The sequence below is a fragment of the Chlorocebus sabaeus genome, chromosome 2 (genome assembly GCF_047675955.1).
Source record: "Chlorocebus sabaeus isolate Y175 chromosome 2, mChlSab1.0.hap1, whole genome shotgun sequence".
Classification (NCBI taxonomy): domain Eukaryota; kingdom Metazoa; phylum Chordata; class Mammalia; order Primates; family Cercopithecidae; genus Chlorocebus; species Chlorocebus sabaeus.
In genome coordinates, this window is record NC_132905.1 from 26578247 (window position 1) to 26648607 (window position 70361).

A 70361-nucleotide genomic window follows, 5' to 3' on the forward strand; every position below is an offset into this window, starting at 1 on the left:
GTAGAGGGAAGGGTGAATAAAGAGTTTGGTTACTGGGTACAAAAATACAGTTAGACAAAAGGAATAAGTTCTAGTGCTCGACAGCACAGTAGGGTGACTACAGTTCACAATAATTTGTTATATATTTCAAAATAGCTAAAAGAGAAGATTTGAAATGTCCCCAACACAAGGAAGTGAGAAATGTTTGAGGTTCCTAATTACCCTCACTGGATCATTATCCGTTGTATACATGTATCAAAATGTCACATGTATTCTGTAAATATGTACAACTATTAGGTATCCCCCCAAAAAAAAGACTTTTCAGACAAATAGAAGCAGAGATATTTCACTTCCAGTAGACCTTCACTACAAGAGATAATAAAGTTCTTCAAGCAGAGGAAGTAACAAAGAGCTGGGATTACAGGTGTGAGCCACCACACCCGGCTGCCTTTTTTTTTTTTTTTTTTAAATTACTCTGGTTATTTTAGGTCCTTTCCATTTCTGTATAAAGTTTAGAATTATCTCATCAACTTTTACAAAAGTCTTCTGGAATTTTCCTTGGGATTGTGTTTAATTTGTAGATGAATTTGGTAAGAGATGATTTCTTAATATCAAGTCATAAGGCCCATGAACACAGCATGTCTCTCCATTTATTTCAGTCTTTTGAAATTTCTCTCAGCAAGGTTTTTTCGTGTCGTGGTGTGGTGTTGTATATATTTTGGTTTTCACCCATTGTTCTTGGCTCCTAACTCCCAAAGCCCTTGTTAAAATCTTTTGCGATCATGTTATGTGAGGCCGCAAGTGGGCCTCTTTCTGGCCTTCTCCTGCCCTCCTTGCTCCTGCCCCAAGGCAGGACTCTAATGTTCGCCTACTTTTCTGATATGGGGTCTTAAGATCCTTCCATGAGAGGGTCCTACCCTGTACCTTAGGGTAAGGAATGCTGATGTCATGAAGCTTCCAGAAAAACCCAAGAGGACAGGAGTCAGTGGAACACTGGGAGGTTCCTGGAGGGTGGTGCCCCGGGGAAGGTATGGAAGTGCCTCATCTCTTCCCCCAAATCTCGCCCTTCACTCTCTTCATCTGTATCCTATGCAATATCCTATATAATAAATCAGTAAACATAAGTGTTTCCCTAAGTCCTGTGAGCCGCTCCAGCAAACTAATTGAATCCAAAGAGAGGGTTGTGGGAGCCCCAACTTGAAGCTGATTAGTCGGAAGTTCTGGAGGCTGGACTGGTGGGCACGGGTGGGTGGGCATGGGTGGATGGGCATAGGTGGCCGTCTTGGGGACGGAGCCTTCAACCTGTGTGATCTGACACTGTCTCCGTGTAGACAGTGTCGGAGCTGAATTAGAGGACACCCAGCTAGTGTCTGCTGCTTGGTGTGTGGGGACAAAACCCTACACACTTGGTCACAGGAGTCTTCTGGGTTGATGACTGTTGTGGTGTGAGAGCAGAGGGAAAACGCAGTCAGAGAGTTTTCCCTGCACAAAATGTCTTGGACATCTTTTGTGAAATTCATTCCTAAATATTTTATTTTTTGATGCTAGTGTAAATGGAAGTTTTAAAAATTCATTTCCAATTATTTGCTGCTAGTAGATAGGAATTTATTCATTTATTCATGTATCTTTTATATAATTTTTTAATTTAAGAGTACAGCATGTGAGTGCATAAGCTTCTCAGTAAGGAGAAAGCAATGTTTATGATCAATCAGAATACGGCTGTCAGTGCTGCTTAGTTTTGGATGAAGATGAAGTTCTAAGCCAAAGTAATTGAATGATTTTAGCTTTTAGATTTTTTTTAAAATCCAGCAGTAAGAATCCCTCCTCAAATGTATATCCACTCAGAAAGTACTCAGATTCATTCAACAAATACTCACTGAGCACCTACACTATTTCACAGGTACTATGCGATAAAGAGTTACATCAGTGAATGCAACAGGCAAATATCCCTGCCCACGTGGAACTTTCATTGCAGAGGAGGAGACAGATAATAAACACTAACCATAGCCGGGAGCGGTGGCTTACACCCGTAATCCTAGCACTTTGGGAGGCTGAGGCGGGCAGATAACTTGAGATCAGGAGTTCAAGACCAGCCTAAGCAACATGGTGAAACCCAGTCTCTAACAAAAATACAAAAATTAGCTGGGTGTGGTGGTGGGGGCCTGTGGTCCCAGCTACTCAGGAGGTTGAGGTGGGAGAATCACTTAAGCCTAGGAGGCATAGGCTGCAGTGAGCCACGATCGTGGTACTGCACTCCAGCCTAGGTGACAGAGTGAAGTCCTGTCTCAAAATAAAAACAAACAAAACAATAAGCATACTAAATAAAAATTATGTAATATGTTACCAGGCCGTCAGCGCTATGGGGAGAAACATAGAGCAGGGTGAGAGGGATTTGAGGGTGGGGGTAGGTTGCAGTTTCAGAAAGGATGGTCAGGGTCAGCCTCATTATAGGACATACTTTAGTAAAGACTTATAGGACGTGGGCTCGGCACAGTGGCTCATGCCTGTAATCCCAGCACTTTGGGAGGCTGAGGTGGGCAAATCACGAGGTCAGGAGTTCGAGACCAGCCTGGCCAACATGGTGAAACCCCGTTTCTACTAAAAATACAAAAAATTAGCTGGTTGTGGTGATGGGGGCCTGTAATCCCAGCTACTCCGGAGACTGAGGCAGGAGAATCGCTTGAACCCGGGAGGTGGAGGTTGCAGTGAGCCAAGATTGCACCACTGCACTCTAGCCCAGGCAACAGTGCAAGACTCCATCTCAACCACAACAAGAAAAACCTTACAGGATGTGAAGGAGTGAGTCATGAAAATATCTGGGAAGAGCATTCCAGCAGAGGGAATGGCCAGTGCAAGTTTGTAAGTGGGGAGCATGTCTGCAATCTTCAAGAAATGACAATGGGGCTGGAGTGGCGTGAAGATGAGGTCAGAGGGACAGCAGAGAGCCAACTGGCAGAGAGTCTTACAGGATTTAGGATTTAATTCTGGAAGAGATAGAGGGACAGCGAGGATTTTGAGTACAGTACTGACATAATCTGATTTTTGGTTTTGTTTTTGCTTCGAGACAAGGTCTCGCTCTATCACCCAAGCTGGAGTGCAGTAGGTTGATCCTGGCTCAAGTGATCCTCCCACCTTAGCCTCCCGAGCAGCTGGGACTACAGGTGCGTGCCACCACACCTGTCTAGTATTGACATAATCTAATTTATTTTTAACAAAATTACTCTGGCTGCTTTGTCTTGACTATAGCAGAGCAAGGCTAGAAACACGAAGGGCAGGAAGGAGGCATTTGCAATAATTCAGGTGAAAAACGATCATGCATTGGACCAGGGTATTAATCATAGAAATGGTGAGATGTAGTTGGATTCTGGAGATATTTCAAAGGTGGAGTCACAGAGACTAACCAGATATAGAGAAAGAAGAGTGAAGGATGCTTTGAAGGTGTTTCACCTGAAAAAATGGAAGAATAGCATTGCCATCAATGAGACAGGACCACAGGTAGAGCAGTTTGGGATCAAGAAACAAGGGTCAAGATTTCTGTTTTGGACATGTTGGATCCGAGACGCCTGTTAGACATCCAAGTGAAGGTAACTAGCAGACAGTTGAACATACAAACTTGGAATCCAGAAGAATGATATTAACCCCCTTCTCTGATAGAGGTGGACACTGATAATTCATTCCTTATCAAAATGATGTAATGACTTTTGTACAACAACCTTTTGCTTCTGGAAGTCATCTGAAGCAATCTCCAGAATCTGTCCTTCCATACAGTGTGCCAAGTTATTCACTGATGTCCACAAAACGATGGGAGAAGGGTTCTTATCTACACACAGCTGCTTTCCAGCTTGGGAAAGTACTTACGAAGACCTTTTAATTCAATCATTTAAATGTCTCTTCATCGTGTTCAAGATACTTTCATCAAGTTCTTCAGCTGAGTTTATAACCTGATCATTGAGACCACAAAAAGGTTTTCAGCATTTGTCTTACAGTTGACAAGTGTGTGAGAATAGAGATCTCCTTCACAGGACCCAGAGGGTTGCATGGGATCCCAGGGGTTTCGAGGGCAGCTGCTGCTTCCTGGGTGTTCTCTGTATGCCATGTCCTGTGCCAAAAACTGCATAAACGCATTGAACATCACAACCATCCCAGGAGAACAGTGTTGTGATTAGACCTGTACAGCTGAGGAATCTGATGCTCCAGAGGTAAAGTGACTTGCCCAGGTTCACACAGGGCATGAATGTTGCAGGCAGGACTGAAATACTCTGAGGGACCACAGAGGCGTCCTTGAATTCAAGCTGCTAAGCTCTGATGGCTTAGTGCAGGGGTAGCTGATTCAGGGTCAGGGGTGTTGGAGGCTCTAGCTTCCCTCTCTGAGCCTTGGCTGAGAGAACACCTAGGACCTGGAGCCATTCTGGCCTCCTGGGCCTGGCCTCAAGATCCATGTCCCTGCTAGTCTGTAGTCCCCATGGAGGGGCCGTGGGGACAGGACAACCACTGCTAGGTGTGCGTGAGAAGGCACTAAGGATCAAAAAGAGTCCCTCAGAGTCCCTGCTCTCATTTCCCCTTCTTTTTAGACCTCCTTCCTTGCACCACCTAGAGTGCCCCCGCATCTACTTCTTAAAAACAGGTAGGGTGTTGTGGGCAGAGAGGGTTATTAATCACTTTTTCTGAAAAATCAGTTTCTCCCTGATTATCACCCTGATAATCCTTGAGATCCCCCTCCATCCTCCTCCCATCACCACCAGCCCCATTCCTAGGAGATGGACAGACAGGGAAGGAGGAGGTCAAGGTGATCAGGAAATCAGAGCGAGGCCCAGGAAAGCTGGCAGTAGGGAGTGGTGGCAGGGAGGGTGGCATTCTGATGGGGACCTTTCTGTTGAGTGTGAGGTGCCCCTCAGACTTGGGGAATGGGTGATGCAACCAGTCATAGTCCTCTTACCTATTTGTGTTTGGGCCTGGAAATTAGTGTCTAGCGTGCCATGGGCAGTTGAGTGGGATGTATATTGCACAAGCACATTCAGCCAAGGAAGGACAAAAATCTAGCTTTGTTCCCTCGCTGTGGAGCTGTATCCAGCCAGAAGAGGGAGTGACTGTTTCTGATTCACACAAACACGCGATATGGGCTGGCAGTCAGTGAATTTTTTTAAAGTCTTAAAATGCTAGATACAAAGCCTGAGTGTTTTATTTTAACTTAAAACATATAAATGTGTATTCACTCTCCAATCTTTTGAAATGGGGCTAAGGCTTTTCTCTGAGGAGTCCACTGATCAGAATTCCAGTTCATTACTACATCTATGATTTCCAATTTTGGCATCTTTAAAATGGAACAAGAACCCAAGACTTGTAAAGTGACCTGCATGCAGACTTTTTGAAAATTTCTCTCTCACAGTTGCCTTGCTCAGGTCTTACTAGAGAGCAGTATTCTAACAACTTGACAATATTGGGTCTTTTGCTTGTTTTTTTCTCCAACATTTTAAATGAAACATTTCAAACTTACAGAAGACATTAAATAATTTTACAGTTAATACCCACGTATATCCCACCTAGATTCTACGTGTAACATTTTCTTACATTTGCTTTATCAAATATTGACTTCTCTGTCCATCCATTAATATTATTATTATTATTATTATTATTATTTAGACAGGTTCTCACTCTATTGCCCAAGCTGAAGTGCAGTGGCACAATCTCAGCTCACTGCAGCCTCAACCTCCTGGGCTCAAGCAATTCTCCTGTCTCCGCCTCTTAAGTAGCTGGGTCTGCTGGCATATGCTGACACCTGGCTAATTTTTAAATTTTTTTTTTTTTTTTGAGATGGAGTCTCGCTCTGTTGCCCAGGCTGGAGTGCAGTGGTGCGATCTCGGCTCACTGCAAGCTCCGCCTCCCGGGTTCACGCCATTCTCCTGCCTCAGCCTCCCAGGTAGCTGGAATTACAGGCGCCGCCACCACGCCCGGCTAATTTTTTTTTTTTTGTATTTTAGTAGAGACGGGGTTTCACCATGTTAGCCAGGATGGTCTCGATCTCCTGACCTCGTGATCCGCCTGTCTCGGCCTCCCAAAGTTCTGGGATTACAGGCGTGAGCCACCGTGCCCGGCCTTTTAATTTTTTTTGTAGGTGGGGCGGTCTCACTATGTTGCCCAGACTGGCCTCGAACTTGAACTGCTGGGCTCCTGCTTCTGCCTCCCAAAGTATTGGGATTACAGGCATGAGCCTCCATGCCTGGTCATCTTACTTTTTGATGCATTTCAAAGTAAGTTGCAAATACCAGTATACTCCTTTCTAAACACTTCAACATCTCTCTCTCTCTCTCTCTCTCTCTCTCCCCCCCCCCTCTCTCTCTCTCTATATATATATATATATTTTTTTCTTTTTCTCTTTTCTCTGCGGCAGAGTCTTTGTTCCCCAGGCTGGAGTGCAGTGGTGCAGTCTTGGCTCACTGCAACCTCTGCCTCCTGGGTTCAAGAAATTCTCCTGTCTCAGCCTCCTGAGTAGCTGGGATTACAGGCAGGCACCACCATGCCCGGCTAATTTTTGTATTTTTAGTAAAGACAGGGTTTCACCATCTTGGCCAGGATGGTCTCAAAATCCTGACCTCAGGTGATCCGCCTGCCTTGGACTCCCGAAGTGCTGGGATTACAGGCATGAGTCACCATACCCGGCCTCAACATCTGTATCATTAACCAGAGTTCAATATTTGCTTATGAAAAAGTTACACGTGGTGGAATACACAAATCTTAAGCGGATCATTCTGAGCTTCGGCAAATTCACACACCTGTGTAACCCGAACGTGTATGAATGTAGAAAAATAGCCTGTTGCATGGCAAGAGCGACGCCATCTTGCAGCGAAACCATGATGACCGATGTTTGACTCCTGCATACCAACTTGTTCCTGTAGCATAGACAATCCCTCATAAACAAACAATGCCTATAGCACAGATCACCCCTCATAAAGATGTTTATCTAACCTCCATAGTGGTCATGAGTTTCAAAAGAAAGTCTGAGACGTGACCAGCTGCACAAGCTTTACTCTAAAAGCTTGCTATAAAGAGTATTTTCAGGAGGGAAGGTGGAGGGAGCCACCATCTTGAGGCTGCCCAAGACATTGCTTTTGCTTGTAAGTCCCTGTTAAATGTTTCTGAGAAACTAGATTTGTCTGCCTGTTTCTTGGGTCTTTCAGCTCCCTTGCCCTTCCTGCTCACAGAGGAACAATGAAGATGTAAAACAAGGCCATCAATCCAGAAAGTTCCCTCATGCCCCTTCCCAGCAATCCCTGACCCCCCAGCCATCGTTCTGATGTTCCACCATGGATTCGTTTTGCCTGTTCTAAAACTTCATATGAATGGAATCAGATGGCATGGACTCTTTTCTGTCTAGCTTCTTTCACTCAACATAAATGTTTTTGAGATTCATCTATAATCTATAATTTTGTGGTCTGTTTCTTATATTTTGTCAGTTTGCATATTATTTATTTATTTATTTATTTTTTGAGACAGAGTCTTACTCTCTCGCCCAGGCTGGAGTACAGTGGTGCAATCTTGGCTCACTGCAACCTTGGCCTTCCCAGGTTCAAGCAATTCTCCTGCCTCAGCCTCCCGAGTAGCTGGGATTAAGGGCACACACCATGACGCCTGGCTAATGTTTGTAATTTTAGTAGAGATGGGGTTTCACCACATTGGCCAGGCTGGTCCCAAACTCCTGACCTCAGGTGATCCACTCGCCTTGGCCTCCCAAAGTGCTGGGATTACAGGCGTGAGCACCATGCCCGGCTTGCATATTAAATTAAATTGGGTGGTTACAATGATTCGATCAACAGCCATAAACAGATTTGCAAACAAACACAGCTGACTCTTGGCGAACTTGGAGTTGTCTGGGTGGGGCAAGGGCTCCTGCACATGCCACAGTGCACCAGATGCTCAGAAGGGCACAGTCCCTGTTGCTGTGTTTTACAGGGGACTAGATAGCATGGGGTAAGTAGAAGTTGGTTTAAAGGAGCTTATAGTAGTTTGTTTTTATCTCTTTGGGGAAGTATAATTGACATACAAGAAACTACATATTTAAAAAACAGAGTTTGGTAAGTTTTGACATGTGCATACACATACCTGTGAAATTGTCACCACAATCATGATAATTAATGTATTCATTACCCCAAAAGTTTTCTACTAGTTTTTTAGCCAGCATTTTTAAAGCATTTACTATGTGTCAGCTTAATGCTAAAGATTTTTCATGCATTTTGTGATTTGTACTCACAGCCACCCTAAGAATTATCAGCCCCATAATACAGATGAGAAAACTGAGGCACAGGAAGGCGAAATGATTTGCCTCACTTTCTGATCACACCCTTTCATGTGTACACAGCTGTTCATTTTCTTTCTTTCTTTCTCTCTCTCTTTCTCTCTCTCTTTCTCTCTTTCTTTGTTTCTTTTTGAGACAGAGTCTTGCTCTGTCACCCAGGCTAGAGTGCAGTAGCGCAACCTCAGCTCACTGCAACCTCTGCCTCCTGGGTACAAGCCATTCTCCTGCCTCAGCCTCCTGAGTAGCTGGGACTACAGGCATGAACCACCCCACACCTGGCTAATTTTGTTTTGTTTCGTTTTCTAATAGAGATGGGGTTTCGCCACATGGGCCAGGCTGGTCTCAAACTCCTGACCTCGGGTGATCTGCCCACCTCAGCCTCCCAAAGTGCTGGGATTACAGGACTGAGTCACTGCACCTGGCCATGTGTATTCAGTTCTGACAGTTTTTTTTTTTTTTTCCACATTGCTAAAATTGGAATTTTGATGAAATATAGACTAGAGAAGCCACGATTTTTTTCTTTTTTTCTTTTTATTTTAATTTCTTGTGAACCCAAACTGACAGAAACCATGATTTTTAAATGTATTGTTTTGTAAGTTTTTAACTTTTATTCTGAAATAATTTCCAACTTAACAAAAACAGTTATGAGAATAGCACAAAGATTTCCCATATACCCTTCACCTCAAATCACATATTGCTAACATTTTGCCACATCTATTTTAAAATTCTGTCTCAGATAAATAGATAGTGTAAATGAGAAATAAAATTCTAAGTCCCCCCCTCCAGCCATCTGAATGGATTTCCTCCTCAGCCAGGGCTCTGCATTTAACTTGAGAGACTCTTTTGGGACGTGATGGGAAGTGGAAGTCGAACATGCCTCCTTATACCTCCCCGACATTAATATCAACACAGACTTTAAGTCTGATAAGAAACATTTTACAACTTGTTCTCTCTGAAGCCTGCTTCCTGAAGGCTTCCTCTGCAAAAACTTTGGTCTCCACAATATCTCAACCCAGACATTCATTTCTATTGATTCTAGGTCTTTAGATAAACTCAACCAATTGCCAACCAGAAAATGTTTAAATCTACCTATAAGCTGGAACACCCCCCTCCCCCGACCTCTGCTTCAAGTTGTCCCGCATTTCTGGACCAAACCAATGTATTTCTTAAATGTATTTGATTGAAGTCTCATGCCTCCCTAAAATGTACAAAAACAAGCTGCACCCTGACCACCTGGGGCACATGTTCTCAGGACCTCCTGAGGGCTATGTCATGGGCCCTGGTCACTCATATTTGGCTCAGAATAAATTTCTTCAAATATTTTACAGTGTGACTCTTTTCATCCATGATTGATTGATAGATAGATAGATAGATAGATAGATAGATAGATAGATAGATCTGAATCATTTGAAAATAAGTTGCAGGCATCATGCCTCTATTTTTCTAAAGATTTCAGATGAACAAGGATCTAGTCTTTTGTAACTGTAGTATAATTATTAAAATTAGGAAATTTAACAATAAATAATATACTATTATCTAGTTTATCGTCCATGTTCAAGTTTTGCCAACTTTTCCAATAATGTCCTTTATAGCAAATCTTTTCCAGTGCAGTATTCAGTTCAAAATTACATGTTTCATTTAGTTATTACATATCTTTTGTCTCCTTTAAACTGGAACAGCTCCTTTCTTTTTCTATCTTAGAAAAAGGCATTTTTAAAGAGACAGGCCAGTTATTTTGTAGACTGTCCCCAAACTTCAATTTGTCTAATGTTTTCTCATGATTATGTACTTTTGGGGGAAATACCAGAGAAGTGTGGTTTGTCCTGTTATTCATGATGTTAACTTTGATCACTCAGTTAAGGTGCAGTCTGTCAAGTTTCTCCACTATATTGTCATTTTTTTCCCTTTGTAATTGATAAGCTGTTTGGCATTCAACTTGTAAGGAAGAGCTCTCCTTTGCTCCCATTTATTTCTTTATTAACAGCATAGACTCATGGATTCTTATTTTATTCAGGGTATAATAATATACTACTATCATTATGCTGATGTTTCAGTGTCACAAAGAGGCAGGATTTGAACCCAGGTATTTCTGATTCCAAAGCCTATGTTCTTAATGTCTGTATTAGTCCGTTTTCACACTGCTATAAAGAACTACCTGAGACTGGGTAATTTATGAAGCAAACAAGTTTAATTGACTCACAGTTCCACAGGCTTACCAGGAAACCTGACTGGGAGGCCTCAGGAAACTTACAAGTAATGGCAGAAGGTGAAGGGGAAGCAAGGACCTTATTTACATGGTAGCAAGAAAGAGAGAAAGAGTGCGGAAGTGCCACACCCTTTTAAACCATCAGATCTCATGAGAACTCACTATTACAAGAAAAGCAAGGGGGAGATCCGCCCCCATGATCCAATCACCTCCCACCAGGTACCCCCCCAACACTGAGAATTACAATTTGATGTGACATTTAGGTAGGGACACAGACCAAATCATATTAACGTCTATGCTACTTGCAGCTGTATTATCTTGAGCAAATCACTTAACCTCTCTAAAACTCAGCTTTATTGGAAGAGGCATGTGTGATGGATGACAAAGATCTTCAGGGGAATGTCTGTGTCTTTCACACTCAGCTGTTCTAGGACTAACTCCCTCTTCCCTGCCAGGACCTCAGCACAATTCTGCTCAACCAACTTCAAGCTGCACCAGCCTCTGCCTTGTCCATTGATAGAGGCTTGCCACACACCAGTGAGTCATACCCAGTCCTTGCCAGATCTGAGGCTACTCCATCAGACCGGGTCCCAGAGTAAAACAACATGCAGCAGACACTGCTGAGCTGCAATGCACATGGAGCATGACCGATAAAGAAACATCTGTCATCATCAGCCACTGAGGTTTTGGAGTTGTTTGTCCCCATTGCATAATCTCATCTACCATTCCCTGTGCTAGGTTCTGGAAGTACAACAGGAACCAAGACAAACAGCCCCTGCCCTCATGGAGTTTACAGTCTACTTGGGAAGACAGATGTTAATCAAATGAATAATTATTAAGTCACATGATATTAAGGGCTACAAAAGCAAAGGACCTGGTACCCGGATAGCATCTGCCAGGGATACCAGCTTCATCAGGAAAACCAGGTAGGGATTTTAAGGAAGCAACATTAAAGTTAAGGCCTTAAAAGTGAGCTGGAGTCAGCCAGGTGAAGGGCAGGCAAGATCCTCCAGCAGAGGGAACAGCATGTGCAAAGGCCCTGTGGCAGGAAGAGAGCCTGCTGGGTTCCCGAGCTTTTTAAGTTTGCTTCTTCAATTGCCTCTCAATTCCGTGAGCCCCAAGGTCCTGCTGATACATTTCCTTTGTACTTAAATTAGTTGTTTTCCACCAAAGGAATAAAATGGGTACACTTAATATTTTAGGTAGGAATATGGAGCCACAGTTCCTACACACTTGTGTGGGAATCACATTAACCTGAGTCTTTCAAATAAATTTCCACCTCAGTGGACTCATTTGCCAGAAAGAAGTTCCTATTCTAATGCATCTGTGGGCCCATCTGGCTTCTCCAAGAAATGATCAAAAGTATCCTCTTGAGCGATAAGTATTGACAAGCACTCTGATTTCCATTATCCTTTTGTTGACTCTTCAGAAAGAGTCCTTGGCACTATCCCATACAATGGTCAGGGCAGCAGGAGCCCAGGGGCCTCTTTGACCAACACTGACACTTGTTACCGCCTCCCATTCCTGTGTCAGGGGTAATCTCCTGGGATAATCTGAGACAAACAAAACAAAAAAGATTCTCCATCCTCTGGGCAACTGAACTCAAGAGAGTCTGCCTAAATCTGCTCTTCCCTAGGTTTCACGCATTTCAGTAAATCCATCTATTTTTCAAGCCAAAATTCCAAGAATGACCCTTGAGTCCTCTCCTCACCCCATCAAAGATAAAGGAATCTGAAGGAGCACAGAGGTAAGCCATCATGGCTGTTGCAGAGACCAAAACAGCAGGTCAGTGTGACTGAACCTCTGAGAATGAGAAGGGAGCAACTTGAGTCATGGTCATATCACACAGGGTCTTACAGGCCAAGGAGAGGAGCAATGGATTGATTTTGTTACTGGTGGTGAATCCATATGGGTCTGCAGCAACCTCAGTTCTTTCCTCCTCAGAAGACAGAACTCGATCCAGGTGGCATAAGTGAGAAACCGAAGCAAGTTTCCAGAGCAGGAGTAAAAGTTTTGTAACCGCCCAAGGGGTTCACCTTGCCTGCTGCCTAGACAGAGCCAATATCAAGATAGAGGAATTATGATCGAGAAAGTAATTCACGTAGAGCCAGCTGTGCGGGAGATCGAAGTTTTATTATTACTCAAATCAGTCTCCCCGAGCATTTGGGGAGCAGAGTTTTTAAGGATAGCTTGATGGGTAGGGGGAAGCCAGTGAGCCAAGAGTGCTGATTGGTCAGAGATGAAATCATAGGGAGTTGGAGCTGTTTTCTTGTATTCAGTCAGTTCCTGGGTGGGGGCCACAAAATCAGATGAGCCAGTTTATTGATTTGAGTGGGGCCAGCTGATCCATCAAGTGCAGGGTCTGCAAAATATCTCAAGCACTGATCGCAGGAGCAGTTTAGGGAGGGTCAGAATCTTGTAGCCTCCAGCTGCATGACTCCTAAACCATAATTTCTAATCTTGTAGCCAATGTTAGTCCCACGAAGGAAATCTAGTCTCCGGGCAAGAAGGAAGTTCGCTTTGGGAAAGGGCTGTTACCGTCTTTGTTTAAACTATAAACCATAAACTAAGTTTCTCCCAAAGTTAGTTCGGCCTACGCCCAGGAACGAACAAGGACAGCTTGGAGGTTAGAAGCAAGAGTCTGTTAAGTTGGATCTCTTTCACTGTCTCAGTCATAATTTTGCAAAGGTGGTTTCGGTTTATTAAAAACCTTTAGAGCAGGAATGAAAGGAAGTAAAGTACACTTGGAAGGGGGCCAAGGTGACGACTTGAGAGAGTCAAGTGTGTGGTTTGACCTTTGACTTGGGGTCTTAGACGGTGGCATGCTTCCAGGGTTGCCTTACTTCTCCCCTGATTCTTCCCTTGAGGTGGGCTGTCTGCAATGCCCACATTGGGGAGGGGCCGCATGCGCAGTGTGTTTACCGCAGTTTGCACATGCTCACTTGAGGCATTCTTCCCTTACCATTCGAGTGTTCCTAGAAGGCCACATACCACTTAAACCCTACCATTTTGCCTCGTAGTGCGCATGCTTGAGCCCACTCACCCAACTCCTGTGATCTTATCAGGAAGCTGCTGATCACCAGTTTCAGGTGTTTCTGTCTACGGCCTTTCCTGATGCCAGCTGCAGACAATCATTATTTTAGCGAGACAGTTTTAACAACTGCCTGACCACCACCTGATGGTCACCTGACAATCCTGGTAGATGGGGAGGCAGGGGGAAGAGCTCTCCTGCCCTGACCATGTCCAACTAACTACCTACTGAATAACACATCAGCAAGTCCTGACAGCCCTGCCTCCAAAGAAAGTCACAAACTAGCCTACTTTCCTGTATCACCACTGCCTCCATGCTTAACCAGACCATCACCACCCAGACCTGCCTCCATCTCCCCACCACCTCCCCACTTCCTCTCTTGCTCTCCAATTCATTTACGTCAGCTACAGTGATATTTTAAAAATGCAAGTCATGGCCGGGAGCAGTGGCTCATACCTGTAATCCCAGTACTTTGGGAGGCCGAGGTGGGTGGATCACCTGAGGTCAGGAGTTTGAGACCAGCCCGGAGTCTGACCAACATGGTGAAACCCTGTCTCTACAAAAAAAATACAAAAAATTAGCTGGGCATGGTGGCAGGTGCCTATAATCCCAGCTACTCAGGAGGTTGAGGAAGTAGAATCGCTTGAACCCGGGAGGCAGAGGTTGCAGTGAGCCGAGATTGCACCATTGCACTCCAGCCTGGGCAACAAGAGCAAGACTTGGTCTCAAAAAAAAAAAAAAAAAAAAAAAAAAAGCAAGTCAGATCAGATCACTTTCCACTTTAAAACCTCCCACTGACCCTCCCATTTCTTTAGGAGGATTTAGATGGACTGGAAAGCAAGAGAAGAAGTGGGAAGAGATGGTGGGGAGGTGGAGACAGGTGTCAGTGTGGTGGTGGCTTGGTCAAGCATGGAGGCAGTGGTGATATAAGAAGATCGGCTAGGTTGTGACTTATTTTGGAGGCAGGGCTGCCATGACTTGCTGATTGGGTAAATCAATCAGCCTAAGCTGTGAACTAAGACAGTTCACACAGCTTTCAGTGTCTGGCACATGGTAAGAGCGTGATATATAGTTATCGCTTGTACCATTGAGAGGTGGATGAAAGTTTAGTAAGATTAGGCAGTTCCCCATTTTACCATTAGGTGTCACCAAAGACCTGGCTAAAACAGCACGCTTGCTTCCCAGCTGAGAAAGCTCTGAGAAGTGTGGAACAAAAGGGCCTTAGAGTTGGGAAACTTTCCCAAGGTCAGGAAAGTAGGTCAGGGATTTAAACCCAGTTGTCCTGACACCTTAAAAGCCATGGTGGGGAGAGGCCCTCCCTGCCAGGGCTCCCACAGTGCCTCCAGTTCCTGGGATAATTTTACATATTTGTAATAATAGTTGACTAAGGGTGCTAACTATGTAACCTGTGCTAGTCTTTTTTTTTTTTTTTTTTGAGATGGAGTTTTGTTCTTGTCACAAAGGCTGGAATGCAATGACAGGATCTCTGCTCACTGTAACCTCTGTCTCCTGGATTCAAGTGATTCTCCTGCCTCAGCTTCCCTAGTAGCTGGGATTACAGGCACCCACCACCACACCTGACTAATTTTTGTATTTTTAGTAGAGATGGGATTTCACCATGTTGGCCAGGCTGGTCTTGAACTCCTGACCTTAGGTAATCCATATGCTTTGGCCTCCCAATGTGCTGGGATTACAGGTGTGAGCCACTGCGCCCGGCCAACCAATGTTATTCTAAGCATTTTATAATAAAAACTCACTGAATTCCCACAAATGATCACATGAGGTAGAGTCAAATGTGTCCCCATTTCACAGATGGAGAAACTGAGGGACAGAGAGGTTTATTAACTTGCTCAACAACATACAGCCGGTAAATGTAGAATGGAAATGAACCCTTGCATTCTGGCTGCAGTCTGCACCATCCTGGAGCTTACTCCATTCTCTGGTCACCTTGGTAATAATGTTTTTTATCCCTTTTAAAATCTTTTGATATCACATAGCTTCCTTAGTGCTTTAACATTTAACTATTGTTCCATTACAGGTTGAATTTCCTGAATAGGTAAGTACTGGTAACGAGATAATGTCGATTTTTTTAAAACAGTAATTGTCAAGCAGAGTGATGCATAGGAAAGTAAGTATTGTGATTTCACAAAACATTGTTCTATTCATAACATAACCATTTCCTGATTCTTTATCATTTAGCCCCAAATTTGCCATCCAGTCTCAACTGAATTCTGTGGACCTGGTTAACAGCTGAATCAGAAACTAGGAGGATTACATGACAAAGGCAGGAGCTCGGTCTGGCCTTTCAACTGTTCCCTTATTCATTCAACAGTTACCGCCTCTTCCTTCCTACCAGACCCAAAATGAGTCCTGCCCTCCAAGAGCTCACGGTCTCATGGGGATTAACAGACAGGAAATGCACATGCATTGGCATTGCATAACTGACCATCTCTCCAGACTGTCTGTAGAAGCCTTTTAAGGCAACATCTCTCTCTCTCTCTCTCTCTCTATATATATACACATATACATATATATATATATATTTTTTTTTTTTTTGAGATAGGGTCTTGCTCTGTCACCCAGGTTAGAGTGCAGTGGCATGATCAAGGCTCACTTGCAGCCTCAACTTCCCAGACTCAAGTGATCCTCCCACCTCAGCCTTCCAAGTAGCTAGGACCACAGGTGCGCACCACCACGCCCATCTAATTTTTTTATTTTTATTTTTTATAGAGACAAGTTTTCACCATCTTGCCCAGGCTGGTCTCAAACTCCTGAGCTCAAGTGATTCACCTGCCTCAGCCTCCCAAAGTGTTGGGATTATAGGCATGAGCCACTATGCCCAGCTCTTATCCTCTTTTCTTTTCTTTTTTTTTTTTTTTTTGAGACGGAGTCTGGCTCTGTCGCCCGGGCTGGAGTGCAGTGGCCGGATCTCAGCTCACTGCAAGCTCCGCCTCCCGGGTTTACGCCATTCTCCTGCCTCAGCCTCCCGAGTAGGTGGGACTACAGGCGCCCGCCACCTCGCCCGGCTAGTTTTTTGTATTTTTTAGTAGAGACGGGGTTTCACCGTGTTAGCCAGGATGGTCTCGATCACCTGACGTCGTGATCCGCCCGTCTCGGCCTCCCAAAGTGCTGGGATTACAGGCTTGAGCCACCACGCCCGGCCTCTTATCCTCTTTTCTATCTTCCTTGCCTAGCACAGTGCCTGGCACATTTTTGGTAACCAAAAAATATTTAATGAATTTCTAAGGCTTCATGGAGGAGGTGGCATTTGATCTGGGCCTTTAAAGACTGGGGAAGATCTCGACAGATGAGGACAGGGGAGAGGGGACACCCCCTCAAGAAAAGTGACAAGGTCATTTTAGAAAGATCATCCTGGGCCAGGCATGGTGGCTCATTCCTGTAATCCCAACACTTTGGGAGGCCAGGCAGGCAGATCACCTGAGGTCAGGAGTTTGAGACCAGCCTGGCCAACATGGTGAAACCCATCTCTACTAAAAATACAAAAATTAGCTGGGCATGGTGGTGTGCACCTAAACTCCCAGCTACTTGGGGAGGCTGAGGCGGGAGGATCGCTTGAACCTGGGAGGCAGAGGTCACAGTGAGCTGAGATTGCACCACTGCACTCCAACCTGGGCAACTGAGTAAGACTTCATCTCAAAAAAAAAAAAAACAAACAAAAAAAGATCATCCTGGGTGGAAGATGAAGGTTCTGGGTGAGACAGGCAGCAGAGAGACCAGTGAGGAGGTTGCTGCAGGGTTCAGGGGAGAAGGGATGGTGGCTTGGACCCAACTTTGGTGGTAGTGAGGACAGAAAAGGCCTAAAGAAAATTCAGGTGCAATGGGCAAGAGTTGAGGTGTATGGAGCAAGAGGGAGCAGGAGTCATGGGTGACTCCAGGTGTCTGGTGGGTGGGAGCAAGTTGGGGAAGTCTTGGTAGGAAGTTGAGTTCGGCTCAGCAAAATTTTAGGACAGAATGACCTTCCAGGTCCCTCAAGTGAGAGCCGGTATTGGTGGTGTTTCCACAGCCTGGAACTGAGCTGGGAAGGTGGAGCAATCTTGAGGAGAGAGGGGAAAGGGTTCAGCTGAGCAGGAGCAAATTCCATGTGCATTAGAAACCCTGCCTCAGCTTCCCCAGTTTTCTGAGCCCCAGGGAGAAAGGGTTGGCCTCTGAGGCCTTGTACATACTAACACTCAGCCTGAAGTTACTGGAAGGTGGTGTCCCCGCAAAACAGACCTGATCCTTGTTTAGCAGCATGCCACATTCCATGGGATGGCAGCACCCCTTCCTTTCTTCTATTTTTCTTGTTTTTGTTTTTGAGATGGAATCTCGCTCTGTTGCCCAGGCTGAAGTGCAGTGGTGCGATCTCGGCTCACTGAAACCTCCGCCTCCCAGGGTCAAGCGATTCTCAGCATCCCGGGTAGCTGGGATTACAGGCATACGCCACCACACCCAGCTATTTTTAATATTTTTAGTAGAGACGGGATTTCACCATGTTGGCCAGGCTGGCCTCAAACTCCTGACCTCATGATCCACCTGCCTTGGCCTCCCAAAGTGCTGGGATTACAGGAGTGAGCCACCACTCCTGGCCCCTTTCTTCTATTTTTCTTGAGTTATAACATACATAAAGTACATAAAGCCCCTAGTCTTTTTTCTTTCTTCCCCGCACCCCCCCCATTCTCCCCGCAAGACAGGGTCTCATTCTGTCACCCAGGCTGGAGAGCAGTGGCACGATCTCAGCTCACTGCAGCCTCCGCCTCCCCTAGTCTTATGGTGAATTTTTACTTGAATTTTCACTTATGTAATCACCAGCCAGAAGATATAATCCTTCCAGCACCCCAGAAAAGCTCCTCTTGCTCCTTTCCCATCCCTACTCGCGACCTGACCCAGATAACTGCCATTTTGATTTCTAACCCTATAGATTAGTTGAGCTTTACATGAATGGATTAAGATGGCATATACTGTTTTGTATCTGGCTTCTTTTAGTCCACATACTATATGTGAGATTAATTGGTGTTATTACATGTAACAGTAGTTTGCTCTTTTATACGTAAAACACAGTATTCCATTACATGCACATGCCACAATTTATCCATTCTCTGGTGATGGACATTGAACCATTTCCAATTTGAGCTATGAATAAGTCTGCTGTGAACATTCTTGCACAAGTCTCCATGTAGACATAGGCACTCATTTCTCTCGGGTATGTACCTAGGAGTGGAAATCCTAGATCACAGCATAGGTGTATGTTTAGATTTTGTAGATACTATCAGTTTTCCAAAGTAGCTGTACCAATTTTCTCTGCCATCAGCACTGTGAAAGAATTTGTTGCTCCATAGCCTCTCAACATTCAGCTCTCTTTTTTTTGTTGTTGTTATTTAGTTTTTATTTCATAATCAAAAACTCTGCAATCCACCTAGGCATGGAAGGGAACAAGGAAAACATGAAACCCAAAGGGAACTGCAGTGAGAGCACAAAGATTCTAGGATACTGCAAGCAAATAGGGTGGAGGGTGCTCTCCTGAGCTACAGAAGGAATAGTCTGGTGGTGAAGATAAAACACAAGTCAAACTTATTGGAGTTGTCCACAGTCAGCAATGGTGATCTTCTTGCTGGTCTTGCCATTCCTGGACCCAAAGTGCTCCATGGCCTCCATAATCTTCATACCTTCTTTCACCTTGCCAAAGACCACATGCTTGCCATCCAACCACTCAGTCTTGGCAGTGCAGATGATAAACTGGGAACCGTTTGTGTTGGGTCCAGCATTTGCCATGGACAAGATGCCAGGACCTGTATGCTTTAGGATGAAGTTCTCATCATCAAATTTCTCCTCGTAGATGGACTTGCCACCAGTGCCATTATGGTATGTGAAGTCACCACCCTGACATATAAACCCTGGAATAATTCTGTGACAGCAGGAAGCCTTATAACCAAATCCTTTCTCTCCAGTGCTCAGAGCATGTAAGTTTTCTGCTGTCTTTGGAATTTTGTCTGCAAACAGCTTGAAGGAGAAGCGGCCCAAGGGCTCGCCGTTGACAGTGATGTCGAACAACACAGTGGACATGGCTAATAGTATGGGGATCCCGGGGGCATCCGCAAAGCCAGCTTTCTCTTTTTCTGAACAAGGGCTTCCACTACAAGACTCCTCTTGTCATTCAGTGTTGGATACTGGGTGTGGCTGCCATGGATGCATTGACCCTTTAGCCTGTAAGCAGCAGGATGGTGGGAGGCCACATTCAGGCCTGTTGGAGTCTCAGCTAGAGGAGAAATGGACATCTCCTTGCTTTGGATGTGACCCCAGGAACTGGATAGCCATCTTGTGACCATGAGCGTGAAACCAGCACAAGGACAGAAGATAAAATTAACCTCGGGCCTTGCTGACACTGCCTAGCCACTGAGTGACGGACTACTTTTTAAAGCCAATTGATGTAGTTGTGTGTTTAACTTGCAACATAAAAGATACAATCCACCAACCTTTATTCCCAAACCCCTACCGCTCCATTTCTGTCCTCTACAGCCATCAGTCCCACTGAGCACTCCCTCCTTCCTGAAACCTCCTCTCTAGGACCCACACTCACTTGGTCCCTCTTTCCACCCCACTGGCCACTGCTTCTCAGTCTCCTTTCCTGGATCCTCCTCTTCTGCCCACTTTTCTCTCCACCTTCTTTCCCTTGAGTTCTAACCCAGCACCATGACCTTTGTGTTGATGGCCCCCAAATATGTATTTCCAGCCCCAGACTCTGTTCGGAGCTCCTGCGTCACATAAACCTGCCTACTCACCCTCTCTGCCTGCATGTTGCCCAGGCATTTCAAACCTAACTTCTCAAAGCCGAATGTGATCTTCCCCTTCAGTCTATTCCTCTTTCAGAATTCATTGTCTTGGCCAAGGACTCTTTTACCCTTTCATTTACTCAAGGCTAAAACCCAGTGAGGAGTTATTGCCAATGCCTCCACATCCACCCATGTCCAGTCTTCCATCCTTTCCTTCACCTCCCCAAGCCACCACCCTGTCTGAGTCAGCATTAGCTTTTGTCTGGAAAGCTGCAACCACCTCCTAACTGGTCTGCCTACACCCACTCCTGAGTGCTTTCCAAGCCATGCGGCCTGGGTGGCCTTTCAGAAATCCAAATTTGCTATCCTTTTCCTGATGAAAATGGCTTCCCCTGACTCTCAAGAGAAAAGCCAAATACAGTATGCAGCTGACCTGTCTTCTTTGGTGCTCACCTCACCCTAACCCTGCCCCTTTCCCAGCTCCACATCTGGGACAAATGTTCTTTTTTTTTTTTTTTTTTTTGAGACGGAGTCTCGCTCTGTCGCCCAGGCTGGAGTGCAGTGGCGCAATCTCGGCTCACTGCAAGCTCCGCCTCCCGGGTTCACGCCATTCTCCTGCCTCAGCCTCCCGAGTAGCTGGGACTACAGGCGCCCGCCACTGCGCCCGGCTAATTTTTTGTATTTTTAGTAGAGACGGGGTTTCACCATGGTCTCGATCTCCTGACCTTGTGATCCGCCCGCCTCGGCCTCCCAAAGTGCTGGGATTACAGGCGTGAGCCACCGCGCCCGGCCGGGACAAATGTTCTTTCTGTCTAGAACATTTCCCCTCTCACTCTTGCCCTAATCGTCCTTGGTTTCTCAACCTAAATGCCATCTTCCCCTCTCACTCTTGCCCTAATCGTCCTTGGTTTCTCAACCTAAATGCCATCTTCCCAAATAGGTTCCGCCCTCTCCCTACATTAGGACTCCATTAATTTCTCCTAACACTCTCTACTTCTTCTCACAGCACTTCCCATGATGTGTAATTATGTATTGATTCAAGTCACTAATATACAGTGATTATATGACTGTCTCCCCGCCTACCCGCCATTAGACTGGCAGCGCCTTGAGGTCAGGAAAAGACCCAGGACACCTACTCTACTTGCCCTTAGCACTGAGCTTGGGTACAGTAAGCTCCCAAGGAATACGCTTAATTAGCTAATAAATGACTACACGAACTCATTCAAGCCCCATAAAAGCCGTAAGGTGGGCATTTCATCAGAAGCCGGGACGGGGCGGGGGAGGGGCTCCCTCGCCCAAGATACCGGGCAAGTGGGGCAGCCGGGGCCTGACCCAAGGCCGTCCCAAGTTCTGAGCCGGATCTCTTAGCTCCTGAGCCCTGGCTGCATGATGAAACGCTAGGGAGGGGGTGGACTTTGAGCCACGAGAAGGTTTTCCCCGAGTCCCCGGACCGTCCGCGCGTGGAAGAACTAAGCGGGTTCACCCAGAGGAACACAACCCGGCCCGCCCCGCGCTCACGAAATAAAGATCACAATTTGCTGCATATGCATGAGGGGACCCGGCCGCGCTTCGGGGCTGTCCACATTGCGCCTGATAAAAATTATTAGGGCTTGAGGACCTCGGCGCTCCCAGAATTTTGTAAAACTGCGTACAAAGGACTCAAAGGTGGCCTGTGGCTGATATTTAGGGGAGATGGGGTGAGGGTGAGTTCCCCTCTTCGGGCCGTGTGATCAGGCGTCTGTGGTAGGCAGCCCGATTCCAGGATGGGTCCTCGGCCGGCTCCACTAGAAGACGAAGGGGGCGTCTCCCCGGCTTCCTGCGGCGTCCGTGGCGAGCTGAGGTGGAGGCAGGCTGCGGCAGACGGCGACAGTGGCGGCGGCGCCATGGCAGGGCTTGCAGGTACCGTGGCGTCAACCTGCTTGGGGAGGGATGAGAGGCCCTCCATGCGGCCGCGCCGCCATATTGTCCCTTCTGGGTCACCTTAGGCGTCGCCCGGTCCCCGTCACTGGGGTTTTCCTTCCGCATACCCCGGGAAGGGAGGGCGCCCCTGTCCGGCTTCAGGTGATTGCTGTGATTGGACCTAACCTGGGCCTTGGGGGTCCCTTTCCAGCCCGGGGGTGGTCACAGTACTCCTGGGTGCTCGCTCCGGCCTTGTCCAAGGTCAGTGTCCTTGTAGCATGAGGCAGGCAGAGCCGGGGCACGGGGCTGGAGAGTGCGACCACCATCTCTGCGGCCCCGGGTTCCACGCAGGGTGCCCAGCTTGTGAGAGGCCTGTCACTCTGTCCCCATCAGTGTAGTTAGTTGCTTTTTTTTGGCCGGGGCGGGGGGCGTGGGGGTGAGGGGAGAGAGGGTCTCCCGCTCGAGGCCCCGCTTCGGTGTTTGGGGTGATAGGTTGACGCTCTGCTAAGAGTCGCGGGCGCTTCTTACTCCCTCCAACTTTACATCAAGGGTGGACACCCCTTCCCTTTCCTTCTATAGACGTGGGGAGTGGCCCTCAAGGGCAGCTGAAAGAACGGAATGCCTGGCACACTAATGTCCTGGAAAGGAAGCATGGGGGATGGGAGACAGTTGCTTTTTCCTTCCCCTTTCCAAATCTTCTTTAGTTTCCTTCCAGGTCTTCGTGTCCCATTTCAGCGCTAAATGTTGGGAGACTGGGGTCTGTCCTCGGAAAGAAACAGCCTTTCTGTTTATAGGTTTGGATCGTCTTTATCCCTTTCAGGGAACTGGTGTGTTGGGGACGGCTTCTCTGCCTTGCCTGACATGGTCCAGTCATCCCGTCAGCCTTCTGGACGGCAACACCAAAGCTGGGACCAAAAAAAAGTTCCAGCTTAAGTGCTAATGCCCAAAGTGTTAGATCTTGTTTGCTTGTTTGTTTTAAATCAGAGACTAATTAATGTCAAGCAAATCTGTTAAAAGATTTGATCACGGGAAGCCTGGTCGGTTTCCAGTGACCAGGTCAATTCCATATCTGAAATTGGTCTTATTAGAGTTGCTGCCAAAACCAGTTTAACCTTTAATCTGTAATATGTTGTTTCAAAGAGGAATCTGGGTTAGGCTGTCTTTTTTTGTTGTTGTTCTCCTATCTTTGAAACACATGCATTCCATTTCAAGCCTGTCCCTGTGCGATATACCAAGAACCATGCGTTGCCTGCCTCTCTGACTTCCTGCTCTGGAAATGCTCAGGAATCTGGATCCTGCTGGGGCATGGGCCCTGTGGGAGGGCAAGTGGGGGAGGGGAGGATAAACAGGATCATTCCCAGGGAAGATGGTGACAACATGTCTCTGGGGCATATAGAGGAAGTCAGAGGTCACCAAGGGAAAAGAGATTGTTGTTTGACTAGTGTTTTGTGTATGTGCATGAGTGCACACGTTTAAATCTCTGGTGGGGGGGCCGGGGAGGGGGAGTTAACTGCAAATTCAGAATCTCCCTTTGGGGTGTTGGCTCCTGAGGAGATACACATTTCAAAATAGATATCTAGTAAATGACTCACAGCAGACCTGCTCCCCGATCCAACAGTTATCTGTTGCCCAAACTCAAGGAACTTGTCCCTGCCCTTCCCTGACAGCAGACATCCCTTCCTTCACTGACAATGCAAATATTCCACAGATAAAGGTGACAGTGTCACATAGCACCCTGCACCCCTAAAAGTCATGGTACCTAAACCTGCCACCTCTGGACTTCAGCTGGTTAGGCTAAGAAACTTAACATCCTGGAGCATTACTCTCAAGGGTCTCTCTGCTGGAGTCCCACAGAGCCATTCTCAACTCCTTCCCAATTGATCTGCTCTGTCCTTGGCCTTGTGGGGGGCAAAATCTTCTGGGAGCAATGACAGTTTAGGCAAAGGGGGCATTCAGCACTGTGACTAAGGGCTGTGCAATAAAATACTAGGCATTTTCAATTCTTCCCATTGCTCTCTATCAGAATAAAATGTTTAATGGTATAGTTTGTGGAACAAATTTTATAAACAAGGTGTGTTTGGACCATCTAAGCATTGCTTGGCATTGCACTGGATGGAAAGTGAATGCATTGTCTTCTCTGGTGGGTTGTTTGCTGCCAGAACATGAGGTTTTGTGGGTGGAGGATGCAAATGGGGAGTGGACATTGCACATTGAAGCCCACACATGCAGATGCAGGCCACCAGGGCAGCCCTTGCCTGGAAATCTGTCATCTCACCTTGTCACACACACAACCCTGCTGATGGATGGATGGAGGAAAAGGGCTTTGCCAAGATGATATGGAAAACTCTGGGGCTACAAGCAGCCTCTTATCTTCTAAGTGGGGGCAAAGGAGGTGCTGTGTCCAGAGCAGCCAGCTCTTACCATGCTGCTTTTGGTCCACCTCCCTTGTCCCTTGGGCTGAGGTTAGAGCATCAGGGGCAGTGGGGCTGTGGGCATACCCCTCAAAAGCTCCAAAGGGAGGGTCAGCCTTCATTGAGAACACATGTTGGTATGTTCATGATTCTGTGGGTTTAGTGTGGAAAACCACAGAAACTCCCAGTTCTGAGGCCTGCCAAGATAGGGGTTCAGAAGGGAGGAGGTGTGGGCATTGCCTGCTGATGAGTCACACTGGGGTGAGAGGAGACCTGCCTCACCTTCAGGCTATGGTAGCAGCTATAGCCACCCAGCCTAAGAAAGATGAAGTCTCAGATTGCACATCCTCTCCGAGTCCTGATGAGTCCTGATTGCCACTGCGACGACAGTTTCTAGCATGTTAGGGTTCACTGGCATCTCAGAGGCCCTCTTAGAGAGGGAAACTGAAGATGAAGGTTATAAGGTGACATGTCCAGGTTCCCTAGGCTGATTGATGGCAAAGCCAAGACCAGAACCGGGATCTGCACCTCCCCACCCCTATAATTCTCTGATACCGAATGAAGTTTTAGATGCCTTTAGAGGTGCTGGTGACTGGGGGGCTTGCTTAGGGGAAGGAAACATGGTCAGGCTTAAGGGGGCAAGGTACTTTGTGCTCCAGAAGTATTTGTGACAGCTGTGACTAAGGGATTCGAAGAAGTGGCAGGAAGAGAGATTTATGGCCCACCAACTCCCTCCCTTGGTGTTGACCCAGCAACAGGTGTGTGGTGACAGGGACACATAAAGCCAGAGACAAGGCTGAACAGGCGGCAGGGCCATTTGGTGAGACAGTCAGCTGACCCTGTGTAGAAAGAGCCCTGACTCACTGGGGAGTGGGAGAGGAAGACAAGTCCGAGGCCGAGCAGCCAGCCCACTGCCTACCCTGACATGATGGCAGGGGAGAGCCCAGGGCCAGGGACCTGGTAAGCATCCCTAAGAAGAAGGAGGCTGGTGCTGGGAAAGCAGAAATCCAGTATTGGGGAGAGAGGTTTCTGGGGTAAGGTGGGGCCAGGAGACCCTGCAGAGTAGCAGGGCCAGGCAGATTGTCTTTGTAGTGGTCCTGGTGGATATGGGGCCTGCAGCATTAAGCTGGGTGGAGAAGGTGCCACACTGCACCTCTTATCCCATACTCATTGTCTAAGCCAATGTCTACCCTGCCCAGTACTCATTTCCTTGGGGCTCCTGGATGGAGACCTGGAGTAAGGCTTTGTGTTCTGAAATCACCCCCTTGGTCCCTAGTACCTCTTTGGAGGGCTACTGCCACCTTTTTCCCCTCCTCTCATCTTTCCCAAAGTGATTACCTGCTTTGGCCCCTTCTCCTAAGACCACAAGTAAAGCACCTATCCCTTTGGGGAGGGGGAAGTGGTCCCTTATTCCCGGACCACAAGTGAAGATGTCAGCCTTTCTCGTTGGGGAGGGGGGGGAAATGGTCCTTTATCACAGGACAGCATTGAGATGAGGTTGGGTGTGTGAGGGGCCCAGCTTATTGCAATTTTGATGGCCCTCCTTTTCCTCCCTCCCCCAAGCAGAGTGCCTGTTCCACAATGGGCACATCAGCTGAATCTTAGAAGTGTGTGTTGATGCCGCTAAAGAAATCACAAGAGACAAAATTTTGGCGCGCCTCCACTGCCCCGCAGGGTCCTGGGACACTGTGCGAGACAGGGGAGGTACTTTTTTTTATTTTTTGTAGAGGTGGTCCCTGTCCTCCAGGAGCTTACAATCTAGCTGGGGAGACACAACTAATGCACACTTAAACAATCAGTACAATTAGCGATTACCACAATATTGACCACAACTGCGTGAGACCAGGGAAAAGCAAGATCAGTGAGGGGCAAGGGGGATTCAGAGAAAGTGTTTTAGTAAAGGTGGGATTCATTTCCTTTTACTGCTTGAATAGTTCCAAATCAGGTGACACATTATTTTGGAGTAGGGTGGGCTTGGGAGGCAGTGAGGAGGAAAGGGGAATCGAGGGAGCAAATGCAGCAAGGCTGGAATGCAAGTGCCCTAGGTAAGGGACAGCGAGAGGGCCCCACTGTATTTCTTAACCACCCTCCTTCCTCAACTGTGCCCTCCAGTCCCGCCACACAGGCACGCGGTTGGTGCTGCACCAAGATTCAGGGCTTCGGCTGGCGATGTCAGAACGTCCATTCTGCTGGCTGGTGTGGTGTTTGGATCTCCATGGTGGGGCCTGCTGGCATGGCCCTGGCTTCGGGGCTGGGATGGCGCTGTCCCAACTTTGTCCAGATCAGAATGCGGTGCCTATGCCCAAATCTCAGGGGTCTGCTCCCCCTATCCCCCCTCCTCTCCCGACCCTGCCCCTTGGTGGGACTGGTGCAAAGGGTTGGGAAGGGATCTGGTATCTTCGTCATTGTCGGTACTGCTTCTCCAGGGGTCTACTGGCCCCTCACTGACCTTGCCAAGTGCTCCTCTGGCGAGGGAGCACAGGGGACCCCCCATTCCTGTGCGGCACTGGCTCCCATGCTGGCTGAGATGCACAGGAGCACCTGATGATACGGCCGCCCAGGGCTGGGAGCTGGGGCCTCAGTTGGGGGCTCGCTGCCTGCGCTCCCCCAACACCTGCCGCCCGGTCCGCGACACCGTGTACGCCAGCTTCTGCAGGGAGTACCTGAACACCTGCGGCGAGAAACCCAGGACCCACCCTTAGTGGAGAGCACCCACAGCATGTCTGTGGTGCTGCCGTGCCCACCCCCGCCCCACCCCCTGCCCCGCCCGCCCATCCAGCGTAGGCTGGAGAGGCAGGCGCGGGCGCAGCTTGTCCACGAGTCAGGGCAGCTGGAGCTTTTCCAACTGTGCTGAGAGCTGCATGGCGGCAAGCTGATTGGACCCACAACTTAGGTATACCTCACTTCTCGCAATGGGCTGTGTCCCTGGAGGATTTCGAAAAGCGAATCCTACCCAGTAAATGCAGCATTCCAGGAACACCTTGAAGGAAATATGCGATTCCTTTGGCAAAGGATTCCTTTAGCAGGGAATTCTTCCTGCAAAGGGAGCTTTTAGGGTAAATGGTTTTATGGGCAAAGCGCTTTCTTTTGATTTATCTCTTTTTACACAAAGCGCTTTTGCCTCTTTTTGATTTTTTTTTTTCGTAAAGCAATTATCCTTTTTTGGAAGCGCCTTTTTCCCCTTCTATTTTTCTCTCGAGGGGATTTTTTCTCTAATTTTTTTCTTGAAAGCGTTTTTGCCCAATTCATTTATTTCTGTTAGCTCCCTTGTCTAATTTTTTTCTGCAGTGCGTTTTTAATCTAATGCATTTTTTTTTTCTGCCAAGTGCTTTTCTCCGATTTATTTTTCCTGCAATGCGCGTCTTTCTCTTTTCCTGTGAACTACTTTTTCTCTAATTCGTTGTAGGGTTTGTTTTGTTTTGTTTTGGGTTTTTTTGCGAAGTAATTTTTATTTTTTCTGAGAAGTGCCTTTTTCTAACTTATTTTTTGTTTCATCCCCGCAAGCGCTATATGTTTTTTTAAATAAAATTTCTCCGCAATGCGCAATTTTTTAAGGTGGAAAATTTTCACTCTGCGAGCTGTAAAGTCTTGCAACACAGTAGTGCCCCGCCTCCCTCCTGGGGTCGAGTCCGGGTGTAGCGGGTTTTTCTTACCGCGTAGGTCGCTAAAAGCCTGGGTGATCGTCCGCAGCGGTCGCCCGCCGCGCCCCGAGTCTTTGTTCCCGGGCAGGCGCGGGTGCACTAGGGAGGGTCAGCGCGAGGAGGACGGCGCAGGGAATGGGCAGGGGGCGCGCGGTGCCGGCAGCGGCACTTTGGCAGGCAGGGATCGCGGCAATCGGAATAGGACGGTCTGGGAGGCGGCAATCGCGACGCGGTCTTGCGGATTCTGGGGGCGCGAGTTGGGAACCCTCTCCCACCCGAAACCCTGGCACACTTACCTGCAGCAGCACACGGAAGATGTACCAGCCGATGATGAGCAGTTCAGCCGAGGCTGCCGCCACTGCCGCCATGGTTCCGAGAGTGGTAGGTGGGTGGTCGAGAGAGAGGGTTTGCCGAGATCCGCTGGTCTTGGAGTCCGCTGTTGGGCGCACTGCCGCAGCCGAGGTGGCCGCGCCTTAAGTACCCGCCCGCCACTTAAGTGCGCATGCGCGCCTTGGGGGGTTGTTTATGAGGAGGGGTGGCTGGGGGCGCTCCTCATTCGCCAGGAGAGGAAAAAAATAATCCATCTGCTCTTTCCATACCGACCCCCGCCTCCTGAGTTCCATCTTAGCCCCCTTCCAGAAGATTCCGCCGTGCTTGCTTTTGGATTTTGCTTTAAAATGGAGGGGTACCACGACTCTGGATAGAGTACAAGGCGAGGATGGGGGTGCAGGTCTCTTAGTGTGGCGCCCTTCTCCCCAGTCCCTGGCCTGCAAATTTGAGCTCAGACCCCGGTGCCACTCCAGAGCCTACCTTGGGGATAGATGGAAAACAGAAATTAGGGAGGGTTCATCTGCCCCATAGAGCAAAAAAAAATGGTGCCCCTTTCAGAAGCCTCGGCATAATAGAACCATGCTCGGCGCTCTTTTCCTAATACTGAATGAGTTTTAAGCCCAGGTCCTCTGCTTCATGAGTGTCCCTGAGCGCGTAACCCGTCTGATTCTTTACATCTCTCTTACGTTAGCGAGGAGATGAGGATCTGCGGTGGAGGTCGCTACCGTAGGGAGCTGAGCCAGGGCACTGCGCTTTGGGCGCAAAAGCAGTAGTCACCTGGTATCTGTGGGAGGGATACAGGAAGGATTGGCGCCCTTCGTATGCGCGGAAGGAATGAGCTCTCTACGGAGAAGTGGTTGGAATATGCTCGGGGATAGTTTTCTGCTGGACAGGTCGTTTCGACCTCTGTCTTCCGCTCCCCTCCCCCAAGCCCTGGTAGGTCGGCCTTAGCCGCTGGTTCTTTGTACCCGTTGCGCTGGGCGGCTGGATCACCGAACGGGGTTTCGCTACCGCTACCGGAGAGTTGTGGCTACCGCAGAGTTGTGGCTACCGCAGCCCCATTTCCAAGTGAGGTGGGTCCCTTTCAGACCGCCCGTCTTGTGGGTCCCTCGCACAACGCAGATTTTGCGGACGGGAAGACCGGAATGCGGTTTGTGAGTGTGGTCCCCGCACACCGGTGGCCAGCCGAAAGCACCTCTTTACAGCAAGCTGCCTTTTGCCCAGGGGCCAACTGGCATTTGCCCCTATGTGGATAGAAAATTAATTTTCGTTAAAAGCTCCTAGAGGTCAGGTTCTGTACAATGCCAGCAGCAGATGGAGGTGTAATGATCCAAGCGACTTCAGTTTGGACAAAGTAGCATAGTGACTTTTTTTCTACATTGACTTTCGGAGAAGTTGGCAGGTTCTGGCAAAGTGACGCCGGGCTATTTGAAAAAGGCAAGCTTAGCCTAGGCTGCCATCTTAAAATATTTCGAGGCTGCAGCTGCCTCAGGATCCTTTGCCTGTGGTCTGGTGGCCGGCAGTGCGCCGCTGACAGCTTTAACTCGGCACTCAGTGCCTGAGCACCTATGGCTGTGAGAGATGCTAGATACAGAACCCTGTCCTTACCACGTGGGGGCACAGCAGGGAGCCCTTGGTCGTCCTTTGGCAACCACTGGGCGGTATTGTGAGGTCTGGGCCCCTTGAGGACGGGCTGCAGCCCCAGGAGGCGATACATGATCTCTGCTGGGCAGGGCCCAGGCAAAGCCAGTCCACTGTGTGAAACCGTGCCAAAGAGCCCTCTCCCTGATGCCCCAGGAGAAGCCCCGGGGAGACATCCCAGGAAGCTTCCCGAATTAGTGACTTGGAGAGGAGTAGAACTTTCACGGGTGGGCAGGGAGGAAAGGGCATTTCACATTTGCTGTTGTTAACCATGATCCATTTTCCCAAATAAGTATACATTCTGTTCCTGTTTTTTTTTTTTTTTTTTTTTTTGTATGTGTGTTTGTCTGTCTGTCTGTTCTTTGTCTGTTTGTCTGTTGTGTTGACTTTTCTCTTCAGGATCCCTGCTGCCTTGGTGATCCCGGGCTGACAGCCAGAGAGCACAGCGGCTCAGCTCCTGGAGAGTGAGGGTTGAAGAAAGCGGAGGGCAGCCGCCTGCGCCCGCTGGCTCCCATTAGGTCGGTTCCTGCAGCGGTGCCCGGCAGCCTTGGTGAAGGCCCTGCCCGGCAGAGATCATGTATTGCCTCCAGTGGCTGCTGCCCGTCCTCCTCATCCCCAAGCCCCTCAACCCCGCCCTGTGGTTCAGCCACTCCATGTTCATGGGCTTCTACCTGCTCAGCTTCCTCCTGGAACGGAAGCCTTGCACAATTTGTGCCTTGGTTTTCCTGGCAGCCCTTTTCCTTATCTGCTATAGCTGCTGGGGAAACTGTTTCCTGTACCACTGCTCCGATTCACCGCTTCCAGAATCGGCGCATGATCCCGGCGTTGTGGGCACCTAACGGCCTGCCCTGTTAGCTTTCCAAGGAAGCAGAAGACGGGAGGGGAGGCATTGACATAGGTCATAAAGCATTGGAGTTTCAAATCCCGCAGCCTCGCGGGTGTCACATTCCTGACGGCGCCTTTTTGGCCTGTGATGTTTTATCCTTATAATGTGAATAATGGCACTGACCGGTGCTTTTATTGTAAAGTCCTATAGTCGTGGGTGGTCTTGTGGTTGTGTGTGTTCTGTCCCCATCTAGGTCCTGGCTGGCTGCATGACCACCCCCCTCGCCTCATTACTGCGAGGAGTCTGGGCCCATCCTGGTCAACCGCCCCAATGCGACCTGGGGCAGATAAAATGCCAGTCTCATTGTCACCTCTGTGACCCCTCCTTGTCAGGGTCTCCTTCCTTCCCAGAATGTTACTGACTCAGTCCCTCTCCTGGTTTCCCTTTACTTCTCTTCCACCCTTTTCCTTTTTTTGGGGGAGTACCTGTCCAAGACAGGGCTCATTTTTGCACTTATCTCAAATTTGAAGAGATTGCTGACGCCCGAGAGCCTCGCTTTTTCATCCTTCTTTCCTTGTTCAGCAGGCTAGACAGAAACATGTCTTGACTGTTTGTTGTCCACAAATCTTCAGTATTTTCTCCGCTGCATTTTTAAGAAAGGAAGCAACAGATAGATGTTGCTCTTTCACCTGGGTGTCTGGGCTCATGCTTTCCTGCCCAGCCTCACTTCCTTTGCCCTTCCTCCTGCCTTTCTCAACTGTTCCAAGGAGGGGGGCCTCATTGTGTCTCCCGTGCATGCTCTGCAGCATTGAAGTATGGTGTGTTCACGTAGTTCTAGCAGTCCCCAGCTGAGTGAGTGGGAGAGTACCTGTGTGTTTCATAACAGCCATGATCCCCTTGATAGATGTTTGGATATTTTTTGGTGTGCCCTGTGCGTGTGTGTGTGTACAAATACATGTGTATATTCCTTTTAAAGAAGCTTTATCGAACATGTTCTGATTTTGAGGTTTAGCAATAGCTAGCTATATATGGTAGGTGCCGCTACAGTTTTTATTTAGCATGGGGATTGCAGAGTGACCAGCACACTGGACTCCGAGGTGATTCAGACAAGACAGGGGAGCAGTGGCCATCATCCTCCCGCCAGGGGCTTCTCCGTTCCTGCGCATATAGACTGTACATTATGAAGAATACCCAGGAAGACTGTGTGACTGTCACTTGCTGCTTTTTCTGCGCTTCAGTAACAAGTGTTGGCAAACGAGACTTTCTCCTGGCCCCTGCCTACTGGAGATCAGCATGCCTGTCCTTTCGGTCTGATCCATCCATCTCTCTCTTGCCTGAGGAGAAAGAGAGATGGGCCAGGCAGAGAACAGAACTGGAGGCAGTTCATCTAGGGAATGGGACTGTGAGGCCATACTTGTGAAACGTTTGGACTGCTATTCTAGAGCTTTTATTTGGTGTGTTCGTTGCACAGCTGTTTGAAATGTTTAATAAAGCTTTATAAACTTTACTTTGTGGTTTTATGTGGCTGCAGTCCATTTGGGTCGTGGTGTTGGATTTCGGAGTTGGTCGGGGGCAGGGGGAAGCATGGAGGGGCTGAGTCCTTGGCGCCAGAGTACCTTAGCCTGAAAATTTGATCTGCTTTCTGGAGAGCAGATGGTGGGGATGGGGGAGGGGGAGCAGGGGGCAGGACAGGCGGTGAACAGGAGGGAGTCTGAAAGTTTTCAGAGATGAGACATTTGCGTTTCTCAGCTCCCATGGCTTCTCGCCTGAAATTGTTTCCCTCCATAGGAGATTTGAGTAACCGATCCCTTGACAAACAACTTAAGACAGCTGGAGCTCTAATCATCAAGGATTTTTATGGTGCTGCTTTTGAAATAAAAATAGTGAAACCCCTTATGGCATTTCAAGTGGAAAAATAAATAAGATTGGCTGTCCAATCAGCCGGACGTAAGGTGATGGCTAGAAGTGCCGAGAGTGGTGTGGTTCCATGTTGTAGATAGGCACGTGCTCCCATGGCCATGACCTTTGAGGCAATGTAGGCTAGTTTGTCAGGTCCTGTGCTGGGTATTCACCTCTGAATCTCCTTCTAGAAAGCATAGTAGGAGTACTGCCTGTCCAAGCACAGGGCTATCGTGAGGTTTTATTTAGTCACAGTCGTGAAGGGCTTTGGTAATTTCATAGAAGATCACCTGTTTTACCTAGGCTTTAAATTTATTGCTATAAAATTGAGTATGGTTTTCTCCTGTTCACTTAAGTCTGCCTATTGTTACTTTATTCCTTTCTTCATTCAAAACTTGCCAAAGATTTGTCTATTTTAGAGGTATTTTCAAAAAACCAAACTTTTGTTGATCATATCTGCTGGGTAATTTTCTTATCTGATTCTTTTGTGCTTTTATCTCTGAATTCTTCTTTTCTGTGTTTCTGGATAGATTTCGTGGTTCTGCAAAGTCTTGACAAGCTGAGGAGTCATACCTGGAAAGGATGGTTTGTTCAACAAACACTGAGACCCTGTACTCGGCTTACTGGGGATTTCAGGGGCAAGACTCAGGCCTGACTCTCCAGGAGCTCATGAGTGTAGCCTAGTGGGAAGACTTAACAAAATAGACAACTGCAAATTCCAGAAACAAAGCAAACAAACAAAAAAAGGCTTTTGTGTCCCTTCTCTCCTGTGGCGACACCTGGATGATGAATGAAGCCAAGATTATTGCTTATTTTGCTCTCCCTCAGAAAGCAGCTTTCTGTTTCAGGTCAAGCCTGCTTAAGAGCCACAAACAGGCCTCCCTCTGAAAGATTTGTGGCCCTTTCCAACAGGGAGCCTGCAGCCACCCCTTCCCAAAGTGACTGCCAAATCAGCATTCTGTCACCCCATAATGCTTCCTACCTTGCCAGGCCACCGCCCCCTCTTCCTGAACTGCCTTTTAGGAAAATGAAAAGTAGATACCTTTTCTGTAAAAGAGTAGGGGCAGCAAGCCTTAGAAAAACATAAAATTCCATTGGTCACTATGGCTCCTGGTATGAAATGGTTGCCCACATGGTACCTAGTGACCACAAGACCCCATGAGGCCTAGGTCTGGGCTGCTTTAGGAACTGGTCCTTGCCCTGCTGTGGGCCCCAGTTTCCAGATAGGTAAAATGTGATCTTTGGAGCAGACAGTTTTTCTAGTCCTAATATCCTGGGAGTTCTTTCTCCCAAGATCTAGGATCTTCCTGGACCCATTTGAGGATGTTAGCTGGGCTCTGAGTAGGTGGCAGTGCACTTTCAGGATAGCATGTGCTTTATGCTTTAGTCAGTGTACCATGTGAGCCCAGGTACTTCCTCTGTCAGGAAACTTCCCTGGATTTCTTCTCCCTGGAGATCTACTTGACTGGAGCATTTCACTCAGCGTTCTGTTGAGTGCTACTGCTAGTGTTAGGCAGACTTTCCCTTCTGTAGCGACTGAGTTCCTACAAGGCATGGCCCATGAGGGCTCCTCTTGTCTCCCAAGGGGGCCTGCATTGTCAGTCATTTGGCTGGTATTTGGCAGAATCCCATGCAGGAATAGGCCTTGGGACTATAGGGTCGACCATTCCTGCCATCCGGGAGCCCTCCAGGCTAATGAGAAAGGGCACAACATTGAGCAGATAATGCCAGCGATACGCAGCCATGGACTGTGTCAGCTGCTACAAGAGAGGGTCTAAGAGGGGACCCAATATGGGCCTGGAAGGATTAACTTTCAGGTGGATCCCTGAAGAACAATATATAAAGGTTTGAGCAGTGAAGTAATAAATGAGATGTTATTACTATTATTTTACCATCTAATCAAGCATCTCTGCTTACAGATAAAGAGACTGGGATGAAAGTAAAATGAAGGACCACCACTATCTGGCTTCCCTAGAATCAGAACCCAAAAAGGCTTTTTGGGATAAAGAGGTCAGTCTATCTAAAGCTAGCGAATTGTTGGGAGATACTAAGGGAATCTAAGGCTGAAATGCTATTGGCAGACTTCAAAACTCAGCCCTCAGAACTCTTCATTTCCATCCAACTGGGAACCATCACAAACAAGGATCTGATGGGAGGTGGGGAGTAACCCAGTCAGAACAGCCTTTGAGATGGGATTCTGTCAGCAAGAAACAGGACAGCATTTGAGTGGTGAAAGTAGCAGGGCATGGAGAAGGCTACTGGCTTCTCTAGATCACTGGGAATGGGGAGAAGTAGTCATAAGGAGTGAGTGTGAATGAGGCAGGGACACAGGAGAAAGGGTAGGCTGGGGAGAAGGAAGCAGTGAAAGATGATAAAAGGAAAGCCAGCTCCTGTTGAATAGCTGCAGGAAAGGAGGCCAGAGAAGGGCTGTCACATGTGTCCATTCAGTGGGCAGAACCAGAACCCTGTCTCCTAGCATCCAATGCAAAGCTCACTCCCCAATGCACCAAATTGTGTGAAAGGGCCACTGTTCGGAAAAGAGGAATGACTGAAGAAGTGCTCTCCTTGATGGAAGATGGTCCTGCCTGGGGAGCTTGGCCTGTCTCAGCCCAACAACCCTCCCTCCCCAGTATCTTCCTGAAAGTCCCAGGAAGAATAGAGTTTGATCTGCCAGGCTTCAGGGGGAGAATGAAGTATGTTGAGAAAAACTTCTATTGTTAGGCAGGCTGGAGGTAAAAAAGAGAACCCAGCTAAGCAGCAACTGAAGGCTTCAGACAGAAGCCCTTGGTCTCCCTTTGGGATACTAGAAAAGGGGCTCAAAAGCTGGGCAGAGATAGACTTGAAGGACTGAAGAATCTTGATGCAAGACTTCAGGGAGCCCCAGCCCTTATGCCCTGCCTTTGTGACTGTACCTCACCTGTCGCATAGAGAACACACCACCACCACAGCATCTGCCCCAAGGCACAGTCTCCATAAATGTTATTTCCTCTGTTTTATGGCTCCCTGCCACTGGCCCTTACTAAGCTCCAGCCTGTTAGGGATGTGATCTGATCCCCCAGCTCTCCCACTCATTCATTCATATGAGGAGCATTTGCCAGGCTCTTTTCCAAGCTCTGAGAAGCTGGCGCAGAATGACTATGCCCTCCTTGAGGAGCTCAGATCAGCAGGAGGGAGGACAGAGTCATTCTTGTGGGTAGATAATACCATGTCATTAGGGCTTTAGTGGTGTTAGGTAGAGATTATTTGGGAGACCATATCTCAGTACCTCTGTGTGAAGTCAATTATTTTTTACCTTCTCTGCAAAGGCAGTATCCTAAAAAGGAAAACACCAAAGTGTAGCTTGCTTTCTGGGAGACCAAAGTTCTCAGTTTGAGCCCCTACTTAGCCACCAGCTTGCCCAGCAACCCTCCATGCATTTCCCTCTCTTGGAGAGTAACCCCTGTCTGTCCATCCTCCTCCCAATGAGGAACCAGAGGAGGCATATGTTTGAGAGCGCTTTGTCAAATATCCCAAAGGGTCAGATATGACTCTTCTCCAGAGACTAATCTGGGTGGTTCTGGCCTCTCGCTATTTTTCTGGGCAGCTTGTGTGGAGCGTGTACTTGGACAGCTCAACACCTTTTCCAAAGCCAAACCCTCTGACAGCTTCCTGCCCCACACTGGTAGTGATGAACCTCCAAGGAGGGGGCAGGGAGGCAGGTGCTAAGGCCCTGGGGCTGATTCCCATCCACTTTCCACGTGGCTTTGCTCTCTTTACTCCTCTCTAGGCCTCTGTTTCCCCATTTATAAGTCAAGGAGGGGGCTGGACCAAGAAGTCTTTAACATTTCCAAAGCTGTCTTCTGTGAAACATCAGTGACATTTATCTCCTTGTTATTTTAGTCTTAGAGATAGTGGTTGAAAGAAAGTGTATTAAGACAATCAAGTGTTTAATCAAAGGATCTTTTGCATTAAAAAATAAACTTGAAATCTCTTGCGTACAGAACTGTCAAGGATCTTAACTTAGAGCCAAAGAAGACATGGAAGTGTCTGTGAGGCAGGAAAGGCAGACAAAGCCCTTCAGTAATTCCATATTTTTTATGGGCCCAATCCTTTGGCTTGGTCATCAAGGCCCTGCACAACCCTTGAAGATAAGGGGCTTAGTCTTTGTTCCTTGACCAAGCACAGAACCTACCTGACCAGGCCTGGCATAGTACCTGCTGGTTGGCTGACCTGGTGGCTAGATGGATAGGTGGTTCAATCAATTGCTAAGAGTCTCTAAGTAATTGGGTGGCCCAGTCTTTCCTAGAAGGAAAGGAACTCAGTTTGCCTCCCAAATCTCTTGGCAACTCTGAAGTGACAGAGATTATCTTCCAGCCTCCAGACTAGTATTTTGAACAAAGATATGTGAGAAGAACCTTATAAAAGACTGCCCAGCCTGGCATCCTCACTGTGGCAACAGCCCACATGTGGTTTAGGAGTAGCCCCACCAGGTGGTAGACACCCTGTAAGATCTGGATGTCGGTGGACTCCTGAGTCACTTGTAAGCCAAGGGGATTCCCTCTTCTTCCCTCTCTCTACCTTTCCCATACCCTAACTCTGCATATGGGACTTCCCCAGCTTTCCCGCTTTTATGAGTTCCTCCCCATAGGCCAACAGGCAGGTGAGCTTGCAGGAGTGCAGATCATGAACCACTGTTTCACAGAGAATTGACCGAAGCTCTGCTGAGAGGTTTCTCGACTTGCCCAAGAGTTCACAGCTAGGGCAGGCTGCCCTTGATTCCTGAACTCTGATCACATCTTAGGTGGTCCTCTGCATTGCTCATTTTCCCATTTCCATCGTCTCCTCCCCTCCTAGATCATGAGTGTCCTCTTTAGAGTAACAATCTGAGAACTCCTGCAGCCATGCCCTACTGCCACGCACACCCATGTGAGCCCATCACCAAGATTTAAGCTCTTTGGTCCTATTCCCTCAGACTATTCTGGGGAAAAACCTGTCCTCAGTCCAACCCCCAGACTCCAGCTGCAATCCTGTGGGGTTTAGACTACTATTCACAGATGGGGTGGGCCATTTGGGGGGCTGCTTTTTGGTGGTTGGCTTTTGGTTTTGTTTGTTTTTACTTACTGGCCAAATAGGATCTAGTTCTTATTTCTACCCTCGGAGCCATTTTTATAAATGCCATATGGTTCCATTTTGTACTGACAGGAACTGGGGACCACAGGCACATAGCACACACCACAGCTACTGTGACTAATAGCCCTGGCAGCTGTGCCCTCCTTACAGTCTGGGTGTACAGTATGAGTGATGTCCAGAACCAGTAAGATTGGATTGGGCCTCCCGATCCCTGGTCGTGATGACACCACTGCACCTCTAGTCCTGTCTCTCCGGTCCCTTGATCTTTCCTATATCCATCTCCTTCTTTTAATTCAGATCACTCTTGCAGGAGAGTTGCACCAGATGTCTCTCTGCTTTCAATCTTGTCTCTTTCAACCCATCAACCAAATGGCCACCATTGGCCATCTTTACCAGCTTAGGTCATGTTCTGTGGCTCTTGGCCTAACTTTGTCCATCCCTATTGCCTAGAGGATGGCATTCTGTTAATGGAGCAGAGCATTTCACAGTCTGGTTCCCTACCCCTAGGCGTTCCTGCTCTGCTTCTGCAGGTGCCCAGCCAGAGGAGCCCACCTGTCCTCCCGGAAGAGATGTCCCCTTTCACTTGAGAGTCCAGGAGATCGCCCAGGGAGAAGGTGTGGAGGGAAGGGTTTTGAGAAGGAATATGAAGTCCCCAGTGGTAAGCAACACCAGCAAGACGACCAAGAAGAGGCAGTTGGGTTGGTCAGTTAGGAGGTCTTGTCATCCATCTTGGGGTTAGCAGAGCAATAGAGACAGATACCACATCACTATGGGAAGAGAAGAGAGTAAGAGGAAGAAGTGGAGATGAGAGGAACAGATCACCTCTTCCAACTATAAAGGGAAAGAGAAGGATAAGTGGACGTGACCCGTTTGGACTGTTCTTTTTTGATTTAGCTAATATTTGGCCTGTGATTTTCTGGATCAGGCCCTGATAAGCATTTTGTCAACAGTACCTCCCTGAAACCTTAAGAGAACATCCTAGGGTTGACATGGTTTTACCCACTATACAGAGCTTCAAAACATGAAGGCACTTGCCCAAGATGGGGGCAAAGCTAGGATTTGTGTCCCATTCTGTTGCCCTTCAGAGCCTCACTTTCACCACTGTCCTTGTCTTCCCTATAGTCATGAGGGGAAGGAGGTGGAGGGCTGCCTGAGGTTAGGGAGCTGGGGCAAAGGCACCAGGGAGGCTCCCAGTGCTCAGATAGGACTGGAAGTCTGGGACATAACACTTTTCAGAGGGGGAAGGGGCCAGGGAAGAGAGGCTATTTTTAATAGCCAAATAGGAGATATAAGCTCATTAAAAACCAGAAGGAAAGGAATAAAATGTTTAACAAGTGTCTGAGTGGAGGACCTCCTTCAAGCTGAAGCAATGAAATGACATCAAGAAGACAAAGACCAACAGTGAACAGGGATAAGTGATGGCCTGTGTCCCAAGTGGCCTGGAGTGGACGGCACTAGATGGACAGGTAGGGGCTTAGCCTTGGATAGCAAGCATGCAACGACCCACCCACCCAAACCTGGGAAGCTTAGCACTCAGCAGGTGACCTCATCTGTCCTCAAGCCATCACTGGGAGGTGCTCAATAAATATTTGTTGGGGTGAAATAACTGAAATGGGAAATTAGATCAAAGAGGAAAAATACCAGCGTTAAGCTATTGATGATAGAAGAAGGGGCTGGGTGTGGTGGCTCACACCTATAATCTCAGCACTTTGGGAAGCCAAGGCGGGTGGATCACCTGAGGCCAGGAGTTCGAGACTAGCCTGACCAACATGGCAAAACTCCATCTCTACTAAAAATACAAAAAATTAACTGGGCGTGGTGGCATGCACCTCTAACCCCAGCTACTCAGGTGACTGAGGCATGAGAATCGCTTAAACCCAGGAGGCAGAGCTGCAGTGAGCTGAGATCATGCTGCTGCGCTCCAGCCTCGGTGACAGAGTGAGACCCTGTCTCAAAAAAAAAAAAAAAAAAAAAAAAAAGACGATAGAAGCAGCCCAGGATCCACCCTTGGCTCGTTAAGTCGGGCTGCCTGGAGTGTTGAGAATTGACACCTACATGGTGGTCAGTACTAGGACGACCAGACTCTCCTATGGGCACAGTTCTGTACAGTTTATAAGGGTTTTGGTTTTTTTTTCTTTTTTTGGGGGGGGGTCTCACTCATGATATTCCCCATTTAGGGTCTTGAGGTTTGAGGACCCTGTTAGACTTACCCTCAGTCTGTTGGGTGAGTTTGCTTCTATCATCTTGGATTCTTGACTATCCCTATTTTTTAGAGGAGGGAACAAACTTCAGGTCTTCCAGAAAGAACTGGCAAAAAGAGGCCTGTATTCCTCTAACTTCACTGTCTTCTTTACACACCATGCCACTTTCCTGAACAATATACAAGTTCATCATGTAATTATTTTAGAACCCAGGGTCCAAATATTTTTATGGTCAAGATTCGATGGGCAAAGTCCTCACACTGAGTTCTCCCAGCAAGGATGCTTTCCACTCACTTGCTGGGTGGCTGCGGGTCACCTCCCCTCACTGGGCCTTGGTTTCCCCATCTGTGAAATGAGGTAGTTGGATTAGATAATTCCACAGTTCCCTTCCAGCTCTAGCATTACCCTCAGATACCCTCATGCCTAAAGCAGTAATTGAACAAGGGGCGTGGTGACCCCAGGTTCTGGGTCAGGTCCTCATCTTGCGGCACGGAAGAATCGTGATGATGGCTGCAGCCCCCAGAAGATTAACTTGAGAGGAGCTGGCTGAGATGATTTTTCAGCTGATGGTGAAATGTGCTGGCAGAATCTATACAGGTAGGTTGGCACAGGTGAGGAGTGGGGTGGGCACTTTGTCTCTTGTGACCCCGAATAATGTTTCCTTGCAGAATTGGAAGCCTCCAGGACAGGTGGATGCCAGCTGGATTTAGCCATTCACATTGGCAAAGTAGGTGATCTCTCTTTCCACACACTCTTCTGTCAGGGCTTCCAGAAAGGCTTTCTGCTCCCATCCCTTAAACACCTCCCTGTGTTTCACTGTCACTGTGCCTGGAATCATACCCTCCTGTAGCCTTTCAGTTCCTGTTCAGGTGGTATGTGCTCTGAGAAGGCTGTGACCATAAATGCTATAATCAGCCAGGAATAGCTAAGCTCAGAGCCAGAGCCAAGAATGGAAGGGTTACCCAAAATTGAGGCATGGACTGTTGATTGACTAAAAAGAGAAAAAGTCCATTCCAACTTCACCTCAGAGCACACACCCAAATTCAAAAATTATTTTCAAAGGTCAAAAGGAAAAATGAGCCCATTAAAAACCAGAGGGAAAAGGAATATTTAACAAGTGACTGAATGGGGAGCCCATTTAAGCTAAAAAGCAACAAAATGACATCAAGAAGGCAAAGGCCAACCAATTTGACTCCATTAAAACTAAATATTTTCAAAGTCAAGTAATATCACAACCAAAAAGCAGAGTGGTTGCAGATTCTTAATGTATTAAAAAAACACACCCAAAACCCAATAGTAAAAGCAAAACAGGTGTGTGTAAGTCGCCTAAATTGAGTTTACAGGAAAAGAAATGGAATTGACTGAAAAACTTTTTGAAAAAACATTCAACTTCACTAATAACCAAAGATCAACAATAAAAACAACAAGGAAATACAAATTTTCCCTAACAAATTAGGGGAAAAAATTTAAGAATACCCAATGTTGATGAGGATAGTGGAATAGGCACTGTTTTACACTACTGGGGGGAATGTGAATTGGTGTACACTTCTTGGAAAGTTGGAAGAAGAGAGAAATTTTCAGAGAGTAAGTGGCCTGTAACTTTACTCAACATTTATTGAGTCTCTACTTTGTGTCAGGCGTGATGATACGTTTTAAAATATTGGCCAGGCACAGTGGCTCACGTCTGTAATCTCAGCATTTTAGGAGGCCAAGGCAGGAGGGTTGCTTGAGCTCAGAAGTTCAAGACCAGCCTGGGCCACATAGCAAGACACTGTATCTATAAAAGTATAACACACACACACACACACACACACACACACACACACACACACACACAAAGATAAATATGATCCTTGCCCTTGGGAGTTCAGAGTTAAGAAAGACACACAGACAGACACTAAAATGTTACATAGGAAGGAGAAGCCAGAGAGATGCCTGGGACATGGGAGCATGGGCAGCTGGGGTTGGTGGTGCAGATTTCATGGGAATATCCAAGGAGGTTCCTAGAAGAGGTGACTGGATAGGTAGAAGTTATTCAAGTAGAAGGCAGAGGTAGAGGTGAGAGGCATCATGGATGAACTCATAGACAGCTGGGGGTTGTTGAAGTGTGAAATGAGAGGCTAGGGGTGGAGAAAGCAGAACCAGCTCACATAGTGCTAGTATGTCTAATTCAAGACTTGGGTGTTCAGTTGCAACAGGGAGCCCCTGAAGCGTTTTGTGCAAGCAGGTGCCATGGTAGGATTTCTCTTTTGGAGTGATTACTCTGGTTGCTTAGAGAAATTTGGAGGCATGTGGGCCAGAGAGGAGATGATTGCCTTGGTCCAGGTGGGGTCCAGGAGGGATAAGGGTAGGGGCCAAGAGGATGGGAGGAAGTGGTCAGATCCAGGAGGTGAAATTGGGAGAATCTGCTGACTGGTTGGTTGCTGGTGTTAAAGAAAGAGAGTAAAGGATACCTTTCCTATTTTCTGTCATGAGTGACTGGGTGAAAGGAAGAACACCCAGGAGAAAGAGCAGATTTGGGGGCTGAGAGAAAATTGTTGAGCTCAGTTTTGGACAGGTTGAGTCAGAGGTGAGCATCCAGGAGGAGGTGGCCGGCAAGAAGCTAGATAGAGGGTCTAGATCCCAGCAGCAGATTTAAACAAGAGATTTGGATTGAGACTTTGGTGCTTGTAGCCATGGGCTTTGGTGAATTGGCTCTAGGAGAACGCGCCAGCTGAGAAAAGTGAGGGGGTCCAAGAACAAGAGCCTTGCCCCCATTTAAGGGGTGGGCAGAGAGAGGGGAGCCCACAAAGGCGAAAAAGAAGTCAGACGTAGAAAAAGCACATGCAGGCTATGTTGGCATGGAAACCTGGGGATGTGGAGCACTTTCAAAAGAGAGCCACCAACAGACAAAAGAGAAAGGCCAGCTAGACAGGGACCGAGAGCCCACTGGATGTGGTAATTAGGGGCCACTAGACCCTCATCAAGAGCAGTTTCCTGTGAGAGACGGGACAGAGGAAAATGAAAGGGTAAGGAAAGCAGGCAGCATGGCCACCTCTCAGGGAAAGCTGCTAGAGTAACAGTTTGGGCCAGGGGACAATTTCTGAGCTGGCTCTGGACTGAGATGACATAAGGATAGATGTGATAGGAGCAGTCCAGAAGGCTATCACCTAGAGTCCTCCCGCCTGTCTGAGTCAGAGGCAGGAGCAAAGGGCGAGGGTGGGCAAGGAAGGAAAATGTGCATAGCTGGCATCAAGTAGGAAAGTATATGTGCCAGTTGGGAGCTCACCAAAGAAAGTGTGGGCATCTCAACAGGGATAGATGAAGAACCAGAGATGCACTCAAAGAAGAAGGACAAGGCCAGAAACGAGTTCGTGACATTTTAGGAATAGGTACAGGAAGAGAGTTCTCATGAGACAGAGAAGGAGGGGCCAGAGGAGAAGACCAAAAACATGGGGTTCCTAGAACCCAGAGGAGAGTTTCCAAAAGGGCAGAGTGGGCACTGGTGGGCCATATGCACAGAGGTCAGCAGAGGCTCAGGCATCTCCCAGACCTGGCCTTTGGGGACTTTTGTCACAGCAACTTTGGGGCAAGGGGCAGAAGCTCCTCTTGGTGTGGGGGGAATGAACTGAGTCTGGCTGAGAAAGGAGGGAGGGGGAGCTGGAGCGGGCAGCGGGTCCAGGAAGGACCTGATTCTTCCAGGAGACACAGGAAGGAGGAAGCAGTGGAAGCCCAGTCGGAAGAGCAGGGCGGGGCAGTGAGAGGGACCCTGGAGCTCTGGGATTAAGTGTAGAGGTGAAGGGATTAGTCGTATTGGTGGAAAGGGACAAAAGTAAATTATGTACATTTTAGCAAGTAACCTGATCTCCATGTTCTTTGGGAGGCCTTTTCTCTGCCCTCTGCGTACTGACTCCAGCTCTAATTAGCACGGTTTCGTCTGCCTCATGGCTGGGGTTATGTCTTTCTCATTTTTTTTGTACCTTTCGGTACCTAGCAACAGGCAGCCAGCTAGGCAGGGGCAGAATAATTATTTTCTGCTTGAAATCCAGTGTCTGAAATGGAGATTCAAAAGTTTTTCTTTGTATCAAAAAGACTTTGTGACAACATCCAGGGAGCAATGAAGTAGGTGAGGCCCAGGTCACAGGCTTGAATGGGACATTCAGGGTCTCAGTAGTAGTTCTATTTGTTGGTATTGCCTAGACATCAAAGAATTCTATTTCTTCCCTATCTGGACAGAAGTCAAAGTCCAGAGAGAGGCTTGGTTTAGCTGGCTGGGCTTGGGCCTTGTGCCACCCTCTGATAGGACCTGGGTGGTAAGAGGCAGGATCTGGAGGAGGGGCCTCCATGGCTTCCATGTGAGAGAACGGCCCAGGTCCCACCACAGCCACATAAGATGGAAAATTTCCCAAGAAGTAATAAGGGGCTTCAGGGAAGAGTAAGTCTTGCTAAAAAGCCAGAACTCTCAGATATCCATTAGAAGAAGTAGCCAGCTCAGAGGCAGGAGACTTCCAGGTAAGAGAGGGAAAGGCCTGAACTAGACCAGTGGGGATGGAGAGAGATCAGAACTTGTGGTAGATAAAACCCAGAAATAATTAGTGGGTGCTTATCTGTGAGAGTGAAAGAGAAAGTCAAGCCAAAGGTAATTCCCATGTGTCTTGGTTTTGTTTGTTTGTAGGACAGGGTCTCACCATGTTGCCCAGGCTGGTCTCCCATCTCCAGGGCTCAAGCAATCTTCCCACTTTGGTCTCCCAAAGTGCTGCAGTTACAGGCATGAGCCACCGTGCCCAACCCCATGTATCTTGAGTAGAGTCCTGGGTGGATGGTGGGGAGGCCCCTGGGGTGGGGAACACAGCATGGAGAGCCAGTTTGAGTGACAGGATAGTGGACTCAGACACAGCCAAGTGGGACCCAGCAGACACTTGGATCCTGGTGTCTAGGGCTCAGGAAGAGATTCAGTTGGAAGCACTAGCCCAGGGCTGTCACCATTCAGAGTAATGGGGACCTGGAGCATAAGTGAGATCACCAGGGAGAGAGTGTAGAGAAAAATGGGAGAGGGCCCAGGGCAGAATCATGAGTCATAGTGACATTTGAGGAGCCAGGTGTGGGCAGGCAAAAAAGGAGAAAGAGAAGGAAGGGCCTGAGAGATGCGACAAACAACCAGGAGAGGGGGTTGCCATGACAACCAAGGTAGGGAAGAGTTTCAAGGAGAAAGTAATCAACACTGTCAAATGCAGCAGAGAATTCCAATAAGACAGAATTTTTCCTTTGGATTTCATGATTAGTAAGTTTTGATGGCCTTAAGAGCATGCTGAGGGAGTGATGGCCTTGGCTAGAATAATGGTGAGATGTGAGAGGACATGGATCTGGCACTAAGAGTCCTCGAAGGAGTCCAGAAGGAAGACTTGGAGATGTGAAGGGTAGGGGCTGGGAGGCTGGGGCTAGGAAAGATGAGCAGGTGTATAGGCTGAGCTCCCAACGTGTTCAGCATCCATTGTTTAATATGAAAGTTGATACATTCCATGTAATTCTCTTGTAGCACCTAATTGTGTGCCCAGCCCAGCAGTGTGCCTAGCCCTGTGGATACTTGAGTGAATGAATTAAAATAGAATCCCTGTTCTCATGGAGCGTGCATGGTAGTGGGGGAGAAAGACATAGTCAGATAATCACATATGTAAATGTATAATTTCCAACACTGATAGGCACTCTGAAGGAAAGGTACTGAGTACCGAAGGGTGTGCAACCAGGGGACCTGCCCTCATCTGACTCTGGGAGGCTTCCCTGAAGAGGCGTTCCTCCAAACCAAGATAGGGAGGAGAGAGCAAAGTTAACAAAAAGCAAATTGGAAAGCATTCTGAGCAAAGGGCCTAACTATGGAGGAAGGAGAGGTGAGACCAGAGAGGCAAGCGGTTCTGGCTATGCAGAGCTTTGGAGACCAGGGCTGAGCTCCTGCCAACATCCTGAGAGCGAGGGAAGCAGGGGATGTGACCTGCCCTGGTATGTTGCTGTAATCTGCCTGAGACTCTGGCTGTTCTGTGGAGAAATCATTACAGCAGCATGGGTAGACAGGGAGGCAAGTTTGGAAGCTTTGTTGTAGTGGACAGGATTTGGACACGATCTGCATATTCTGGTTAGTCTTGATGCTAGATGGAATGAAGAGGGACTGGAAGAGGGCAGCATTCAGGATGACCCCTGAGCTTCTGGTTTGCCTTACTGGTGAGATGGCAATGCCATTTTCAGAGCTGAGGAGCACTGGAAAGGGGCCAGGTCTATAAGGTAGACCCCAAGTCCAGTGGTAACAGCTGAGACATCCCAATGGAGATGGGGAAGAAATGGCTGAAGGCACAGCTCCAGAGCACAAGGTGAGAAATTGCGGAGACCAGTCCAGGGCTCTGGGGGGCTCCCAAATGGAAATATGGATCCAGATGTTGACAGGCTTCTGGGGCATTTTTAGGCCCAACAAAGAAATCAAGCCCAAGGAGCACCAACATTTGGAGATTAGAAAAGAGAAGAAGAATCCTCTGAGAGCACTGAGAAGAAAGAGCTGGGAGGTGTCTCAGCAGAAAGATGGAGTGGTCAGCAAGTGGGTGTGTGCAGAGAGGTCAGGAGGACCAGGGCGATCCCTGAGCTCCTCCAGTGTGCACCTGCACAACTTCCATGGTGCCTCTGGAATTGGGCAGCATGGTGGCCCTGCTGATTGGCACCCCAAAGGGCCATTGGGGGACCTCTGAGAATCTCTGCCAGAGCAGTTTGGGTGGGAGTTGATTAAGGAAAGAAGAAGCAAGATCCAGGACTTCTAATCTTAAAGGAGAGAGCAGTGCTGGCAGATGAACATTCTGAGGATAAGGAGCCTGAGTAATTGAGCGATTGGGGATGGAGACAATTAGTGAGATGAGCTCCCGAAGGGGCTGGGATCAACTGTGGAGGTGGATAAATTCATTTGGAGGCAATAATGTGTATTTGACTGAATGGGGCAAAATTAAATTATGTACCTTTTAGAGAGTAACTTGATCTCCATGTTCTTTTGGGAGCTTTTATCTGACCCGTGTACCAACTGTAGTTCTAATTAGCACCAGTTATATCCTGTCTTTTGGCTGGGATTATGTCTTATTATTTTGTGTGTTTCTCGGCACCTAGCAACAGGTAGTAAGCTCCTTTGGTGCCGAATCAGTATTTTCTGCCTTGGAATTAAATGTCAGAAGTCAGCACTCCAACTTCTTTTGACCAAAAAGATTCTACAATTATCCAGAAGTTACAATGCAAGGAAGAAGAATTGGATGTTAAGTCTTGTGTAGCAGGGATTATGGGGAGTGGATCAAGACAAAGTAGAGGTATCTGCTCCCCTCATCCTTGTAAGCTCCATGCCATTTATCCATGCTCACATTCATCATCTCATACGAGCTTCACATTTCCCCACAAGAAATGGAGTGTTACCCCATTACTTACTCATAGAGGAGGAACTGGAAGCCAGAGAGGGAGATGCCTTATTGACACAGAACACAAGTGGCAGGAGCTGGCTTCAGACCTCAGTCCATTCGGTATGGCAGTCCCTCTTCCCAGGACCAGGTGGAGCTGGAGAGAAAGAGGGAGAGGAGTCTGTGAGGTCAAGATGGAGATGCTCAGCTGGCCCTTTCCAAAGGTGGGAGGTGAGGTCGGCCTGGAACCCTACCGGATGCTAAAGTGCCCTGCCACACTGTGCTGATGAAAGCAGGTCCCCACCGCAGTGTATATACATTGTGTGTTTGCATCTAAAATGTCTATAGTTGTTTGAAATGTTTAAATCTTTAACCCATCTGAGATGTATTTTCATGTATGGTGTGACACAGAGCTCTAATTTGCTCTTTTTCCAAATAGGTATCCAGTTTGCTAAGCATTTATTGTTCCAACACCATCTTTTCTCTCAATTCCCTGTCTAGACTCCAGTTCTGTTGATCTATTTGTCTATTTCTGAGCTAATAGTACATATTAATGAGCAAAGCTTAATAAAGTGTCTTATGGCCTGATAAGATGAGCACTCCGCCCTTCCCCCAAGGCCTTTATTCCTTTTTTTCTTTTTGAGACAGAGTCTTCCTCTGCTGCCCAGGCTGGGGTACAGTGGTGCAGTCTCTGCTCACTGCAACCTCTGCCCCCCGGGTTCAAGTGATTCTTCTGCCTCAGCCTCATGAGTAGCTGGGACTACAGGCACACGCCACCATGCCTGGCTAATTTTTGTATTTTTTGGTAGACATAGGGTTTCATCATATTGGCCAGGCTAGTCTCGAACTCCTGACCTCAAGTGATCCACCCACCTCGGCCTCCCAAGGTACTGGGATTACAGGCATGAGCCACCGTGCCCAGCTCCTTATTCTTTTTTAAAATTGTCTTGGTCATATTGCACATTTACTTTTTCAGGTACATTTTATCATCAGCTTGTCAAAGTTCTGTGAACAAAATATCTGTTGGAAGTCCGAGAAGAATTGCATTGAAGGGGAAATTAACAACTTTAGAGTATCAGTTCTTCCCATCTATGGACATGGTGTCTATCTCCTTTTAATCAGAATTGTATTTGTTTTGTTTTGTTTTTAATGCCTTTTAATAAAGGTTGGTTGCTTTTGTCATAAAGATTTTTCACAGTTCTTAATAGGTTTATTCCTGAGTACCTTATTAATTTTGTTGCTTTTGTGAGTGGAAAAACTTTTCCTTTTTTCATTTTGCTTTCCAAATTTTAATCAGTTTACTAATCACTGTGCTTCATTCACAGACACATACACAGCAAATGTGCTTTGTCCCTGGGCACACAAATGAAAACACAGCACACATGTAAATCAGAGCTAATTGGCTGAAAATGAATTAGAATTTTTGAATTAAATGTTAATTATACAAGTAATACATGAATATATTTTGCTTTAAATAAAATTAGAGCATTTCGGGTAAAGAAGTCTCTACTGGCCTCCCCAACCTGTCCTCAGGCCCCTTCCCCGCTTTAGAGGTAGCTGCTGTTAGGCATTTGCTATTGATCCAAAATGTTTTCCTATGCGAATTGAAACATGTCCTGTGTTCTATTGTTGTTTTTGTTTGCTTGCATAGATGTGGTGGTGTACACACTGGAGGTGCTGCTCCTGAGCTCAGGGAGCCTTACAGGACTCTCCTCGTGTCGCGTGTCACCTGCCGCAGCTGGCTCCACTGCCCCTTTCAGCTGGCCGCCGGCAACCAGAACCGATTGTGCTATGATTTATTTAGTTGTTGCTTATTGATCGACTATTAAAAGGCTTCCAGTCTTATTTCAATAGGACAAACCTGTAACAGCATTCTTGTATATGCCCCTTTTGCTCATGTACAAGTGTTTCTCTGGGGCAGATACTTAGAAACAGAATTGGTGGGTCATAGAGTCTACACATCTTAAATTCTAATAGTAACTGCTAAAATGTTCTTCAAAGTGCCTTTCTGATTTAATTTCATGCCAGCAGTATGTGTGTCCATTTCTCCAGACCATCTCCAAGTTTTACATTTTAACCAATCTGGTGGGTGAAAAATAATACCTTGTTTTAGTTAGTATTTTTCTGAATTACCAGGATGGCTAAAGTCTGTGTGTTTCCTATCCATTTATATTTCCTTGTCGGCATTACTTGTCCAAATTTTTTGCCCATTTCTTTTTTTTAGGGTATGTTATCTTTTCCTTATTGATTTTTTAGAAGTTCTTTATGCATTTTGTATACTTTATGTGTATTGCAAATATTTTCTGTATTGTGATTCTTGTCATTTAATTGTATTGTGTCTTTGGAGAAATCTTAAATTTTGATACAGTCAAATCGATCTATTTAATTGTATGTCTTTTTTGCAATTTTATTTAAGAAAGCCTTCCCTGCATTGAGGTCATATGCATTTTTCCTGTATTTCTTCTTTAACATTTATCATTTACATATATGTGTGTGTGTATGTATATATGTATATATGCCTTTTTACCACATACGAAAAATAAATTCCATATGCATGCATGAATCTTAGGATCTAACTTTAGTTCCCCCTCATCCCCCCAACAATGGTTAAATAATTGTCCCAATACTACTTGTGGAATTCTATATCATTTCCCCACTAATTTAAAATTGCTACCTTTGTCCGATACTAAATCCCAATAGGGTCCTTTCTGGTCCACTGATCTATTTGTCTGCTCCTGAGCTTGATAATATGCTTTGCTAACTGGCAGGACAAATCTCACCCTCTTTGTTGTTTTTGCAAAATTACCTTGGTCATTCTTGCATATTAGTCCTACCAATGAATTTTAAAATAAGCCTTTCAAGTTTCGGGAAAATTTCTGCTGGGATTTTATTGGGGTTACATTGAGTTTATGGATAACTTTTTTTTTCTTCTTTTTTTTTTTTTTAGATGGAGTCTCGCGCTGTTGCCCAGGCTGGAGTGCAGTGGCATGATCTTAGCTCATTGCAACCTCCACTTCCTTAGTTCAAGCGATTCTCCTGCCTCAGCCTCCCAAGTAGCTGGGACTACAGGCATGCGCCACTATGCCTGGCTAATATTTGTATTCTTAGTAGAGACAGGGTTTCACCATGCTGGCCATGCTGGTCTTGAACTCCTGGCCTCGTGATCCACTTGCTTCAGCCTCCCAAAGTGCTGGGATTACAGGTGTGAGCCACTGCACCTGGCCTGAGTTTATGAATAAATTTAAGGAAAACTGACATCTTTATCATATAGAGCCTTCCTGCCACGGCACATTGCTCTACTCTCAATTCAGGTCATCTTTTACATCTTTCAGGACAGTTTTATGGTTTTCTCTGGTTAAAGCCTGGCATATTTCTTGCTGAATTCATTCCTAGGTATATTATAGGTTTTGCTGTTAACTGTGAGTAGGTTGCCCTCTGCTCTTGTTTGTTTGGCCCTTGTTTTTTCATATCCCATTTCAACCTGTTTACTAATCACTGTGCTTGATTCACAGACACACAAAGTAAATGTTCTTCCTCCCTGGGCACAAACATTTGAGCACAGCCAAACACACAGAAGCAGCATAATTGACTGAAAACAAATTAGAATCTTTTCAAATTATACTTTAATTAAACAAGCAAAGTGTGCATACATTCTCCTTTTTAAAAGTAGGACAATATGAATATAACTGTAGTCCCCTTTGACCACCCTCTGGAGTCCTCATTTCCCAACCCCTCCACAGTTTTATGTGTCACCATCCACAGTAACACACAGTCCTGATGTATTTTCAATGAGTCATACCACATTATAGGGATTTTACTATAAGCTGCAGGTTTTTTTCACTCAGTCTTACATTTTTACAATATACTCCTATTGCTACACATAGCTTTCGCCTTTAATAGCTATATTGTATTCATTCCCATGAATGTACCACATTTTATCTTCTGTAAGCTCCATGGACATTTCATTGCTTCTTTTTGTTTCCTCCATCATGAGCAGTGCTGCAGAAACCACATTGCATGTTCCTCTGTGGTGGGATATCTCTGGGAGTGATTGAGAAATGGGATGCTGGGTCTCAAGATGTTCACAGTTTTAGTTTTAGCAGACACTACCAGTGTCCTCCATGATTTCTGTGCCATTTAAGCTTCCAGCCAGAGGGTATGAGAGGGCTATAATCCCCACAGCCATAGGCGGTTGTTTTAAATATTTGCCAATCTCATGGGTGAAAAATTGAATCCTTTTTAAAATTTGTATTTTCCTGTTTGCTTGTGAGATTTTCATATGTATATTGAGCATTTGTATTTTCTCTTTTCTGAACTGCCTGTTATTTTTTCTCATTTTAAACATTAGGTTGTCTTTATCCCACTGGCTTGTGGAGTTTTCTAATATAATCTGGATATTGATCTTTTGTAGATATGTGACAAATATTTTCTTCCAGCTTGTCATTGCCTTTAACTCTTTGTAGAATCTTTTGTTAGAAGTTATCAGTTTTGACATAATCCAATTTGTCAATCTTTTCCTTTGATCTTTTTTTATACGGATACCATGTTTAGTCCTTCCCTACTAATATTTAAATATATTATTTCTTCTTTTCTAATACTTTTATAATTTTGTTTTTATTTGGTTCTTTAATGCATCTGGAGTATATTTTGATGATCGTATTGATGTATGCTCTAACCTTTCTCCAAACGGGCAGCCAGTTATCGCAGTGTGGGGGGTTGACTAGTTCTTCCTTTCCCCTGTGATCCGAAGTAAAACTCCCTCATATTCTGAGTCAGGTGGGTCTAAAGCTCCTGTTTTTCCCAACAATCCATGTATTCCTTTCAGTACAAGACTATTTTCTTTGCTATTCCACCTCTTGGTATCTGTGAAGTAAAATGCCATGTTTCGTTGTGCTTCCTTCTCAGCTCTCTTAGCTCACTAGTACCACACACTAATTTCCTACTCAGCTCTCTTAGCTAACTAGAACCGCACACTAACTTCTCCACATGAATTGTAAAGCCAGCTTGTCAAGTTGGAGAAATTGACATCAATATAATACCGAGCCTTTGAATTCATGAATACAGTAGAGCTCTACATTTATTCTTAATAGCTTGTATGTCCTTCACTCATGCACTGTTGTTCTCCCCATAAAGAACTTGCCCATTTCCTAATGGGTTTATTCCTATAGTTTTTATTATTGTTGTGAATTAGTTCTCTCCAGCCCCCTTTTTTGTTTTGCTTTTGCTTGCTACATTTCTTTTTTATCTACTTACTAATCACTCTACTGCATTCACAGGCACACACAAAGTAAATATTCCTCCTCCCTGGGCACAAACACTCAAGCACATCCAAACACACGGAGCCCACATAATTGCCTGAAAATGAATAGGAATTTTTTTGAAAATTGCAGTCAAATGACACAAGCAAAACATGAATACATTCCGCTTTTTAAAAAAAGAGAACATTGCAGATGAAGCTAGAGTCCCTTTGGGCCACCTATTGCCACCCTATTCCCTTCCTCCTCTCCAGAGGTAACCACAGTAATGGGCTCAATGTGTACTTTTCTAGACGTTTCTAAAAACTTACATATATAGGTACCCAAAGGAAATATATGGTATAGTTGTCTCAAATAATGAAAATGTTATCTTTCTAGTTTTCATTAATATTCAACTTTTGTATTGACCTGAATTTTATTATGGTTGCAGAATGGAATGTCAGCGTTATCATCTGTCACAATGTGAAAGTAAAGATATAAAAGTTGGGAGGTAGCAGTGAAGGGAAGAAGGTAGGAAGGCTGACAGGGACAATAGTGGGGAGGCAAGAGCTTCTGTGGGCATGTGGTGGAATAAGGAACGAAGGGGCAAGTAAGTTTCTTAAAATTAAAAAGATAGCCAGCAGAGGTACTTAAAGACTGCACGGGAGGAGTAGGGATAGAGGGGAGTAGTTTCTAAGTGACCCAATGCCTAATCCACTGGGACATCAGTGGATCTTATGAACTAGAAATGGGGTGTAGCAGATGCTGTCTAGAGGGCTCCCTGACCCAGTTTTGACTTGGGACTTGTAAGGGGATATCTTCAGGCAGCTTCAGGAAAACACTTTCCTCCCTAATTAAAGAGATGCACGTGGGGCCAGGCACAGTGGCTCTCGCCTGTAGTCCCAGCACTTTGGGAGGTTGAGGCAGGTGGATTGCTTGAGCCTAGGAGTTCAAGACCAGCCTGGGCAACATTGTGAAACCCCATCTCTACAAAAATACAAAAGTTAGCCAGGCGTGGTGGCGTGCACCTGTGGTCCCAGCTGCTCAAGAGGCTGAGGTGAGGAGATTGCTTTAGCTTGGGAGGTTGAAGCTTCAGTGAGCTATTATCGTGCCATTCTACTCCAGCCCAGGGGGCAGAGTGAGACCGTGTCTCAAAAAAAAAAAAAAGAAAAGAAAAAAGAAAAAGAGAGATGCACTTGGAGAAGTTTCTTGGCTGCCCCCTTTCTTTCTGCCTAGGTGCTGTTTAGTGGAAATATGATGCTTGGAGCCCTGACAGCTATCTTGTGACCAGGAGGAGAAGGCCAGGAGACTCGTGGTTCTCTGCTCACTCAGATCTCAGATACCTAGAACCACTGACTTTTGAACTTTTCATTACTTGCAATAAATGTCCTTGTTGTTTAGCCACTCTTAGGTGATCTGTTACATTCTGATGAAAGCATTCTTCCTAATACAAGCAATCTGAGAGCTTAGAGCTAGGAGACAACATCCAGGAGCAGAGATCACACACTCTTGGGTAAGAGTTTGGGGTTGGGAGAGGGCCCATCCCAAACTTGCTGCTCTTCATCAAAAGCCCTTCTATTCTCTTGGATTAAAAAAAAAAAAATTCTAATAAGCCAGGCACATTGTGCACCTGTATTCCCACCTACCTGGGGGTCTGAGGCAGGAGGATCGCCTGAGCCCAGGAGCTCAAGGCTGCAGTGTGCTATGATCATGCCTGTGAATAGCCACTGCATTCCAGCTTGGTCAACAGAACCAGGCACTGTCCCTAAAAACAATTCTGATAAAAAGCGTCAAGATGTGAACAGTGGTTGTCTCTGGGGACCTTTGGGTACTTTACAATTTTCTAAGATGTTGTCAAATGTTCTTAGGAGCTGACACAGAAGAAAAGTTTTGACTCCAGAAAAGGGAAGGCCCACAGCTGGTGAGACTGCCCGGGTAAAATCCTAGATGGATTCAAGGGGCGTTAGAGCTGGGGATGAGGAGCAAGCTGTGGGTGGATCTCACCTCACCTGATCCTGGAGGGCCAGCAACCTTCCTGGGTTCTTAAGGGAACTACAGGGAATCCAGCTGATTTGGGACACACAGGGTTGGGGGCATGGGTGTGGCAGGAGGAAGAGCAGTGACAGATCAGGCTGGCCACATGTGCAGTGCTGCTGTGTCATGACAAGGAGTGAGCTTCTACCCAAGGGTAATGAGGAACCAGTGGCTGTTTTTTTTTTTTTTTTTTTTTTTGGTTTTTTTTTTTATGAGACGGAGTCTCACTCTATTGCCCAGACTAGAGTACAGTGGTGTGATCTCGGCTCACTGCAATGTCTGTCTGCCTCCCAGGTCAGCGATTCTCCTGCCTCAGCCTCCCAAGTAGATGGGATTACAGGCGTGTGCCACTATGCCCAGTTAATTTTTATATTTTTAGTAGAGACAGGATTTCACCATGTTGGCCAGGATGGTATCAAACTCCTGACCTCAGGTGATCTGCCCGTCTTGGCCTCTCAAAGTGCTGGGATTACAGGCATGAGTCACCATGCCTGGCCGTGGCTGTGCTTCAGCAGGGAGACAGGTGTGATCACTTTCATTTAGTTAAGTTTCTTTTCTTTGTCAGTGAAAGAAGCTCAACTCAAACCAGCTCAGGCACAGAGGGAACTTAATTGGCTTCTATAAGCAAACCACAGGCCAAGCTAGGTTCAGTTGACCTTCCGGTCCCCCGGGGCCAGGGACCCTACCGGCAGCCTGCCCCTCTCCTATCTCCATGTCTCCACGTCTCTCTGCCTGCCAGCTCCCTCTCTCAAGCATGCCTCTTCCACACACTGGCGTTCGTGACTACCAACGTTTCACACCTCTCAGGTTCATGACCACAAAGAGACCGAGGTAGGAGTGCAAGAACCTGGTTAAGCATCAGGGCTACTTGCTTACTCACTGTTTTGTCTAATTTCTCTGTCTTCCATGTCCTTGCCTGGGAATTGGGGATAACAACAGCAGCAGCCTAATGTTGTGAGGATCAAAGGAGATGATGTCCATCAAGTACTTAGCTCGGGGATGGACTCTAAGTGCTCCATACATGTTAGGAACTCTCTCTCTGTTCCCAAGTCCAGAAATCTGGAGAAAGGTTTCCATTGGCCCAGCTGAGTTGGGGTTCACCTCTGGCAAATCAATGATGGCCATTAAAGTGGGCTGTGCAATAAATAAGAAGGTGAATTTCAAAAAAAATAGGTTGGGGTGCAGAATGTTTTCCAAGAAGGATTGGCACAGTTCTAGGTAAAGAACAGAGGTCATCCCTCTGGCTGCCAGCAGAAAAGGGTTTGATCAGGCCCCAACAGCCTGGAGGCAGGGAAGTACCTAAGAGGCACCACGGTTGTCCAGGTGAGAAATAACGCAGGCCTGAGCTAAGCAACAGTGCAGATGGAGAGAAGGCGTAGCCAAGAGAAGTTTTGGAGGTAGAAATAGGGGGCATGGTGCCAAGTGCACAGGAGAGATGAGACAGAATGAAAGGTTGAAGGTGGCCTCAGGTGCTAGCCCAGAAACCTACAAACAGCCTCTCCAAAACGTCACTTCATTACTCAGGTTCACTTTTCCCACCACCACCGCCACTCCATTCTGCTCAGTAGCACAAACTTAGTTGAAGGTAAGCACAGCCACATCTGGACATTTCCAAAGACTCTCTTAAGTAGATTCTTGGTCCACTTCCAGCTCCTCTGCTTCCCACTGCTCCTTCTCCTTGTGGGTAGTCAGTGTTCTGGGAGCTTCTATTCTGACCTGGCACCAGGGGCATGCAAGTGATTCAGGTCTGCCAGCAACTATCCACTGCCATCCACCTAGCCACAGAATCCCTGCTGAATCTTTGTCCTGACCGTGAGGCACATACAAGTCCACCGGCTACACTCACCCTCTTCTCTACACCCTCACCATCACCACCGTGTTACAAAGACAAACAGGACCCTGGAGGACCCCTCTAGGCCACCTTCTCCCACTAGGGCTCCTCAGCCTCTCCAGCCCATGCCAGGAGCTTGTGGTTTCCCAGGCAACACCTGAGGAGCCAGGTAACGGTCCCTTCTGCTCTGGGATACCTCAAATTTATTCTGGGAGCTCTAGTATCTACTGTATAGCTACATCTCTATGTGATTCCTTTCTTCCCACTAGCTGGTCTAACTTTTATTTCCTTTTAGGCAGAAAAACAGCTTCTGCATTCTTCCCTGTTTACCATTCTGGCATCAATTTCAAGTGCTCAGTCCCTCAAGCTCTCTCCTCTCTACAAAAGCCCAGCTACTGCAACCAACCATCCTGTCTGTCTCTGCTTAAGTTTCAAGAGACTCTTTGAAACTACTGACCATCGTTCTCACTGCATTCATGCTGCAGCAACCCAAATCCTGCAAAGCTCTGACTGAATCAGGAAAGAGTGACCTTGGTAGCTAGTCTCCAAAGATGGCCACCACCAATACTTGCCTTCCTATAATATATATCATACTCCTTGTATCAGGAAGAGAAGTGTAATTCCCTCCCCATGAATCTAGGCTGGCCTTAGTGACTTTCTTGGCCCATAGAATATAGCAGAAGGGGCCGGGCATGGTGGCTCAAGCCTGTAATCCCAGCACTTTAGGAGGCCGAGGCAGGCAGATCACGAGGTCAGGAGATCGAGACCATCCTGGCTAACATGGTGAAACCCCATCTCTACTAAAAAAAATACAAAAAACTAGCCGGGCGTGGTGGCGGGCGCCTGTAGTCCCAGCTACTCGGGAGGCTGAGGCAGGAGAATGGCATAAACCCGGGAGGCGGAGCTTGCAGTGAGCTGAGATTGCACCAGTGCACTCCAGCCTGGGCGACAGAGCGAGACTCCGTCTCAAAAAAAAAAAAAAAAAGAATATAGCAGAAGGGACATTCTGGGATTTGCAACACTAGGTTGCGGGAAGCCTTGTAGCCTCTGCCAGGCCTCCTGCAATGCTTGGCCTTGGAACACTCCCTCTTGCAAACCAGTTGCCATTCTATGAGAAGTACAACTCCTGTGGTGAATCCACACGTGGGCACTCCAGTCGACGGCCTCAGCAAACCCCCAGCTGACTGTCAACTATGTGAATGAGCCTTCAGATGACTCCAGCCCCAGCTGCCACCTGACTGCAACTGCATGAAACATTTAAGCAAGAACCACCTTGCTGAGCCCTATCAACCCCCAGAACCATGAGGAATAATAAACTGTGTTTTTGTTGTTGTTGTTGTTGTTTTTGAGACAAGGTCTTTCTGTGTCATCTAGGCTGGAGTACAGTGGCACAGTCATGGCTCAATGTAGCCTCTGATCTCCTAAGCTCAGGCAATCCTCCCACCTCAGCCTCCCAAGTAGCTGCAACTGTAGGCATGCACCACTACACCTGCCTAATGTTTGTATTTTTGATAGAGATAGGGCTTCCCCATGTTGTCCAGGCTGGTCTCAAACTGCTGAGCTCAAGTAATTTGCCTGCCTCAGCCTCCCAAAGTGCTGGGATTACAGGTGTGAGCCACTGCACCCAGCCAATGAATAGTGTTTGTAAGCCACTAATGGTTGGGGTAATTTGTTGTGCACCAACACAGTGATGGGCAAGGAAGTGTGCTGGGGGGTGGGGAAGCACATCAAATAATAAATAAAATATGATCCTACTACACAGCATTTAAATGGACCATCATAGTGCAGTGTGGTAAGTGCAGTAATGAAACATAAATATGCACAGAACTTTCCAGAAGAGGTGACCATTGGTCTGACTTCTTAGAGATGAGCAGGAATGAGCAAAGTAGAAGGAATTGGAAAGACCTTTCAAACATAGGGAACAGCACAAGTATAGCCCTGGGAATGAGAAGCAGCAAGAGTGAGCTGGAGGGTATTTGGCGTTCCTGGACTATAACAAAAGAAGGAGAGGATGGGAAGAGTAAAGTGAAGTGGACAGAGACCAGACCCTGCAGGGCCTTGGATGCCCCCATGTCAAGGAGTTCAGACACTGTCCTGCAGTCATTGGGCACTGTTGAAATTTTTTACACTAGAGTGATGTGTTTGGATTTGTTATTTGGGAAGACCACTGAGATGGTCAGTGTGAAGACTATATTTGGAAGGAGATAGTCTCGAGGCAGGGAGACCAATTTAGAAAATAAAGTCAGAAATGCATAAGGATTGTTGGCTGCTGGTGTGAGAGAGGGTAGAACCAAGGGTGATTCCCATGTGTCTTGGTTGGGATCTTTGGCAGATGGTGAAGAGGTGCTTGAGAAGGGGAACACAGCATGGTAGCCAGTTTGAGGAGGGAAAATGGGCTTAGTCTCAGAGAAGTAGAGCTGAGGGTCCTGGGGTACAGGCAGGAGGAGGTTGGCAGACAGCTGGATGCCAGAGCTGGGACTCAGGAAGAAATCTGATTGGAGGGACCAACCTGGGGACAGAGGTTAATAGGACTCCAGGAATGAGCAAGACCGCCAGGCAGAGAGTGTAGAGGCAAGATGGGAGGTGGAGAGTGTAGAGGGAAGATGGGAGAGGGCTCACAGCCGAATCGTAAGTCCCGGAGACATGTGAGGGGCTGACGGAGGTGTGGGTGGGTTACAAAGGAGAGAGGAAAAGGAAGGACCTGAGCAATGAGACAAATAACTAGGAGAGGAGGTTGCCATAGCAACCAAAGTAAGGAAGAGTTTCAGGGAGAAAGTAATCGCCACAGCTCGATGCCCCGAATCTCAGAAAAATAAGAAGCACAAAATCCTTTGAATCCAGCAATCAGGGGGCTCCTATGAACCTTGGCAGGAACTGTTTTGGGGGCAAAGGGGCAAAAGCTAGCTTCCCCAGGGTCAATGGACTGAATAGGTGGAGGAGTGGCAGAACCTTCCTTAGAGAAGGTTGGATGACTAGGGAAGGAGTTGAATGGTAGCAAGAAAAATGTGGGCAATCAAGGGAGGGTTTCTGAAAACAGGAGAAACCCTAGAATTTCCTGGTCTTGAAAGAAGGCACCCCCAGAAAGGGAGAGGATGAAAAGAAGAAAGACTTGTAAGTGAGCTGGGATCTATCCTCTGAGCCCGGCTGAAAGGAAACAAGTGGGTCTGATTGGAGATGTCTCAAGGGAGGAGGGCAAGGCATGGAAAAGACCCTCGTGGTACACTTTCTGATCCTGAAAAAGTTGGAGTTAAAATTATCAAATTCTGCAGGGTGGTTAAGAAAGGAAAAGGGTGCACTGAAATGAGTAGCTAGGAGGTCATTTGGTGACTGGTGTGGATAGTCTTCGCTGTCCCCTCCAGAGCCATTCTCTATCCTCCATCCTGTCCTGTGCCTGGGAAGCCAACCTTCACACTACCCAGACTCCATGCCTTCTGGCTTCTATAGAGGGTCCCTGACTTATGATGGTTCAACTTATAAGTTTTCAACTTTATAATGGGTGTATTGGGGGTATTAAAGCATTTAATGGGCCTGGTATGGTAGCTCAAGCCTGTAAGTAATCCCAGCACTCTGGGAGGCTGAGGCAGACGGATCACTTGAGGCCAGGAGTTTAAGACCAGCCTGGCCAACATGGCAAAACCCCATCTCTACTAAAAATACAAAGATTAGCCTGGCATGGAGGCGCATGCCTGTAGTCTCAGCTACTTGGGAGATTGAGGCACTAGAATCGCTTGAACCTGGGAGATGGAGGTTGCATTAAGCCAAGATCACACCATTGCACTCCAGCCTGGGTGATAACGTGAGACTCTGTCTCAAAAAAAAAAAATAAATAAATAAAATAAAAGCGTTTAATGACATGATATTTTTGACTCATAGTGGGTTCATTTGGATGTAGCCCCATTGTAAGTCAAGAAGCATCTATATGGAGGAACCAAGGAGAGGTTGGAGAGAGAGAAGAGAGTGAGCTTCTCTGGCTGCCTTCCTTTGGCTGTGGGTTGGCAGTGTCTGCAATCCTTTTTGTATTGCCACAGGTGGGGTCTCTTTCTGAAAGCAGCAGCTTTCTCTCCAGGTTCCAAAAGCCCACATCCTTCTCTCATCCCTTGAAACCTAGAAGTGTGATAGCTTCCAGCTGTTGCTCATCCCTGGGTGCTTGATCAACCCTGGGGCCTGCTACACTCTGTGAATGGTCCTTTCATTAAATTAGCCTCACTTTAATCCTTTGGAATGCATTATCTCTCTCCCCTATCAGGTCCCTGACTGGGTAAGTGAACTTGTATAAGTTCTCTGGCCATCACAGTGGGAGGGTACACAATGGTGAGCAAAAACAGCCATAGGTCTTACCTGTGTAGAGCTGCCACACCAGTGGGGGAGCCAGATGTTAATCAAGTTAGTAAAGAGAACGGGCACCATGGCTCATGCCTGTAATCCCAGCACTTTGGGAGGCTGAAGTAGAAGGATCACTTGAGGCTAGGAGTTCCAGACCAGCCTGACCGCATAGTGAGACCTCGTCTCTATTAAAAATAAAAAAAAATTGGCTGAGTGTGGTGGCACACACCTGTAGTTCCAGCTACTTGGGAGGCTGAGGTGGGAGGATCACTTAAGCCTGGGAGATGAGGCTGTAGTGATTGTGCTACTGCACTCTAGCCTGGGTGACAAAGCAAGACTCTGTCTCAAAAGAAATTATTTTTAAAAAGTAAAGAAGTCCATAATTCCATAATTTTAAACGGTGATAGGTGGCATGGAGAAACCCTGCTAGATCAGAGAAGTAACATTCAACCAGGGGCTTGGAGGTTAACGAGGATGAGAAGAACACATGAGGGAACAACAGGGCTGAAGCTCCATGGGAGGAGGATGGCACGTTCCAGAAGCCAGAAGACCATTAAGTCTGAGGCACTTATCAGCAAGAATGATTTTGACACAAGTGGCAGAAAACCTAACTCAAAAATGTTTAAACAATAGGGGATTTATTGTCACATATAATGAGAAGTCCCAAGGGAGACAAATGTAATGTCATTAACAACCCAGGTTCTGTCCATCCTTCAGTTCTCCCAAGCTCAGTGTATGGGCTCCTGTCCCCATGGTCACAGGATGGCTGTAGTCACTCCAGGCATTGTGTCCACCGTGCCAATGACCAGAAATGAAAGAAACGGGCAGATCACGGGGTCAGGAGATCGAGACCACCCTGGCTAACACGGTGAAACCCCCTCTCTACTAAAAATACAAAAAATTAGCTGGGCGTGGTGGTATGCGCCTGTAGTCCCAGCTACTTGGGAGGCTGAGGCAGGAGAATCACTTGAACCTGGGAGGCAGAGGTTGCAGTGAGCCAAGATTGTGGCACTGCATTCCAGCCTGGGCGACAGAGCGAGACTCTGTATCAAAAAAAAAAAAAAAAAAAAAAAAAAAAAAAAAAAAGAAGAAGAAGAAAGAAAAAAAGGAAAGAATTTGCTTATGGCTAGAGGACAGTGAGTTGGAGCACCCAAGGGGGATGGAAGAGACAGACAGGGCAGAGCAGGTGAGCCTTGCAGGCCTTGAGAAAGAGACCAGAGTTGGTGCTAAGGCCCATGGAAGGTCACTGAAGGCTGGTGATATGAAGGAAAATGACATGATCCTATTTACATCTTAAGAAGTCTGCTCTTCGGGGTGATAAGTGGATGGGCAAGTCGGAAGGAGAGAAAGTTGTGAGGCCATCACAGTAAGAGGATGAGAGATGGGAGGTGGCTGGAACCAGGATGGGGCAGTAGGGTAGAGAGAAGGCCATCTTGGGCATGATTCCCTGAAGACAGAACTGCCAGGATTTGCTGGGATTGGATGGGAGGGGAGAGGATGATGGAAGAGCCAAGGGTGGTGCTGAAGAACCTAGTTTGGGAAACTGGGTTGAAGGTTGGGCCGTTTGCAGAGAAGGGGAAGACAAGTGAGGGTGGGAGGTGGGGGGAGTAGTTTTGGGGAGAAGTTAACATTCCGATTGAGCTGTCATGGGGTAGTTGGGTATGTGGTATGTGAGCCTGGAGAGGGAAGAGCTGAGGGCATGAAATTGGAGTCATTAGTAATTACTCAGGATGAGAATACAGACAAAGATGCAAAGAGACTGGGCATGGTGGCTCACACCTGTAATCCCAGCACTGTAGAAGGCCTAGGCAGGTGGATCACGTGAGATCAGCAGTTGGCGACCAGCCTGGCCAACATGGTGAAACCTTGTCTCTACTAAAAATACAAAAAATAGCTGGGCGTGGTGGCCTGCACCTGTAATCCCAGCTACTCGGGAGGCTGAGGCAGGAGAATCACTTGAACCTGGGAGGCGGAGGTTGCAGTGAGCTGAGACTGTGCCACTGCACTCCAGCCTGGACCACAGAGTGAGACTCTGTTGAAAGAAAGAGAGAAAGAGAGGGAGGGAGGGAGGGATACAAAGAGCCCAGGCACAAGCCCCAAGGGAATTCAACATTTACATGGTGGGCAGCAAGTGGCAGAGAGGCAGGAGCAGCAGCCATTGGGGCAGGAGGTTAACTGGGAGATGTTGATTTCATGGAAGCCAAGGAGAGCCACTCTTATGAGAGAGTGGTTGGCTGTGTCAGATGCTCCCACCAGGCCAAGTGAGTTGAAGACAGAAAAGTCTGTTGGATTGGGCAGTGGAGTTTATTGGAAAGAATAGCAGCAGTGAACAGGTTGAGGGAGGCCAGGCCACTGGGCAGCATCGCATCAGCTGTGAAGAGCTAGGCCTGTGCTGGGTGAGTAGTCCTAGCCCTTCCTCCCCTGCCAAGCACATCTCCCGGTGCCCAGCCATGAAATTAACCTGGTGACATTTCCAGCCCCCCAGCCCTTCCATCCCCATGTACCCCAACACCTCCTTCCCTGTCATCTCACTTCCTCAGGTTGTCACAAAGTCTTTTTGATACAAAGAAAAATTTCTGAATCTCCATTTCAGACACTGAGTTTCAAGCAGAAAATAATTATTCTGCCCCTACCTAGGTGGCTGCCTGTTGCTAGGTGCCGAAAGGTACGAGAAAATGAGAAAGACATAGCAACAGCCATGAGGCAGATGAAATCAGTGGTAACTAGAGCTGGAGTCAGTACCCAGAGGGTAGAGAAAAGGCCTCCCAAAGAACATGGAGATCAGGTTACTTGCTAAAATGTACATCATTTACTTTTGTCCCTTTTCACCAACACCGCTAATCCCTTCACCTCTACCCTTAATCCCACCGCTCCAGGGCCCCTCTCACTGCCCAGCCCTGCTGTTCCGACTGGGCTTGCACTGCTTCCTCCTTCCCGTGTCTCCTGGAAGAATCAGGTCCTTCCTGGACCCGCTGTATGCTCCAGCTCCCCCTCCCTCCTTTCTCAGCCAGACTCAGTTCATTCCCCCCACACTAAGAGGAGCTTCTGCCCCTTGCCCCAAAGTTGCTGTGATAAAAGTCCCCAAAGGCCAGGTCTGGGAGATATCTGAACCTCCGCTGACCTTTGTGCATATGGCCCACCAGTGGCCACTCTCTTTCTGGAAATGTTCCTTCATGGGCTTCTGGGACTCTCTTTCCCTGTCTTCCCCTCTTTCTCAGGCTCCCCTTCCCCTGTCCAATGCTGGACAATGCCCAGGGCTCGAACTCCAGCCTTCTCTCTCACTGTGCACCTTTTCCCTCAACTTCATGCATCCTTGAAGCTTTGCCTCCCTCCTGGAGGCTGATTCCCAAAACTGATAGTCCACACTGGGCTCCTTTAAGCTCCAGTCCAACACACCCATCTTCCTCTCTACATCTTTTTCCAGGTCCAGCCCAGCTCTCTCTTCTGAGCTCTAGAACCTGATGGCCAGCCATCTCAGACATCAACAACATATCCCAAATGAAATTCTTGGTTTGTTATTTTTTCATGTCATTATCCTCTTTAATTCAAATTCCTAATCTTTCTTCTGCAAATTTGTTCTTGACTGGTGTCTCCTATTTTGGGAGACACTTAGCAGTCCCGTAGAATCTCTGTCTTTTCTTGCAACATCTCCTGGAAAGGTCTGTTGATCTGACCTCCTAACCAACTCCATCATCATGATCAATGACTCAGTCCAAGCCTTCATCTTTTGCTTGGTCACTGCAGATACTTGCTAACTTTCTTCCCAATAATCCAACTGCCACAGAGCAGCCAGAGTAGCCTTTTGTTTTGTTTTGTTTGTTTTGTTTTGTTTGAGACGGAGTCTTGCTCTGTCGCCCAGGCTGGAGTGCAGTAGTGCAATCTTGGCTCACTGAAACCTCTGCCTCCCGGGTTCAAGTGATTCTCCTGCCTCAGCCTCCTGAGTAGCTGGAATTACAGGTGTGTGCCACCACACCCGGCTAATTTTTGTAATTTTAGTAGAGATGGGGTTTGACCATGTTGGTCAGGCTGGTCTCGAACTCCTGACCTCAGGTGATCCACCCGCCTCAGCCTCCCAAAGAGCTGGGATTACAGGTGTGAGCCACAGCGCCCGACCCATAAGCAAATTCTTCTAGTCCTATGGTGCACCAAGTTCATTCCTCTCACAGCTTTGGCTCCCATTGCTCCTCAGACCTGGAAAGCACTTTCCCACCACCCTCTTCTCAGACTTTTGGGCTTGGCTTAAATGTTTTCCAAGGGAGACCCTCCGCAACCACCCGTCTAAATTGGGGCTCCTACCCCACGCTCTCCCTCACATTCTGTTTGCTTCCTCCAGGACCTTTGCAATCACTTCTTTGGCAACTGCCTTTTCCTCTGTTTTAGGGGACTCTCCGCTAATAGACTGTAAGCTCCTTGGAGACTGTTTCTTCAGACCATTTCTACCCTGCCTGCTCTTGTATCCCTGGCACCTAGCACACATTTGTTGAGTGAAGAATAAGGCTGTATTGACATTCTCTATCTTACGTGGTCTTGACAACCCCCTTTTACAGAAAAGGAAGCTGAGATGTCCCAAGACCAAGTAGTGTGGGGAGGGCCCCACTATATACAGTGCCTGACTGACAGGGATGTGGTTCAAACCCACATCTCCTGACCCTGCCTCCAAGATTTCAGGATTGAGTGCACCACTGGCCTGCCCCTATGGAGCACAACAATACCATGTGATCTCCAAGGAGAGGAGGAGGTAGCTAGAAAAACCTGTATTGTGTAAAAAAGTAGTGTTATGGGAAACCCAAGGTTATATTACCAAAAGGGAAATTAGTTGTGGGAGTTAGGTGCTTGGGGAAGTGATCTGATATGAAACAGAGATTTCAAGGGTTCTAACCCTAACAGACATTGCAGAATAAAACAAAACAAAGTGACCATTATTTTGTAAGAGAAAGAAAGACATCTCAATGAAACAAAATAGAAAGCCCAGATGCAGATCCCTAGAATGTCTAATGCTATTACTTATGAGAGCAGAGGCACTGCAAATGAATGGGGGCAGGCAGGGGGAATGAAATGATTTGTCGCTTAGGCTGGAAAATTATTTTATCTATTTCAGAAACAAAAAGCAATTATTTTATCTCTCTTTATACCAACCACCATCATCAATGCCTTGTGATGTATTTAAATTTTTTCTTTTTTTGTCTTCTTTACTTTTTAATTGACGTCATCTTTTCAGTAAGTGTCAGGAGATTATTATTTTTTTTTTTAGACAGAGCTTCACTCTTGTTGCCCAGGCTGGAGTGCAGTGGCATGGTCTTGGCTCACTGCAACCCCTGCCTCCTGGATTCAAGTGGTTCTCCTGCCTCAGCCTCCCAAGTAGCTGGGATTACAAGCACCCACCACCATACCCGGCTTTTAACTTTTTTGTATTTTTAGTAGAGACAGGGTTTCGCCATGTTGGCCAGGCTGGTCTTGAACTCCTGACTTCAGGTGATCTGCCTACCTCAGCTTCCCAAAGTGCTGGGATTACAGGCATGAGCCACCATGTCCGGCCCATGTCAGGTGATTTCAATGCAACAAAACAAAACAAAACAAAACAAAACAAAACAAAAAAAGCATAATAATAACTAGAAAAAATTGGATATGATTCATTATCCAAACTGTGGTCGAGGAAGGCTATTGCAGCATTTACAGCAATACAGAGAACTGTGGTGGAAAATACAAATATAATTGACTATAAGAAATGTAAAGCTTCTGTGTGTTGGAAATTCTCATAAATAAAACATTCACAGAGGCAGTAAGAATTTTCATAATGAAACGTTGGAGCGATAAAAGGCTGTAAGAGCCCATTTATGAAAGATGAAGTTCAAAAGGCAAATTCAGTTGAAAATGTTGAACTTACTCATAATAAAATAAATGTAAATTTGAATGCAGGGATACCACTTTTGGCCCATCGAATGAGTACTTTACAAAACAAGAGTTCACAGAGCTCATTCAGTCCTGGTGGCATGGGCCCTCTCGTACACAGCTGGCGGGACTGTGAAGTGGCAAAACCTTTCTACAAGGCAATTTGTTTAAGATGTGTGAAGAGCCTCAAAAAGGTTCATACTGTTTGACTCAGTAATTCCATTTGCAGGAAGCTCATCCTAAGAAGTGATCTAAAGCAATGCCCAAAGATTTCTGCAGAAAGATGTGCATGGTGGCTTTAGGTATAATAGCAAAAAAGAAAAAAGGAAGTCATCAAAATCTCCGGATCCAGGAGAACAGTTAACCAAATTATGTTCCATTTATTAACTGGATTATTAGGCAGCCATTAAACATAATAATTACAAAGGATGTTGACTAATATGGGGAAATGTTCAGCATATAATCAGTGGAAAAGGATGGTGCAAAATTATGTACAATAAAAGCATTTATTGTAAACAAATGCATTAAAAAGGCTAAGAAGAGATGTGCTTTTCCAGCACGTTTTTACAGAACTTGACAGTGGATGCTGTCAAGATGTTTTAGTTCTTCATGACTTACTTCTCTCCATATTTTCTGCCATATTTGGATATCACTCTTTCTATGATAATATATTGCATTTTCCCCTTATTTATTTTGCTTAGACTGTTAGAGAAATATGATAATATATTTCAAAAGTATAGAAGAGAACAAGAATAATATAATGAATACAATATACTCACCATCTAACCAGTATAATGAATACAATATACTCATACACCCATGTATTTCTTTTTACAATAGAAAAAGAAGAAAAAAATAAGAGCTAGGTCTTAAGGAAATGGTACCTGCATCAGGCAAGTTTTGAAGGGGTGAGGCCATGGAGGGGGTGGGCAGGAAAGGAAAGAATATGGTTCTGCATGAGGAGGCTGCCTGGGTGGGCCTTCTTCAAAAAACCTCAGAGCCAAAGAACAGGGAGGGAGCTTCAAACTCCCGGCGACCAATATCCCCCATTTGAAATGCCCTTTCTAGTATATCACAAATTCCCTCTGGACACAGGTCAAATCCTGAGCTCCTCAGTTCTGTAGGTCAGTGTGTCTATCCCTGTGACATTGCCACACTGTTTAATCCTTTTGTTGCTTTATCATATGCTACCAAGTCGGGCAAATCCAGTCCTTTTTCTCCTACTGTGTTCCACCACTTATTTTTCTTTCTCACAATTATCTTGGCTATTCTTGCCCATCTCCTGTACCATATGACTTTTAGAATCAGCTTATTAACTTCTATTAAAACATCCTAGTGGGATTTTGATGAGGAAGACATTGAATTTCTAAATTAATTTTGAGAGAATTGACATCTTTACAATATCAAATCTTCAGGACCCTAGCATTTCAAGGGTGGTTGAGTCAGAGGTTCTGATTAATGAGACTGGGAAGGAAAAGTTGTCATAGAGACGGGTTAAAAACAAGGAAAGGGTGTTGTCATGGAAACAAAGAGAGCCCAGCATTTCGAGAAGGCGAGAGTGATCAACAATATCAAACCCTGCAGAGAATTCCAATAAGACAGGGTTGGAAAAACACCCACTCAAGTTGGTAATTAGGAGGTTATCAGAGCCTTCAGCAAGAGCAGTTTCAGGGGTGTGATGGAGCAGAACCCCGACTGCAGTGCCTGAGGATGATAGATAGTCAGTCAGTGAAGACAGCCCTTTTACAGAAGTTTAGATAATTAAGTTTCAATAATTAGAAAAGTTTAGAGAAGGATTGTCTGGGAGCTAGAAAGTGAGATGTGGAGTCAAGAGAAAGTTTTCGACTCAATTCCACACGTATTTTTTGAGCACTTCTTGTGTGCTGGCTAGTTGTTGGGGAGACCATGTGAAAAAGACAGTCACACATCCCTGCCCATGTGGAGTTTATTGTCTAAAAGGAGCTCCTGTTGCTTCCCCTAAAAGGGGATACATGTGAATTAATTACATGAATAAAAAGATAATTAGCAACACTGATACTCATGAAGGACAGGTGTGTGGTGCTGAAAACAGTGAGGAGACCCCCAGAAGGGATCTGAAGATGAGTAGGTACCAACCAGGCTAGGAGGAATCAGAAAGAGCATTCCAGGCAAAGGGAACAGCCCAGACAAAGGCCCAGCAGTGGGAGGGGCAGAATGTGTTCTGGGAGGGGGAGAAAGCCAGTAAGGCTGGAACACAATGGATGAGGGGAAGCAGGGTGAAAAATCCGACTGGAAGGGTCATCCGGCTGGAAAGGTTTGGGTTTTTACTCCAAGAATGATGGGGAGTCTTTGGAGACATTTAAGCATGGCAATGACTTGTTCCAATCTGCATGTTGAAAGTATCATTCTGGGCTGGGCACAGTGGCTCATGCCTGTAATCCCAGCAGTTTGGGACACCGAGGCAGGGGAATCACCTGAGGTCAGGAGTTCGATACCAGCCTCACCAACAAGGCGAAACCCTGTCTCTACTAAAAAAATATCAAAAAGAAAAAAAAAATCCGCTGGGCATGGTAGCACATGCCTGTAATTCCAGCTACTCAGGATGCTGAGGCAGGAGAATCACTTGAACCTGGGAGATGGAGAACACAGTGAGCTGAGATCACACCATTGCTCTCCAGCCTGGAGGACAGAGTGAGACTCTGTCAGAAAGAGGAAGGAAGGAAGGAAGGGAGGACGGAGGGAGGGAAGGAAGGAAGGAAGGAAGGAAGGAAGGAAGGAAGGAAGGAAGGAAGGAAGGAAGGAAGGAGGGAGGGAGGGAGGGAGGGAGGGAGGAAGGAAAGAATCTCTCTGGCTTCTAGTGAGGAAGGGACAGCAGGAGTGCAGGACGGGGTGGAACTGAAGAGAACAGGAAGGGCCCAGGAGCCACTGGGAGACAAAGTCTCCAGGCTTGAGGCTGGACTGTGGAGGTGGGTGGTGAGAGCAAGTGAGCTGTAGAGGAAGATGCCAGGCATCTCCTGGGTCTACTGGCAGGTGGCATCTCTCCATGAGATGTGGGACTCTGGTGAAGCACCATATTTGGATGAGAAGAGTTGTCTGTTGAGTCAGTTGAGCATGAGTTGCCTTTGGGACTTGTGGGTTCTGGAGTCCATAGGAGAACTCAGGCTGGAATTGGAGATTGCAGAGGCTTTGGGTCCAAGCTGGGGTGGAGGCGGTGTTGAAGCAGCTCAGGGATGGGTAAGATTAAGGAACAGAGCACAGAGGAATGAGCAGATACAGAGGCTGAGCCCAGGCGAGCACTCGGGTTCAGCGGGCTGGGTAAGGGAAGAGAACACTGAGAAGGAAGGACCAGAGAGGAAAGTAGCAGGGGGTACCCCCTGGGCCCCAAGGAAGAGAGTTTCCAAAAGCACACAGTGGCCGTGGCAGGGAGCTCAGGGCAGGTAAAAGTTGATT

General features: G+C 46.9%; 2 protein-coding genes, 1 long non-coding RNA gene and 1 pseudogene across 5 annotated transcripts; 2 read left to right on the forward strand and 2 right to left on the reverse strand.

Annotated features, from left to right (window-relative positions):
- Positions 1 to 18920: 18920 nt before the first annotated feature.
- On the reverse strand, positions 18921 to 20706 carry LOC140710274 (peptidyl-prolyl cis-trans isomerase A pseudogene; annotated as a pseudogene).
- A 1338-nt stretch (positions 20707 to 22044) lies between these two features.
- BLCAP (BLCAP apoptosis inducing factor) lies at positions 22045 to 32528 on the forward strand. Its single transcript, XM_008017878.3, has 2 exons — positions 22045 to 22172; positions 30595 to 32528. The coding sequence occupies exon 2, from the start codon at positions 30771 to 30773 to the stop codon at positions 31032 to 31034; it is 264 nt and encodes an 87-aa protein (XP_008016069.1). The 5' UTR covers positions 22045 to 22172; positions 30595 to 30770; the 3' UTR covers positions 31035 to 32528.
- NNAT (neuronatin) lies at positions 26231 to 28674 on the reverse strand. 3 transcript variants are annotated; one of them, XM_037982785.2, is made up of 3 exons: positions 28521 to 28674; positions 27488 to 27563; positions 26231 to 27254 (listed from the first exon to the last, which is right to left on the reverse strand). In XM_037982785.2, the coding sequence occupies exons 1-3, from the start codon at positions 28590 to 28592 to the stop codon at positions 27025 to 27027; spliced, it is 378 nt and encodes a 125-aa protein (XP_037838713.1). In that variant the 5' UTR covers positions 28593 to 28674; the 3' UTR covers positions 26231 to 27024. The 3 variants fall into 3 exon arrangements, with proteins under 3 accessions (XP_037838713.1, XP_008016088.1, XP_008016092.1); XM_008017897.3 differs by having other exon boundaries at positions 27483 to 27563; XM_008017901.3 differs by lacking the exon at positions 27488 to 27563.
- A 186-nt stretch (positions 32529 to 32714) lies between the features above and the next one.
- On the forward strand, positions 32715 to 58049 carry LOC140709089 (uncharacterized). The gene is made up of 2 exons (XR_012089455.1): positions 32715 to 39495; positions 40692 to 58049. It is a non-coding gene; the product is annotated as an uncharacterized lncRNA (long non-coding RNA).
- The last annotated feature ends 12312 nt before the right edge of the window (positions 58050 to 70361 follow it).

What these genes read in the sequence shown, in the direction of transcription:
- NNAT (XM_037982785.2), bottom strand. Translation starts at nt 28,592, where the DNA reads ATGGCGGCAGTGGCGGCAGCCTCGGCTGAACTGCTCATCATCGGCTGG. An exon ending in TCTTCCGTGTGCTGCTGCAG is followed by an intron (nt 27,564 to 28,520) that starts GTAAGTGTGCCA and finishes ATTTCCTTCAAG; the next exon opens with GTGTTCCTGGAATGCTGCAT. An exon ending in GACACAGCCCATTGCGAGAA is followed by an intron (nt 27,255 to 27,487) that starts GTGAGGTATACC and finishes TTCTCGCCGCAG; the next exon opens with GTGTTCAGGTACTCCCTGCA.
- BLCAP (XM_008017878.3), top strand. Translation starts at nt 30,771, where the DNA reads ATGTATTGCCTCCAGTGGCTGCTGCCCGTCCTCCTCATCCCCAAGCCC.